Genomic DNA, 60948 nt, shown 5'->3' on the forward strand with positions numbered 1-60948 from the left:
TAAAATGCTGTTTTTGGATATAAATATGAACTTTATCGAACAAAACATACATGTATTGTGTAACATAATGTCCTAGGAGTGTCATCTGATGAAGATCGTCAAAGGTTAGTGCTTCATTTAGCTGCGTTTTGGGTTTTATTGACACATGTCCTTGCTTGGAAAATGGCTGTGTGATTAATTTTGTCTATGTACTCTCCTAACATAATGTAATGTTTTGCTTTCGCTGTAAAGCCTTTTTGAAATCGGACAATGTGGTTAGATTAATGAGAAGTTTATCTTTAAAATGGTGTAAAATAGTTGTATGTTTGAGAAAGTTGATTTATGACATTTTGTTGTTTTTGAATTTGCCGCCCTGATATTTCACTGGCTGTGTCCCGCAGGTGGGACTTAAGAACAATTTTTTACAATGACGGCCTACCCCGGCCAAACCTGGACGACGCTGGGCCGTTTCTGCGCCGCCCTGTGGGCCTCCCAATCACAGGCGGATGTGATATAGCCTGGATTCGAACCAGGGACTGTAGTGACGCCTTTTGCACTGAGATGCAGTGCATTAGACCGCTGCGCCACTCGGGAACCCAAAGTTGGGAGCCAAGTTTAACGAAGGGTGAACTGAGATACATTTCATATGACAGTAGCAACTTTGACTGATGTCAGTATGTATGGCTAAACCCCCACCTGGGGGGCATGGGCCCACACAGTGTTGCACAGCAGTTGGTAAAGATGTTGTCGTAAGTGTAGGGATTCCCAGAGTTCTCTGCACCTCTTTTACTCGACCAGGAACCTTTTATCTGCACAGGAAAGACAAAGTTAAGAAGCAGTCTGGAGACCAAGCAGGATCAAACATTCAAGTACTGTATATTTAGGTGATTAGAATGTCTAGTGCGGCCTTGGTGGTCTAGCAGGAATACCGCATCTTCCGGCACAATGTCTACCGTGTCTGAATAGATTGAAATCTGTCCACCTGCCCTTTCACCCAACCACTCTTATCTTCAACCTCTGTCTCTCTCACCATCTGTTCAATAACATTTTAGAAACAATCCTCAAAAAAAAAAGTATGTGAAAATATAAAATAAAATATAAAGTCAGCAAAAAAATAAAACGTCCCTTTTTCAGGACCCTGTCTTTCAAAGATATCTGGATTTTTACAAATTAACTTCATAGATCTTCATTGTAAACGGTTTAAACACTGTTTTCCATGCTTGTTCAATGAACCATAAACAATTAATGAACATGCACCAGTGGAACGGTCGTTAAGACACTAACAGCTTACAGACGGTAGGCAATTAAGGTCACAGTTATGAAAACTTAGGACACTAAAGAGGCCTTTCTACTGACTTTGAAAAACACCAAAAGATGCCCAGGGTCCCTGCTCATCTGCGTGAACGTGCCTAAAGCATGATGCAAGGAGGCATGAGGACTGCAGATGTGGCCAGGGCAATAAATTGCAATGTCCGTACTGTGAGACGCCTAAGACAGTGCTACAGGGAGACAGGACGGACAGCTGATCGTCCTCGCAGTGGTAGACCACGTGTAACAACACCTGCACAGGATAGGTACATCCAAACATCACACCTGCGGGACAGGTACAGGATGGCAACAACAACTGCCGAGTTACACCAGGAAAGCACAATCCCTCCATCAGTGCTCAGACTGTCCGCAATAGCCTGAGAGAGGCTGGACTGAGGGCTTGTAGGCCTGTTGTAAGGCAGGTCCTCACCAGACATCACCGGCAACAACATCGCCTATGGGCACAAACCCACCGTCGCTGGACCAGACAGGACTGGCAAAAAGTGCTCTTCACTGATGAGTCGCGGTTTTGTCTCACCAGGGGTGATGGTCAGATTCAAGTTTATCGTCAAAGGAATGAGCGTTACACCGAGGCCTGTACTCTGGAGCAGGATCGATTTGGAGGTGGAGGGTCCGTGGTCTGGGGCGGTGTGTCACAGCATCATCGGACTGAGCTTGTTGTCATTGCAGGCAATCTCAACGCTGTGTGTTATAGGGAAGATATCCTCCTCCCTCATGTGGTACCCTTCCTTCAGGCTCATCCTGACATGACCCTCCAGCATGACAATGCCACCAGCCATACTACTTGTTCTGTGCGTGATTTCCTGCAAGATAGGAATGTCAGTGTTCTGCCATGGCCAGCGAAGAGCCCAGATCTCAATCCCATTGAGCACGTCTGGGACCTGTTGGATCGGAGGGTGAGGGCTAGGGCCATTCCCCCCAGAAATGTCCGGGAACTTGCAGGTGCCTTTGTGGTGGAAGAGTGAGGTGACATCTCACAGCAAGAACGGGCAAATCTTGTGCAGTCCATGAGGAGGAGATGCACTGCAGTGCTTAATGCAGCTGGTGGCCACACCAGCTACTGACTGTTACTTTTGATTTTGACCCCCCCTTTGTTCAGGGACACATTCTTCCATTTCTTTTAGTCACATGTCTGTGGAACTTGTTCAGTTTGTGTCTCAGTTGTTGAATCTTATGTTCATACAAATATTTACACATGATAAGTTTGCTGAAAATAAACACAGTTGACAGTGAGAGGATGTTTCTTTTTTTGCTGAGTTTATTATAGGTAGCTAATCTTCAGTTACTTGTGAAGCCTCTAAATTCTCCAATGCAGTAATGAGTTCTGTCCTGAGTAGCAACCTAGCAGTGCCAAAAGCCCTGGTCTTCCCTAGAAAACCTATGTAAATGACCATCGCCAAAACAGGCCAAACACTTTTTTTAGACAGAAGTTTTGGACTTTAAAATGTGTTTAGCATGATCAAGTTCGATCCCCACTGAATTATTTTTAAGTTAGCTACAAATCGAGATATTGTATTAAATAGGGATCCATTCTGACTACTACATTTGTCATCACACAGGACCACGTGCTAACAGATCATTCACAGGCCGGCAGGCTATGAGAAGGCTCCTTGTTGACTATCAGGTAGGATGAAAACAACTACATTGACCATGATCCTTAGCGATTTTTGGTGACAATCAGGAATATGGGGCGCTTCAAATAGTTCTGGCCTCATACGCCATCTGGAGTTTTCTATAGGAATACGTGGATGATGTCAGCGCTATCACTATCTACTATTTTCAAGATCTATGGTTGGTACTTACATCTTCATTTGTTGTGAGGTTAAAGGCCACCAAGTATGTATGGAAACCTGAAAGCCCCAGAATAGACCAAATGGAGAAGAAGCAAATAACTAGTTCAACCACAGTGAGAGGGCTTGTCAAGGCTTCAACATATACTAGCAAAGGTTATCAACAATGACTATCAATAACAAGAGCTACATGATCATCAGAAGGCCTTATTGTGTGAATCTTAGGGAATCACAATCAGAATCACAATATTAGAGCCATGAAGGCCTAACTACTGGTTTCCCTGAACTGCAATTATACCATATTACTAACTGTTCTGGGTTTAGAAGAAATCACAAAACCCATTATTGTAAACCACATAATGAGTCTAGGCAGCCAGTGTGACAACATTAGGGTGCACACCTGCTTCTGAAGTTATGCCATCTGTCTAAAAGCCACAGGCTTACACCATTGCCAGTGTGTGAAGAATGGACTACAGGGAACTGATCCTATTAGGAATGAGTGGGCTTAGGCCAAAGTCTTAGAACCAGGAACTAAATGCTTGTCAACTTTTATCTCTGGGCTAAGAGCAAGAGCAGCAGCGTAGGCATCTATGCCACTATAGGGATTGTGATGAGATAGAGAATGTTTGGTGTGAAAAGGATATCTGGCAGGATTCTCCTGTAAGGCCAGAACTAAGCCATTCCCTCCTTGGGATCCTGAAAAACAGGAAGGTAAAAAGTCAGCAACCCAATACTAACACTCCACAGTCAACATTGTCATGGAACAGCAGGGAAGGAAACAACAAAGTGCATTCGTGTTTGTTTGCGAGTGAGCATACATACGTAGCGTGAGGTGTGTGACGACACAACCGAAAATGAAGGTGGTGTGGAAGGAGAGAGAGACTATGAAGCTGTAGAAGAAGCGGTAGTTGCGCTTGCCCACACAGTTCCCCACCCACGGGCAATGGTGATCGAACCGCTCTGGAGGGCAGAACATAAAAATAAAATTGGGATATGGCATATTTGGACACTTTGAACAACAGTCACTACTCATACAGTCCTTACCCACACAGTTGTCACACATGCTGCAGTGTGAGGTTCGAGGAGGGCGGAACATCTTGCAGGTGAAGCAATACTTAAGCTTCACCACCTGCTGGTTAATGAGGATTTCTTTTGTGCGCGGAGGGGGGTGGTACGTGGAGGAACCTGAGGTGTCTTGAATCAGGGGAGGGTTAGAGGGAGGGATCGATTCTTTGACATCAATACAATCATGTTGTTGACATCAACAAGATCACATATGAAAGAAAATCTTAACTGAATACACATGCTGCTGAAGGATATTTATCTGTACTATGACCGCCACTGAAACAGTTGACCCCAGATATACCCCAGCTGGTCTAGCTCTCCAGCCATCACCCCAGTCTGTTACACTATATCCTAAGTCTATCTTACCTATCTGCTTCTCAATGTCTGCAGCCTCATCTGGCAGCGTCCTAGGCAGGATTCCAGGGTCTGTAAAGCTGGTCTGCAGTAGGGAGGTGACCACAAACACAAACAACACTCCACCAATCACAGGTATGCAGACGGTCAGGTGAGTCACCAGGAATGGGCAACTGCAAGAGGACAAGAGTGGATATGAGAGCTTGTCTGTCCCTGGCCTTGAGTGGTTGAGACACCCATTCTAATAGGCCTACTGTACAACTCTAAAATCTACATGAGCCAGAGACAAGCTCAATTCAAATAGACAAAATAAACAAAAGCAAAAACAGAGATTTTTAGGTAGGTATGTATGGCCCTGAGCTTCACTGTTAGTTAACTAGTCAGCAACTTTGAATAACTGAGGAAGCCTACTCAACGAAGTAATGTTAACTACCTAGATAGCTATGCAACTAACGTTAGATGGCTGTCTAGACTGGTAACGTCAAGTTAAACAAAAGCGAAGCAATATTATGATGAATAGCCACTTACTCGAATGCAAAGAAAAGGCCACTTGTGACAATGATAAGGCCGAGTGTCAGAGGCAGGATACCACTTTGTCTGGCCAGAATAATCCGTCCATCGCAATAAAAGCGATTTTTCCCTGGAAATACTTCCCATTTTCTCCGAGGCCTCTGCACATTATTTTCGGTATAGGGTTGCGTTGACGAGGGTGTTGAAAGTCCCCGTGGGTCAATTTGCTGGTACTCACAGTTTTTCATAATGTAAAAGGGTCCGGTGATCAAATTAAGTTAGTTAGCTAGCTACAGTAGCTGTTTACGTTAGCTTACTAACCACCGGGCTGGCTAACGTTAGTTATTTATCTAACGTTAATCGAATGGTTCTGCTAGCTACGAGATCATTAAGCGACCATGCAAGCAAACCAGTTAACGTTAGCTAACTATCACTATACTTCTAGCAATTTATTTAGCCAAGTATCAAGCTCATTGCAGCCAAAACAGCGACCGCGTTCCCATTCATAATAACGTTAATTAGCTAGCCATCGACACGCCACCAAAATGTAGCTAGACAGACAGCTTCTGACTGTGTCTCACACACACACATATATATACATATATACATATATATATATATATATATATAAAATCGTTCGTTGTATGCGACTGCCAGATTCCACTATTTAGTCCTTTGCTTCACAATTAACGACAAGCTTATATTATTTTCTTGCTAGATAAATGCTCAACAAGCGGTGTGGCCATCTTTGCCTTCCGCCAAAAAAACTAAATGGTGTGCAACTGCAGCCAGCATTTCGAGGCGTTCCTGCATCTGCCTGCCGAACACATACCCTCACGGTCGTTAATAACATAACTGCGGGAAAGCAGTACCCGAAATACCAACGTGTTCTCATCCCTCGGCGTCCTAACCTAACGAATGGACATAGTTCCTTTAATTAAAACTTCTTTCAATTTTCGCCTAAAATGACATACCAAATCTAACTCCCTGAAGCAAGGATATGCATATTCTTGGTACCATTCGGAAGGAAACACTTTGAAGTTTGTGGAATGTAGGAGAATATAACACAATAGATCTGGTAGAAGAAAATACAAAGAAAAAAACAACCGTTTTTTTCTACCACCATCTTTGAAATGCAAGAGAAAGGACCCAGTTCAAGCCAGCCCTCTGGTAATTCCGATGGTGTCCACAAGATGGCAGCAGTGTATGTACAAAGTTTCAGACGGATAACTTGAAGTATGAGCATTCTCCATGACATTTAGGGTGAAGTCACCCAGCTACATATGGGCAAATCGTGGAGACAGTTGCATTCATATTACATTTTTCTGCAAGAATATCATCACATCTGTATACTTCGACTTTGATTTAGCTTTTCCAGTATTAGTAGCCATATTATAAGTTCAACATTTGCAAAACAACCAGTTTTCATAACTTCATAACTCTGAATATTCGTAGAATTTTTGTCCAAAAGGAAAAGGTATGCTGTCGCAAACGGTTAGCACCTACATTTTGCGACAGACACAGGGTTTCCGGATACTCCCTTAAAGCCCAGCTCTTTGGCTATCTAGCTAGCTTTGTTTGACCCTGATTGGTGCTTATTTGACAAAGTTAGAGTCGTTCAAGTGAAGACCGCCAGCGTCATCGTCGTGCCATGAAGGCGTCGCTCTCTGACCAAATATGGTGTCCGATAGAATATACTACACCCCTAATGATATAGTGAAGTCTTGTTACGTTCTAGTATCTCTGAGGAATACATATGAACGTAATTTGACTCGTTGAAACAATGTTTAGGGTGAGATATTCACAGATTCCTTTCTAGGCAAATTGAACGAGTGGAAATACAAAATCGATCGTGCATGCTATATGAAATAGGATTTTATCTAGAAAAACAACACTTCATGTTATCTCTGGGACCCTTGGGATGATAAATCAGAGCAAGATTTCAGAATGTAAGTAGACATTTCACCTTCAGAGGTGCATTTTATCAAACCTATCGCAGTGAAAAAAAGTGTTTTGTTGTTAGGAGCGCTCCTCAAACAATAGCATGGCATTTTCTCGCAGTAATAGCTACTCTAAATTGGACAGTGCAGTTATATTAACAAGAATTAAAGCTTTCAGCCGATATAAGACACTTATATGTACCGACATTTGTTGTTTCTCTAAAATCTGCGATCTTGACAAGGTGCTGCACGATTTACAACTGTCCCGTTGACGGGACGCCGATCCCTAACCTATACAGCAGACGCGGAAGGTGTCTGTAATGCGTCTTTCTTTTTACCAACGACTTAACCTCTCTAGGGTAGGGGGCAGTATTTGCACGGCCGGATAAAAAACGTACCCGATTTAATCTGGTTATTACTACTGCCCATAAACTAGAATATGCATAAAATTATTGGCTTTGGATAGAAAACACCCTAAAGTTTCTAAAACTGTTTGAATGGTGTCTGTGAGTATAACAGAACTCATATGGCAGGCAAAAACCTGAGAAGATTCCTTACAGGAAGTGCCCTCTCTGACCATTTCTTGGGATTCTACACTCTCTTTATTGAAAACTGAGGATCTCTGCTGTAACGTGACACTTCCTACGGCTCCCATAGGCTCTCAGAAGGCGGCAAAACGCTGAATGATGCCTTTGGAGCCCCTGGCTGAAAAACATTAGCGCATTTGGATTGTGGTCGATCAGAGAACAATGAGACTGGGGCGTGTGCACGAGGCGACACCATGTTTTTATTTTTTTCGTCTTTGAACGAAAACAGGGTTTCCCGGTCGGAATATTATCGCTTTTTTACGAGAAAAATCGCATAAAAATTGATTTTAAACAGCGGTTGACATGCTTCGAAGTACGGTAATGGAATATTTAGAATTTTTTTGTCACGAAACGCGTCGGGCGCGTCACCCTTCGGATAGTGTCTTGAACGCACGAACAAAACAGAGGATATTTGAACATAACTAAGGATTATTTTGAACCAAACCAACATTTGTTATTGAAGTAGAAGTCCTGGGAGTGCATTCTGACGAAGAACAGCAAAGGTAATCCAATTTTTCTAATAGTAAATCGGAGTTTGGTGAGGGCCAAACTTGGTGGGTGTCAAATTAGCTAGCCCGTGATGGCTGGGCTATCTACTCAGAATATTGCAAAATGTGCTTTTGCCGAAAAGCTATTTTAAAATCGGACATAGCGATTGCATAAAGGAGTTCTGTATCTATAATTCTTAAAATAATTATGTTTTTTGTTAAAGTTTATCGTGAGTAATTTAGTAAATTCACCGGAAGTTTGCGGTGGGTATGCTAGTTCTGAACGTCACATGCTAATGTAAAAAGCTGGTTTTTGATATAAATATGAACTTGATTGAACAAAACATGCATGTATTGTATAACATAATGTCCTAGGAGTGTCATCTGATGAAGATCATCAAATGTTAGTGCTGCATTTAGCTGTGGTTTGGGTTTATGTGACATTATATGCTAGCTTGAAAAATGAGTGTCTGATTATTTCTGGCTGGGTACTCTGCTGACATAATCTAATGTTTTGCTTTCGTTGTAAAGCCTTTTTGAAATCGACCAGTGTGGTTAGATTAACGAGAGTCTTGTCTTTAAAATGGTGTAAAATAGTCATATGTTTGAGAAATTGAAGTAATAGTATTTCTAAGGTATTTGAATAACGCGCCACGGGATTCCACTGGCTGTTGAGTAGGTGGGACGATTTCGTCCCACATACCCTAGAGAGGTTAAGTTGGGGCGGAAGGTAGCGTTGGGCCAGTCACCAAAAGGAAAATACTTTAACCTGTCTGGGCTAGGGGGCAGTATTTTCACGGACGGATGAAAAACGTACCCAATTTAAACAGGTTACTACTCTGGCCCAGAAACTAGAATATGCATATTATTGGTAGATTTGGATAGAAAACACTCTGAAGTTTCTAAAACCGTGTGAATGGTGTTTGTGAGTATAACAGAACTCATATGGCAGGCAAAAACCTGAGAAAAAGTCAACCAGGAAGTGGAGGATCTGAGAATTGTAGTTCTTCTTTCGAGTCCCTTTCGACACTACAGTATCCGTGGGGTTACGTTGCACTTCCAAAGGCTTCCATTGGCTGTCTAAAGCCTTCAGAAAGTGGTTTGAGCATTCTCCTGTCACTGGGCAGATAATAGGAGCTCAGTTTCTGAGTGGACTGCCTGGCAACAAAGGGATTGGATATGCGCGGTCCCGCGAGTGCTTCGTTCCTTCTTTTTCTTCTTGAATGAATATGCTATTGTCCGGTTGGAATATTATCGCAATTTTACGTTAGAAATACCATAAAGATTGATTTTAAACAGCGTTTGACATGCTTCTAAGTACGGTAATGGAACATTTTGACTTTTCGTCTCTGGTTCCGCGCTCGCGCGTTATGCCTTTGGTTAAGTGATCTGTACGCACGAACAAAACGGAGGTATTTGTACATAAATATGGATTATTTCGAACAAAACAACATTTCTTGTGGAAGTAGCAGTCCTGGTAGTGCATTCTGACAAAGATCAGCAAAGGTAAGAGAATATTTCTAATACTAATTCTGAGTTTAGGTTGCCCCGAACTTGGCGGGTGTCTGTATAGCTCTCTGTGATGGCTGAGCTATGTACTCAGAATATAGAAAAATGTGCTTTCTCCGTAAAGCTATTTTAAAATCTGACAAAGCGGTTGCATCCAGGAGTAGTCTATCTATAATTCTTTAAATAATTGTTATATATTTTGTCAATGTTTATGATGAGTATTTTTGTAAATTGATGTGCACATTCACCGGGGTTTTGGTGGGAATACATTTTCTGAACATCACGCGCCAATGTAAAATGCTGGTTTTGGATATAAATATGAACTTTATCGAACAAAACATACATGTATTGTGTAACATAATGTCCTAGGAGTGTCATCTGATGAAGATCGTCAAAGGTTAGTGCTTCATTTAGCTGTGTTTTGGGTTTTATTGAGACATGTCCTTGCTTGGAAAATGGCTGTGTGATTATTTTTGTCTATGTACTCTCCTAACATAATCTAATGTTTTGCTTTCGCTGTAAAGCCTTTTTGAAATCGGACAATGTGGTTACATCAAGGAGAAGTGTATCTTTAAAATGGTGTAAAATAGTTGTATGTTTGAGAAAGTTGAATTGTGACATTTTGTTGTTTTTGAATTTGCCGCCCTGATATTTTACTGGCTGTGTCCCGCAGGTGGGACTTAAGAACAGCGTCCCACGTAGCCCATAGAAGTTAAGTGTTGCAACCCCTGGAGTTGGATCCCACTCTGTGTGTGGGTTTTTGTTTCGATGGCACTTCAGTCAGGGAACAGAGGAGGGGTACATGTCCTACTAAAGGAAACATTTAAGCAAGTGGTCTATGTGCATTGCTACTCCCACCGTTTGAATTTAGTTCTGTGCATCATGACAAATGTGTCGGGACATGTCAGTACTTTTTTTGATACAGTAAACCAGCTACACACATTTATGAGTGGATCCCACAGACATGTGTGGTGGCTAATTTCCGCATAACCAAATGAGGTGTTACAAACACACACAGTCCGAGTTAAACTACATCTTTAATACTTAAGATACTTTTGCAAAAGTACTTGACCTTCAATAATGCCCTCTCTCGAATGAACCAGGAAGGTGATTACTCAATGGCTACAGGGATCTTTTATAGCAACGATACACCCCCTTCAACGAACATTGTCAAACCACAGATACTTAGTAACAGTTCAAAGGTTAAGTTTTGTATGACAGATATCCATAAAACGCAGACAGTAACTGCTATGTCAACAGGGTTCATTATATAGCCCAGTATCTGGTCCCCTTAGAACTGTCCCTCCCTGGTACGGTATTGAACAAAAACACCATTTCATCCAATGGCATATATCAATTGTCAACTCTAGATACTCCCATCTCAAGCAAACCCCCTCTTGACCCTACTCCTGGACAGGCTCACTGGGGAGTGAGCCTCTAGGCCATATATTATCACAGGATAAGTGCGAGATCTAAGAGAGGACATACAAGGGTCCATTTACTGCCATAATCCTCCCCACAATAAAGAAAAGGAGGGAGTGACTTGCTCACAGACATTGTGGAGACAAGTCATTGGTTCCCCATTAATCACGCCATCCCTTCACATGGTTTAAGAATAAGTAAAGACACATTCACATATGAAGACAAATCTGACCTCTCCCCTCTCTGGGCCCCAAGTGTCTGAGCCCCAGCTAAGGTAGACGTGCAACTGAAAAGACACCAGAGTCCAATGGACACTTTCTAATGACAAGTACCTCAAATAAGCATATTATACTAATAAAACATCTTAATTATCTATGTTACCCAACTAATTCTGATTCGTCCACGACACATGCTCGATTCATAGAAGTACAGAAAGAGTTGCATCCCGATAGACCATGTATCGAGCTAGAAAGATCCACGGATGTACGTTGGAGTTCAAAATCAGGGTCTGTGAGTAAAGTGCTGTTACTGCTAGATGTCATTTTAGAGGTTCTTGCAGAGTTTGAGGCTTGTGGACAAACCAAATTAGAAGCCGATGCCCTCTTACAACAAATCCAGAACAAGTAGTTTTTATTCCTGTTAGTCATGTTTAGTAAATTGTTTGACACTAGTGATTTTGCTACAAAGGGATTACAAAGCTCTACATTATCTGTGACGGACTGTATTGTTTTAATTGAAATTCTAAATAGCAGCTTTTCTACGCTCAGAGAAAACTCAGGGGGAGACTTTGATAAAGTTCTCAAGCTAACTGAAGAGATGATGATTAAGCATGATATTAGTAATTGGGATGTGAGTGCATCACGGCAGTGAAAACTGCCTGTAAAATTGGCAGATAGTGTAGTCACAACTTCATTAGGGAAAACATCCAGAATCAAGAGTGACAGTGACCTAAGGCAACTTTGGAACAATATTCTAGACAGACAGATTACTGAGTTGAACTCAAAATTTCAAGAAGACACATACGGGATCATGCAAGCGGCAGCCTCGTTTTCCAAAGAATCCCAAACCTACGGCCTTAAAGAGCAACTGAAGACCACATGCGATCATTATGAAATATCAATTGAGGATGCTGAATTCACTGTTTTTATTCAGCAGTTGAGTCACAAAATGAACATGGGAAAGAGTGACTTTTCCTCCATAATGAGTGTACTTAACAGCTGCCCTGATTATATTTTCCCTAATATAAACTCTCTGTTAAGGATCATTGTCACACTTCCAATGACATCCTGCAGTGTGGAGAGACTTTTCTCAACAACAACTAGGATAAAAACATCAATGAACATCGTCTTCACACATCAATGAAAAACATCAATGACAATGACATCGTCTTCACACATCAATGACAAGCACCCGGCTGAACCACTTCAGTTTGCTGTCTTTTGAGCGTGAACTGACAGATACATTGGATTATGATGAAATCATCACCATATTCAACTTAAAGCCTCGCCATCTGCGCCTTGTGATGTAGGTGGTCACGCTTTATGATACGTCTACTAAATGTAAGGTACCATTTTATAGTACTACTGCCCACCGTGGTAGAAATTGTAACATCAAATATAGGCTTGTTTGCCCATCGAGATTAAAGTGCATCTGAAGATGAGTTTTATGTTGTTGGCAAGTTGGCAACTGGTAGTAAAGTACTGTCTTATTTTAATATGCTGGGATAGGTAATTATTTGTATATGTAACAAGGTTGCTCCAAGTACTATGCACTATACGTCGCAAAATAAAATAAGTAGAAAAAAAATGCCTATCCAAATTTTCTAGGCCCAAAAAGTCCCCCCCCCCAAAAAAGTCTGGTTACGCCCTTGGTACGCAGTTGAAAGTACGCAGAAATGATAGGGCCTGATTTTTTAAATATATTTTTTTAAATAATTTTTTAATAAAAAATGTATCCATTGAGTAAATCTAACATCCCGATTCTTGAGCTGCAACACACAGACATGTACGGAGTTTGTGTCAACGGACATGGAAATTAATACATCATTATTCGACGTAGCTACCCTTTGTCTGCCCTCCTCCTGTTTGTTGTGATGCTGAGTTTGCCGACTGTCAGCTGTGCGTAAACACATGGACAAAACCCTTTTCGACTGTGTGTTGTGGAAAGGTAAACACTAATTGTTTCAAGCTAACATTAGCGAACATAAGATGGACATTCAGTGGGCTCTAAAGTGCCAGCAGTTCACTCACATTTGGTAGTGAAAGAAATTAAATGCAAATTCAAAAAATAACTGGTCGCATTTGTGCGAGTCTACCACAGTGCCATCCGTTTTGTCACCAAAGCCCCATATACTACCCACCACTGCGACCTGTACGCTCTCATTGGCTGGCCCTCGCTTCATACTCGTCGCCAAACCCACTGGCTCCAGGTCATCTACAAGTCTCTGCTAGGTAAAGCCCCACCTTATCTCAGCTCACTGGTCACCATAGCAGCACCCACCCGTAGCAAGCGCTCCAGCAGGTATATCTCACTGGTCACCCCCAAAGCCAATTCTTCCTTCGGCCGCCTCTCCTTCCAGTTCTCTGATGCCAATGACTGGAACGAACTGCAACAATCACTGAAGCTGGAGACTCCTATCACCCTCTCTAACTTTAAGCATCAGCTGTCAGAGCAGCTTACAGATCATTGCACCTGTACATAGCCCATCTGTAAATAGCCCACCCAACTACCTCATCCCCATGTTATTTTTTTTTCTTCTCCTTTGCACCCCAGTATCTCTACTTGCACATTCATCTTCTGCACATTCTACCATTCCAGTGTTTAATAGCTATATTGTAATTACTTCGCCACCATGGCCTATTTATTGCCTAACCTCTCTTATCCTACCTCATTTGCACATGCTGTATATAGATTTTTCTACTGTATTATTGATTGTATGTTTGTTTACTCCATGTGTAACTCTGTTGTTGTATGTGTCAAACTGCTTTGCTTTATCTTGGCCAGGTCGCAGTTGCAAATGAGAACTTGTTCTCAACTAGCCACCCTGGTTAAATAAAGGTGAAATAAATAAATAATAATATCCCCCCTCCAAATGCGGGCCTGCTAGTTTAACGGCTCCGCTGCATAGGTTGCTTGTGTGGGCTCCTCACTATATCTAGACCGAGACTTTCGGACAGTTTTTCTACCAGTGACCTGACTCAAAGCATGACAAACACAGACCCTCCCTTCTACAGTGTGCAAGCATAGAGTGGTTTGTACCGTTACACACCATGCAATATTTCCTGTAAGAGTACCCTTGGTTAGGTGGGTGCAGCAGTCTTACTGTTGTCTGAGTGTTCTGCGTTAGCGCACGATCAAGTAAGCTTATCAAGGTTTGCATGCAGTTTCCCTCAGTTTGATTAGAGGGTGTGACAAGTACTTCACTCTGGCTAGGAGACACTGGACAAGATGGCACTTCATCAAGTACAGGCATCTGGACATGTGTGGTCACCTGTCTCACAGCAGCAGGGCGCATTGACCTGGTCAGCATTTGAGCTATCATTTCAGACTGATACTCATCTAGATGTTCTTGTATCTCAGCTGCCATCCACCTATCAGCTGTTTTGAACTTTAAAACCGCAGAAAGAAGGATCTGGGCAGTGTTTCACAAACATCATCGTTACCTCTCGGCTGGAGTCCTCGATGCTCCGACCCTGCCTCCTCAAACACTCATCGGCCACATCTACTGCCTTGTTCAGACGGATCCGGTACTCCATGGCATTTTCTCCTAATACTGGCAAAGTGTTCGGCAAGAGGCATGGATGAGTATGTCAACTCACTAAAATGCTGTTTCAGTATATCTATTATCACTTTAGGGTTCTCGTGAGGTGTCAGATGTATTGCTGCGGATTGTTATCTTTACGATGTCTCTAGCTCTCCCCATAAGCTTGGGCATGATCTCCTGTGACTGTTCTATGACCGGCACACTCCTTTTTCTCAGGTAAACATCCACGAGCTCCTCCCATTCATGTACTGAGTACTTGTCAGACCCATCCCCTCTGAAACATGGGGGCTCTCTCACGTCAGACTGCATGACCAACTTCATACCAGATAAATTAAGGGAAGGTGTGTCAGTGAATGTCTGGCCTGCACTGGTGCTCTGAGCATGTGCGTCTCTATCCTCCTTCCTAATCTGAGCTGATATAGACTGTCCTAACTGATGAGCGAGTTGTGTGATAAGATTTCCAAAGTCAGGATTGGCCACCTCTGAACTATCTGAGGGGGTATCACTAGGCATAATTATAGGAGCTGAGGGTGTGTCGTTAGGCACCCGAGTAGAGCAAAAATTTGGTGAATCTACAACATCTATAGTTCTAGCTGGGGTCTGAGGCAACTCCCTGAAAAACCTCCCTCTCCCAAGACCCAGTACAAGCTCATCACTGAAAAGTCTCCTTTTCCAACAATATAAGTCATTCACTATCAATATACACAAATAAAATGAAATATGTATCAACAATTTCAAACGAATCAGTTAATCTAAGAGATATAACCAACAGAACATAAAAAATGTTCCCTTGTGTGTGTAAGATATTTCACTTCCAACCTATTTATAGCATAGCAACTCCTGGAGACCAAGATCGTGTTGATCAACAGCGATTCACAATGATCCATGTTGATCTGGGTCATGGCACCAATGTAACCGACTCTGTACCGGTACCTTTCTGCATTGTGTTCTGGTAAGGTGTAGGTGGAAGATAAGGCTCTGGATACAATTCTGCAGGTTGTCTCTCTTTTAATGACTGCATGGAATGGGTACAAATACAAGGCAAAAGTTAATGCTGCCGTCTGGACTCCCTTACAAGTATATTTGCCGCTCCTCATCACGCTGTGAGCAAACTCAGGAGTAAAAGCATAAACAAAAAAATACATTGTACAAAATGTTAATGTTCATATTTTCAAAAGACTCCCATTTCGTTTTATAAATGTTGTACACCAATAAACTAATAATCTACTAAATGCTCAATATTTCTTAGAGTGTACTATTGTACCATTATACCTGAGGCATACTAATGAAGCAACACAATTTTTTAAATGAACGACAGCTAACTAGGCACATAAACATGAAATACAAAATCGTCACATTTCACAACATACCTGCATGGAATGGGTACAAATACAAGGCAAAAGTTAATGCTGCCGTCTGGACTCCAATACAAGTATATTTGCCTGATAAAATACAAAAGACAGTGCAGAATACCTGTAAGAAAATCATCAGAAAACTCATGCTGCCTGCACCTGAAAGAGACCCACTCCCGCAACAAAGCTAACGATAGCTGGGTTAGCCTTGCAAAGTTGCACTCGAACATTATTCCCATTCACCTAAATATAAATTACTATAAACAGTAATGCAACACTAAATCAGTGACAATATAACTTTTGCTTGTCTTTTCTTGTGCATTTGCGAACATGTGCATTCAAAAGACCGGAGCATACATAACACATACCTCTCCTCATCACGCTCTGAGCAAACTGAGGAGTAAAATCATGGCTCCCGTTGATGACATCACAGCATTAACAGAAATTAGAAAATAAATACAATAAAATAATTCACTCTTGAAAGTAGTTTAATACATCTCAAAATAACTTTAAAATAATAAATTAAAATAAATTAGTTTTTTTTTGTGAAATACATAAAGTATATTTTACACCTGTTTACACACCGTGTGTCTGCAGGCTCTAACACATAACACGTTATGTAGTTTAATCTCCCAACCAACATATTTTGTTCATTTAAAATCCGGCAGTCGTGGACTTGGTTGTAAAAGTGTTCCAACAGGAGAAACACTGTAGACTCCTATACAAGACTCCTTATTTATGTAAATTGTTGGGCACATTGCAATTACTCAAATGCAACACAGAAGATAGACTCTGTGTGTGTGTGTGTAATAATAATTATAATGAAACAACGAGGGGCCATGCATCAGAGCTTTCTCACTTTGCCAGGGTTGCCAGGAAGCTTTTGTGCATCCCAGCAACCAGCGTGCCATCAGAGAGAGTGTTCAGTGCCAGCGGGCACATTGTCTCCCCTCGCAGGTTACTGCTTAAACCAGACAAAGTAAATATGCTGACATTTTTACATTTCAATCTCAAGTGAACAAAGATGCATACATACAGGATGTTAGGCCAGCAGCACCTAATTTCTTTATGAAAGAGAGAACGGACATACAATCAGTGCTGTTCATTTCATTTCTTTACATATTTTGTGTTGTTATTTTAATGTCAACACCTACACATTGGATTGGTTTACATATGGTTGTATAGTTCTTACATGCACATTGCTTTACTTGTGTTGCTTTTATATGCACATTTGATTTGCTTACTTAAGGTTGTGTTCATTAAAACCTGCACTAGGGAAACTTTTACCTCTCATGGCCACATGGTGCCATCTTTACATTTTACATTTTAGTCATTTAGCAGACGCTCTTATCCAGAGTGACTTACAGTAGTGAATGCATACATTTCATTTCATGCATTTTATATATGTATATATTTTTTGTATATTTTAATGTTTATGCACAATTCAAAAAGTGCATAGTGCTGCTAATTTTAATTGTTGTTTGTTGGTTTTCAATATAAAACTTGGTGAAATTATTTCAGTATGTGTATCAGTACTTTTTTAACATTTCCAGCACATTTTAACAATACCGCGATAAAACTGATAACCGTGATAATTTTGGTCACTATAATCATGATATGAAATTTTCATACTGTTTCATCTCTACTTGTGACATGACCTTATCTCGTAATGACATAAAACAAATTTGAGTGGCAGCAATAAGCCACCGCACCATATAACTCTACTAACAAAATTAAAAAGAGCTCTACTAACTTCTAACAGACCTTCCCCCATCCCCAAATAAAAAAATTAAATTTTTGCTGTCACACTAATTGTTCTTCCTTTTATAACATTTCAAAATATACAGTGCCTTCCAAAAGTATTCATACCCCTTGACTTATTTCACATTTTGTTGTGTTACAACCTGAATTCTAAATTGATTGAATAGTTTTTTTTCTACACACAATACCCCATAATGACAAAGTGAAACATGTTTACATTTTTTTTGCAAATTTTATGAAAATGAAGTACAGAAATATCTCATTTGCATACGTAAATATTTGTAGAAGCACCTTTGGCAGCGATTAAAGCTGTGAGTCTTTCTGGGTAAGTCTCTTAAGAGCTTTCCACACCTGGATTGTGCAACATTTCTTCATTCTTTTTTCAAAAATTCTTCAAGCTCTGTCAAATTGGTTATTGATCATTGCCATAGATTTTCAAGCAGATTTAAGTGTAAACTGTAACTCTGCCACTCATGAATATTCAGTGTCTTCTTGGAAAGCAACTACGGTGTAGATTTGGCCGTGCATTTTCAATTATTGTCATAGTGAGAATACTTTCTGAACGCACTGTATATTTTTTTTATGGAATGTTTCTGGCACTGTGTTCATAACAGGCTATACTGTTGTTCAGGCATCATTCAAACCAACAAATAATCTTTGTTTCATATACTTAGCTAGCTGTGGAAGGTCGGCAGCCAAAATGACTACACATATAATGAAATGTGTGAATACTTTCTGAAGGCACTGAATATTATTAAATGGAATGTTTCTGGCACTGTGTTCATAATAGGCAATGCTGTTGTTCAGGCATCATTCAAACCAGCAAATAATTTTTGCGTCATATACTTAGCTAGCTATGGAAGGTCGGCAACCGAAATGACTATACATATAATGGAAATTCTATGACTTACTAAAACCACGGTGAATCACCTGTTACTGAATCACAATAATAGGTCAAATTAGGCTTGCTTTGATTTATTTACATTCCTCCACCCTTCAACTTGTATTAGTCATTCAGCTTAGGTTTGAATGTTTGGTTACACTCAAACATTACTCGAACCAGTGGATGTCTTCAGTGCACATCAGCTTAGAGAGGAGCCATCCAAAACACCCTCTTCTGTGTCCATGGCTTTCAGAAAACATCTCCACTGAAACTGAGAATATAATTAGACAGTCAATACTTTCTACAACAATTTACCAGAATATAATTCCTTAAGAAGTAGAGATAAACTTGTTGAAAGCAAATGCATGGTTCAAACCTGATGAGACCTCAGAAGATGACTCCCTCTGCATTTCCTTCAACCGAATTATCCTTTCTGACGGTGTGATATGAATTCCTCTGTGAGAGTGCTGTATTGACATACACACGCATGGTTAAATCCTTCAGCTGTGAAAGACTGTCTACAAAACTGCATAAAATAAAGTGTATGACATTTTAAGTCAAATAAACATGAAGTCACTTCAGTGGAATTTATATTTGATAGTTTGGGGGATTTCCAATCTGTTACTGCATAAGCACCTACTGTACCTTTTTTATTTTCACACTCAGGACCGTGTGCCTTCTTCTGCCAGTGTATGTTTGACCTGGCATCTGTGGTAGGCCCTTGGTTGCAAACACAGTGGAAAGGCAAGCCCTAGGTGACAAGTCCTTGGTTGCAGAAATGGTGGAATGGCCCTTTGGTACAGTGATGTTTGACTGACAAGTTGGCCAATCTTCATAATTTACTTTGCTGCTCACTACACATGGTTGTGTTTGACTCTCAGGTTGACGGTGGGAACCTGAGTCTACTTCAGGGGAGCTGCCATTGGTCTGATTTGAGATCAACAGCAGGGTCTCTTGCACAAGATGAGCAACAATGAAGTAGCTGAGAGCCTCGTCTTGGGCATCCAGGGCAGAGTTTAAGTTGTAGCCCATGAGGTTAATCTGAAATTGCAGGCACTCCAGAACACGGCCGCAGATTAACTCAATGGCCTGTGGATGGCGGCAGACGTCACAGATAGTCTCATCAGCACATACTGTTACCCCTGGAGACTCAGACAGCTTATTTATAGCACTATGAAAAAGATCCTGAGCATAAAGGTAGGGCTTCTCTTCCATGGGCACGTTAGGACAAATCTCCTGCAGCAGTCTGGAGATGATCTCCCACACAGCCTTGCAGTTCACTATGCACTCACTGGCAGATTGAGCAGCAGCAAGCTCAGGTGTGAGTTGTCTGTTACTGTGGCTTGTAACAGGGCAGTCATCTTTGTGGCTGGTTTGGTCTGGGAGATGTGTGGAGTCTGACTCCTGTTCTGAGAAGTGCTTGTACACTTGCTTTGCCACTACATCAGCCAGTGCTGTGACTACAAGCTTCCTTCTGAGCTTGAGAGCGTCTTGCAAAGCCGCAGCTGAGCCAGTTTCCTTTACCATCTTCTTATACACTAATCTGGCAGCTTTCTCCAGATCTGTAAGGGAGGGTTTGCACCATTTTTGCTGGTGCTTAACTACTGGAATCGTCAGCATGGCTGTGTTAGTGAAGAGCTCCACCATGACTGCATCCATGAGATCTCCGGTCATGTCAGTGGAGCATCGACTCTGTGGCCCATTCCAGGTGCTGTCTGGTGACCGACAGTATGATATGAAGTCTAGGATTCTGAGGACAAGATCTTCAGAGATGTCTGAGTCTACACAGGACACCCAGGTAGCATTTGTGTCCGTTCTGGGGCCGGGTGAGATTGGACTATCAGTGTGATCGACACTAGTGTGATAGACAGCCCCAATCTTGCTGGTTACTTTGGACACCTCCAGAGAGATTGAGCTGGCAATCTCTTTCACCATGTGGCCCAAGGATACAGCCTTCCACAAGCTTTCTTGGGAACCAGTGCAGGAAAGCAATTCTTTGTGAACACTCTTGGCCACCTGATGTTTATAACTAGATGGGAGGACCAGAGACTCATCGGTATGTAAACCAAACAGGTCACTTGGGGTGTTCTTTAGCTCATCAACCACATTATCAATGAGGTCCAAAGCTGTTTCACTCAGGCCAGGAATCTGGGTGTCTGGTTGGGTACCTGTCTCATCATAATAGATTTCGCCTATTAAGCAGGTCACAATATCCTCAATTGTTTCAACTTGCTGAGCGTGTTGATTCTCAAGAAAATAAAACAGACTGATGTCATCTGGTGTCATCTGTTGGACCCTCACACTCTGCCGGGCTGACTTTGTCCTGGGTTGGTTCTCAAGTACATTAAACCATCCTGCCTTGTTGCTACACTCAGGTGTTTGTGGGGCAGTTGTTAAGGTTGGCTCCTTATTGGCTGGAGATTCCAGGGGCTTCAATGCACTTTTAATTCGCTCCTTGGCTCTCTGGGCCCATACGGGTGTCTCATAGTGTTTGGCCTGTGACTGGCTGGGTTTTCCCTCATTCTGGGTGGCTCTGATGTGAGGCTCCTGTTCAGTGTGCACGGCGGTCTTGGCTGGTGACGTCTTCCTAATAGACCTTCTCATACTGCTGGCAGCCTTACTGTGCCAGGGAAGCTCAGGTTTCACGCATTTAGACCACATGATCCTTTTCACATCTGAAAAACACAGGGGTAAGTGAAACGTAATCTGTGGTGTTGAAGTCATACAACATGGTGACCAAATGGCCAGTCAGTCATTTTTGTCAATTGAGTATCTCTGTGACTGGCCAAAGAATGACCACCAAGCCAATAATCTTCTTTAACATGACTAGTGTACAGATCATGACAATGTTGCGGCTGCGATAGCTTCTATTTCTATTTTGTTTGAAAAAGGCCTTCAGTGGATACGTTTCTCTTACCCTCAGGAAAAAATGATCCAGTTATTGATATCCATCACTCTCTGTTATAATAATGCCACACTGACAAACCGTTTCTATGATGTAATAGTGATGTAACAGTCACTATCTTTTATGGTACCAGTACACATGATGTAATAATGCATCGGTATTTATCCAAATCTCTTTGGTCACTTTCAAATAAACTACCAGTTTCATTTTTTAAGTATATTTTTGATTAACCAAATAGTTTATAGGAAATAACATTGTAGCCTTAATTTAATAAAAATGTAATTACTACTGATCAATGCCCACATGTTTTTTTGTGTGATCAATTACTGCTCAATGCTCACAACGTTTGATGTTTTTCAGTTAACTTCCATTCCATAAAAGCAGCCTATTTTAACACCTACATAACATGAATCATAAAAGCATAGACTACAAATTATTAACATGGAACAGGCGCTAATAGATATTTTATTCTCATACTTACATATCTAATTTATATTGAGGAAATTCATTCTGTACTTATTAGTAAATTAGTAAAAGGTTAATGTGAGTAAATACGCTCAAGGCCGTGAACCCACTCTCCGAGGGATATGCAAAAAAACAAATTTCCAATTCACACATGCGTATTAATACACACTTGTACATGTGTGAAATAGGAAAAATATCAGCACCCACCAACCCTCTGCATAAAGGATACATTTGCTCTACAAAAACTGAAGCTGTGGTAGGCCTATGTAATAATATAATTTGGTTGGTCAGAAAAGTGCCTCGCCAATAGAGAGGCGCTAGCTTTTTACCTTTTAAATAAGATGATAGTTGTGGACTTACCTGTGTTGCTTGTTGAGGCCTGGGGAGAGTTATCCCACAGCAAAGAAATCATCACAGACTTGGTCACAACATCACAGAGTGAAGGTGATGAATCATTGAGCTCTTTGTGTTCATCTTCAGCTCCTCCCCTGATGCCTGAAGTCCAGACTGATCAGCAGCTCAGCGTCACCACTCTAGGAAGGCTGCATTTCGCTCAAAGCACTCCCTACTCTGACTGACATGAGAGGATGTCCGGTAGCTTGCACTGATCCATCACCTTCACAAACTTCTCCACTGTGGACTTGAGTAAGTACATGGAGGATATTGGCAGCTTTGTATGTAGTTTCGCTGACAGGTATCTGTAGTACGACTGCAATCAGTGTCAAGGGCCAAGGTCCGTTTGTTCTCAGGGTCCACTGCATTGTTTGAGGTATTGTCTTGACTTCAGACAAAGGATGTTTTGCTTCCTGGTTACACTCCTTTGTGTGTCCATGTGCAATAGGGGACAACGCCTCTACTGTAACTCTCTGTACAAGGATGTCTATGCTATTTACATAAGGCTGTATCACTAGGATATTTTACATACATTTAAAGCTGTATCACCAGGTTTTCAAATCTTTGATATGAGATGCAGGCTGGAAGTTCCCTTTCCATCTTGAGGTTTGTGGATCGCTCACCATATGTCTCCTTCAGAAGAGACGTAGCTGACTTTGAGAGCGAGTCACGGAACTTGGCCAGCTCTGTGCTAGTCACGCAGGGAATTAGAGAGCAGGTGAGCTGTTTTATTTGTAAACTTTTATTTATTCAGGGTAGCCCAATTGAGACCAGGGTCTCATTCCCAATGGTGACGTGATGTTTACTAGGTATCTTTGCATTGTCTTTATAGAGGTGAGTCTCACTTGTGTGTTTGAATAAGGTCTAAGATATAGAGGAGGATACATGGTCAATAGCCTTGGGCCCATACTGACTAATGTCTGACCCTGGACCTTTGAGTGTCTGCAAGATTTCTTCAACAAAATCCTAAGCTTCACATGGAAAACCAAACTCTGTTTGTTCCCTTGAATTACTCAAACTCCTGACTGATTATCTTTTTTAGCTTTCCAACAATGTTTTGAAGTATTTCCTCTGACACCAATTCAATTTGAGACCCTGATAAGTCTGTCGGAAGAGATTCTGGGTTTTTGGAAGACAATGCTCGGACAAGGTTCTTGATCTCCATGTGACTTGATCAAGCAGCTGTTTTACCACCAGAGGTTTCCACGAGCTTATTCAGAACCACAGATATGATGTCGGCAGCCAAAGAAGAGAGCACTCTCCAACTCCTTACAGCACACAGGGAAACTTTTGGGCTGCAGTGGTTGGATGGTAAGTTCAGCGATGGGGTGTCTTCACTGGACCTGCCAAATTTTGCCACAACCTTTTCGAGGACAGCCCTGACTGGCTTAATTGAGATCCTTTTCATCTTTAGTTTGAAGTTCTCTGATATTCCTTGACTCCTATTAGAAGCATCTGTCTCAGAGGAATCCCTCCTCACATGATCATCCAGCTTCTCCAATGCAGTTTCAACAATCTCTAGAACAAGGATGCCCTCCACCTGCTCTTTGCTGTCCACCCCGTCTGGATATCGCCCTGATCTATCTTGCCAGGATGCATTTTGATTTTCTGGAATATACTGTGAGCTACCTTGACTGTATGCTGGTGTATTTGGAAACCTGACAACACAAGATCGCTACCAATGTCTGTGTGGTGTCACTTGTATGATTTTCATAGGCTCATTCTTCAGTTCACTTACACCTTCGTCCTCAGTATTTTACTCAATGTTCTGCAAGATAACACTGATGATTTCATCAGCATAAGGTTCAATCTCACCGAGTGTCAGTTCTTCTTTCAACGCTAGGGGTGTAGGAGAGGTCATATTGGAGGAATGTCCGCCCAGAAGTTTGCAATTAGAGCTGGAGTCCTCCTCTGCCCTCTGTGGTGGGCCTGGCCACCTGACACACAACAAAGTGCCTCATCTGAAGTCAAAGGAACAGGATGATTGGCTGGATGACCTGCTAGATGACTGGATGGAATTCTCAAACTCAGCCATAGAAATTACCTAAATTCCCTCCTTGGCAATCATAGAGCTAACCTTCTCCAGCATGGTTTACCAGCTCATTGGACATCAAGTTTGTCCTGGACATGCTTATGGGACATACATGTTGGCTGGGGCTCGCCTCCCTATCAGAACTGTCAAGATCGCTTTCATATGTATTCTGTGTCTTTGTTTGTGCCCCATGTACATCAATTATGTTCTCAGCATTGTTGCCTTTAGGGCCAGGCTCCATAATAGCATTGACATCCCTGGGCTCTCTACTCACCTTATGTTTTGTTTTGTTTTTTGTCTCCTCTGACATATTAGTAACATCATAGGGTGGCAGGTAGCCTAGCGTTTAGAGCATTGGGTCAGTAACTGAAAGGTTGCTGGTTCGAATCCCAGAGCTGACAAGGCGCAAAAAAACTGATGTGCCCTTGGGCAAGGCATTTAACCCTAATTGTTTAGGATAAGCGTCTGCTAAATTACTCAAATGTAAATCCTTCACTGCCCTCCAGATGACCCCCCAAACGATGCTCTCAGACTTTTTTTCAGAAGACTGGATTTTGGTGACTCCATGGAAGAGCTAGTGGGAGATCTGTGTCCTACTGTTCTCATTTTATTTTATTTTTTTATTTTTATTTTATTTTATCTTTATTTATACAGGTTTTTCTCATTGAGATAACATCTCTTTTCCAAGAGAGACCTGGTCCAATAGCAGCAGAAGGAACAATGTTTCAGACAAAACAACTTACATACACTAACACAACATTAAACAAAACTATAAAAACACACATACAGTACAACAATTACATATTACCTTAAAAACACGAAACTCTTGACTAAAAACAGCTGTTCTAAAGACAATTACACTCTTCTGTGATATATACATCGATCAAGTGTTTAAACTCCACTAACGAAACTAGATCATCAAATTTTAAAATGTTCAGGAGAGAATTCCAGGACCATGGAGCTAAGTAACTAAAACTATTTCTACCATGACCTGTTCTAATTTTTGGTACTGTTCGAAGCAAATGAGAATGGGACTGTAATTGATATTTATTTACCGACCTGACTAAAAAAGAACAGAGATAAAATGGCATTTTACCCAATATGGCCTTATAAATCAGTGTTTACCAGTGTTTAAGCCTACGCAAGGTCAATGACGACCAGCCAACAGCGCTGTAGAGATCACAATGATGTGTTAGACGTTTTTGATTTGTAATGAACCTGAGGGCTGCATGATACACTGAATCAAGTGCTCTCAGGGTAGTGTTTGGGGCCTGCATATATATAACAACACTAAAATCTAAAACCGCCAGTAATGTAAATCGTACCAGCTCCTTCCTGGCCTCAAAAGAAAAACAAGCCTTATGCCGGTAATAAAAACCTATTCTCAGCTTGAGCTTCCTTATCAAGTTCTCTACATGCACAGTGAAGCCCAGCTTGTCATCAACCCACACACCCAAATATTTGTACACTTTAACTTGCTCTATAGTATGTCCAGCCAATGTAGCAATGACATGATTAGTAACATGCCTGGCATTTGAAAATACCATGCATTTTGTTTTACCTGAATTTAGAACCAGCTTTAAATCATACAGATTCTGTTGTATGATGTTAAATGCTCTTTGGGCATTTTCAAAAGCTAAAGATAAACTACTACCACTTGAATAAAGAACAGTATCATCTGCATAAAAATGAACATCCGCTGTTTCAATAAGATCCCCAATGTTGTTGATATACAAAATGAACAACAGTGGGCCCAAATAGAATATAAATCGTATTTACACATCTCTTTTGATGCACCTCTATTGGCTCCTCGTCACTGAAATATAACAGCAAATCAAAGTTTATGAAACAATAACAAGGGAGCATTTAGCTGATTTTAGTAAAATATTTTTCTGCTAGTGACTACTTTTAATGACCAATAACCCATTTTCTAATGACTACTTTTTTTACATCGTTGCCATGGCGCTTAGTGACAAATTTGTTTTAAGTGTTTTTTATGTGCATTATTATCAATTATCAGCTTTTTTTAAAGCTAATCTAGTACTTGTTAGGGAATAGGTTAGGTAGTTAGGACAGCACACTACAGCTCACTACCACTTTCACACTCCATTCCTTCAGTGGGCAACAGCAACCTTATCTAGGTGGTGAGCCTGGTTGATAAGCACATCAGGTGCTGCCAATTAAGGATCGTCAGTCAGTGTCCCCGCTTGTGAGCCATGAGGCTGGTGGTTCATTTGGTGGCCATGAGGCCTTTCGTTTGGATTTTAAATCCTTAGTTTAGGCATGCCTGTTTGTTGTTTTCCTTTTCGTACATATCTGTTTCCGTCACCATCTGAACATAATAATCCGCTTGGGCTCAGCCCGACCCAAAATAGGTCAAGAGAGACAGAGCTGCCCCTGGACCAAGTTAAGGTTGCTGTCTCCCTGGGTACATGCACTTTCAACACCTAGGCACTGATTTCTCACATAGATGCACATCTTAAATCAGGTTACAGACCAGTGAACTAGGCCTAAGACCCCTAGACTTAGCGAGTGTAACAATATTAACAGGGAAGTTAATCGGTTTCGTAACACACTGAATACAAAAATCTAGTCATCTAAACTGACCTTAAACTTGACAAGATAGTAGTATACTTCTCCAATCAACTAGCTAATTGTTTGGATTCAAATACTAGCCTAGATCTTCCTCTCATCTCCTGGACCAAAGACTAAGAAATGGCAGCAACTTTCCTCCACTACAAGGATTCCTCAGAAATGTTGAATAGATTAAAACAACCCTGTGCAAGGAGCTCAAGAACAGTCTTATGCAATACGGGATCCTACATAAAACATGCAGACGAAGAGGAATTCAAGTCTATTGTGTGCTCTCACAATGTGAACAGTACAGCATGTACACCGAAGTTGGACAATAACGATCACTTGCCAGTTCTGCAGGCTAACCCTCAGTTAATTGACATCACCTACTTCAAGTTAATACAGTTCATACAGAGCACAGTGGACCAACCACAATGCAATGAATCTGTTTCCACCAATACGTCCACACGTTTTGCACTCTACAATCCTTAACGAATAAGTCTCTTCTTCTGTAAGAGTTTTTCTGACAATGACTTTGACATCTGTCTCACTGAAACATGGCACAGAGACAGTGACTTTCACCATCTTAATGAAGACAGTACCGTGCAGTATCGAAGAGCCCTCACTGCTGCTCGATCATCCTATTTTTCCAACTTAATTGAGGAAAATAAGAACAATCCGAAATTTCTTTTTGATACTGTCGCAAAGCTAACTAAAAAGCAGCATTCGCAATTGGATGATGGCTTTCACTTCAGCAGTAATACATTTATGAACTTCTTTGAGGAAAAGATCATGATCATTAGAAAGCAAATTACGGACTCCTCTTTAAATCTGGGTATTCCTCCAAAGCTCCATTGTCCTGAGTCTGCACAACTCTGCCAGGACCTTGGCTCAAGGGAGATACTAAAGTGTTTTAGTACTATATCTCTTGACACAATGATGAAAATAATCATGGCCTCCAAACCCTCAAGCTGCATACTGGACCCTATTCCAACTAAACTACTGAAAGAGCTGCTTCCTGTGCTTGGCCCTCCTATGTTGAACATAATAAACGGCTCTCTATCCACCGGATGTGTACCAAGCTCACTAAAAGTGGCAGTAATAAAGCCTCTCTTGAAAAAGCCGAATCTTGACCCAGAAATTATAAAAAACTATCGGCCTATATCGAATCTTCCATTCCTCTCAAAAATTTTAGAAAAAGCTGTTGCACAGCAACTCACTGCCTTCCTGAAGACAAACAATGTATACGAAACGCTTCAGTCTGGTTTTAGACCCCATCATAGCACTGAGACTGCACTTGTGAAGGTGGTAAATGACCTTTTAATGACGTCAGACCGAGGCTCTGCATCTGTCCTCGTGCTCCTAGATCTTAGTGCCGCTTTTGATACCATCGATCACCACATTCTTTTGGAGAGATTGGAAACCCAAATTGGTCTACATGGACAAGTTCTGGCCTGGTTTAGATCTTATCTGTCGGAAAGATATCAGTTTGTCTCTGTGAATGGTTTGTCCTCTGACAAATCAATTTTAAATTTCGGTGTTCCTCAAGGTTCCGTTTTAGGACCACTATTGTTTTCACTATATATTTTACCTCTTGGGGATGTCATTCGAAAACATAATGTTAAATTTCACTGCTATGCGGACGACACACAGCTGTACATTTCAATGAAAAATGGTGAAGCTCCAAAATTGCCCTCGCTAGAAGCCTGTGTTTCAGACATAAGGAAGTGGATGGCTGCAAACTTTCTACTTTTAAACTCGGACAAAACAGAGATGCTTGTTCAAGGTCCCAAGAAACAAAGAGATCTTCTGTTCAATCTGACAATTAATCTGGATGGTTGTACAGTCGTCTCAAATAAAACTGTGAAGGACCTCGGTGTTACTCTGGACCCTGATCTCTCTTTTGAAGAACATATCAAGACTGTTTCAAGGACAGCTTTTTTCCATCTACGTAACATTGCAAAATCAGAAACTTTCTGTCCAAAAATGACGCAGAAAAATGAATCCATGCTTTTGTTACTTCTAGGCTGGACTACTTCAATGCTCTACTTTCCGGCTACCCGGATAAAGCACTAAACAAACTTCAGTTAGTGCTAAATACGGCTGCTAGAATCCTGACTAGAACCAAAAAATTTGATCATATTACTCCAGTGCTAGCCTCCCTACACTGGCTTCCTGTTAAGGCAAGGGCTGATTTCAAGGTTTTACTGCTAACCTACAAAGCATTACATGGGCTTGCTCCTACTTATCTTTCCGATTTGGTCCTGCCGTACATACCTACACGTACGCTACGGTCACAAGACGCAGGCCTCCTAATTGTCCCTAGAATTTCTAAGCAAACGGCTGGAGGTAGGGCTTTCTCCTATAGAGCTCCATTTTTATGGAATGGTCTGCCTACCCATGTGAGAGACGCAGACTCAGTCTCAACCTTTAAGTCTTTACTGAAGACTTATCTCTTCAGTAGGTCCTATGATTAAGTGTAGTCTGGCCCAGGGGTGTGAAGGTGAACGGAAAGGCTGGAGCAACAAACCGCCCTTGCTGTCTCTGCCTTGCCGGTTCCCCTCTTTCCACTGGGATTCTCTGCCTCTAACCCTATTACAGGGGCTGAGTCACTGACTTACTGGTGTTCTTCCATGCCGTCCATGGGAGGGGTGCGTCACTTGAGTGGGTTGAGTCACTGACGTGGTCTTCCTGTCTGGGTTGGCGCCCCCCTTTGGGTTGTGCCATGGCGGAGATTTTGTGGGCTATACTCGGCCTTGTCTTCGGACGGTAAGTTGGTGGTTGTAGACATCCCTCTAGTGGTGTGGGGGCTGTGCTTTGGCAAAGTGGGTGGGGTTATAGCCTGCCTGTTTGGCCCTGTCCGGGGGTATCATCGGATGGGGCCACAGTGTCTTCTGATCCCTCCTGTCTCAGCCTCCAGTATTTATGCTGCAGTAGTTTATGTGCCGGGGGGCTAGGGTCAGTCTGTTTCATCTGGAGTATTCTCTTGTCTTATCCGGTGTCCTGTGTGAATTTAAATATGCTCTCTCTAATTCTCTCTTTCTTTCTTTCTCTCTCTCGGAGGACCTGAGCCCTAGGACCATGCCTCGGGACTACCTGGCATGATGACTCCTTGCTGTCCCCAGTCCACCTGGCCATGCTGCTGCTCCAGTTTCAAATGTTCTGCCTGCGGCCACGGAACCCTGACCTGTTCACCGGACGTGCTTGTTGCACCCTCGACAACTACAATGATTATTATTATTTGACCATGCTGGTCATTTATGAACATTTTAACATCTTGACCATGTTCTGTTATAATATCCACCCGGCACAGCCAGAAGAGGACTGGCCACCCCTCATAGCCTGGTTCCTCTCTAGGTTTCTTCCTAGGTTTTTGGCCTTTCTAGGGAGTTTTTCCTAGGGAGTTTTTCCTAGCCACCGTGCCTTTTTCACATGCATTGCTTGCTGTTTGGGGTTTTAGGCTGGGTTTCTGTACAGCACTTTGAGATTTCAGCTGATATACAAAGGGCTATATAAATAAATTTGATTTGATTTGATTTGAACCTCCGCCTGAATACAAATACATTGAAAAGGCACACGGCCAAGGTGGAGGCCTTGCTATTTTATACAGAGACTGCTTTATTTTAAACACACTGACTGTTGCTGATTTTCAGTCTTTTGAGTACCTTGCTTTTAAATGTAAATAACCAAATCCTCTCACTGTTGTTCTTGTTTACCACCCCAAAGACAAATACCTCTAATCTTTGAATTTTCTGAACTAGTAACATCTGTATGCCCCACCCTCTCCCACATTGTAATTTTGGGAGACTTTAACATCCATGTTGACTCACCCAAGTGCTCTATGGCTGCTGACTTCTTTAACATGTAAATATTCCCACCCACAACTGTGGACATACACATTATCACTGATGATGTCCCTGCCTCTGACTTGGATGTCATCGAGCGTCTCTTACCACAAGTCTCTGACCCCTCCAACTCCTCTCCACCTCTCAAAGAGGGCCATTAAATTCCTCAACCTAAGGAAACTCAACCCATCCCTCTTTGAGTCTGACTGCAGTGAGCTGGCCCTCGATCAACACATCCAGCCCACCTTTGAGTCTGACTGCAGTGAGCTGGCCCTCGATGACATGGTCAATCTGTCTAACAGCACTCTGAGTAATACCCTGAACATCCTTGTCCCTGAAAAAACATGTGAAGTAACATTCCAATGTGCATCTCCTTGATTCACTGATGAACTGTGCAGAATGAAGACTCATTGCCGTAACTTGAGAGACATTGGAGAAAGGATGACCTTACTGTCCACCTATAAAGACCACCAGGCAAGCTACTCTGCTGCCTTAAAAGCAGCACTATTGCCACGATTGGCAATAACACAGGTAACCCTAGAACCCTGTTCTCAACCATCAACTGCTTTTTAACCCTTCAAACTCATGCTCTCCTGCAGCCTCATCTGAGCAGTGAAATCACTTCTCAGATTTTTTCAAGACAGATTGACACCATCAGGACAAACATCATGGCCTCTAAGACAACCTGCAACCCACCTCCTGAACCCCCAACCAAGACTGCCCCACCCCTCAGCAACTAATTTTCTCTGCTGTGCAGTCAATCATCTCTGAAATGAAGGCCACCACTTGCTCCCATAACCCTACCCCACATCCCTACTCAAAACCTGCTCATCTAGCCTGCTTATGTTTGTCACCACCCTGATTAACAAGTCCCTGCTGACCGGAGAGACACCATCAATCTTCAAAACCGCAGTCACACCCTTACTGAAGAAACCCAACCTTGACCAGGATATCTTATCCAACTACAGGCCCATCTCCAACCTCCCCTTCCTCTCCAATAGGAAGCAATGCATCACTATTGGAGAGTCCAGATCGGAGTAGTCTTCAGACATGCAGCATCCCACAGGGGTCAGTGCTGGGGCCTATCCTGTTTTTAATTTACATGCTCCCTCTCGGGCCAAATCCTCAGAGACTAACATCAACTGCTACGCTAACGATACCCAGGTTTACATTAACACCAAACTGGACACCATCTCTGCTCCAGTAAAACTCAGCAGCTGCCTAGGGCATGGATGCGAGAGAACTTTCTTCAGTTGAACAGTAGCAAGACTGAGGCTATGCTTATTGGGACACCCAAGCAGATCACCAGTGCTGGAAACATCTTCCCTACAATGAACGGCCAGGCCATCTATCAGTCCTCTCATCTCCAACCTGGGAGTCAAGTTTGACACTTTTATGTCATTCGATGCCCACCTAAAAATAAAATATATATAATTTTTCCTTCTAAAAAACATTGCCTGGGTCATACAACACTCTCCTAGACAGATGCAGAGAAACTCATCCATGCCTTTATCTTCTCTCGGAATGACTAACTAATCAAGAACAGTGCTGCCAGGGACCAGGACCAAGAAGTCAGACCATATCACCCCGAACCTGGTCCAACTCCACTGGCTACCGGTCAACTACAGGATTGACTTCAAAATCCTCCTGCTTGTATTTAAAGCCTTGAACGGACTGAGCCCAGCCAACATCACTGACCTCACCTTATTGAGCCACCTTGCAATCTCCACTCCAGCCAATCCCTACTGCTTCAAGTCCCCAAGACATGTCTCCGAACTATGGAGAACAGAGCCTTCTGCTCCCTTTACCCTCGCCTTTGAAATACTCTCCCTGTCCATCTGAACTTTTTTTAAAACAGGCCTTGAAGCCCAATTCTAGACTCCATCTCATAGTCCTAGTCCCAATCTGAAATGTATTTAGCGCCATCCCACTATTGCTATTTTACCTGCCTTGATTCTAAATGTGTTTTATTGCGTAATGGCCGTGGATGTCTGGCCTTTTCTGTGCCTCCTTGAGGACTGACGGGAGATGGGGGACGGAGGACCCACATCATCAATAGAAACTCTCCGAGCAGGGTGGGATGCTGGAGCCTCAGACACCCTCGAGGCCTGATGTAAGAGGGAGCCCGGGGGTAGAGGCGTGTGGTAGAAACTCCCTGAGCTGGACCCTCAGGAGACAGGGTAGAGGATGAAGGAGCAGGAAATCTCTGGATGCAGGTGGGCGAAATGGTTGGTCAGCAGGATGTCCAGCTCAGACATTCCTCAATAAACTGAATTGGAAATTTGGCCGGTCAATATTATCCCGGAACTGTGCAAAATAAGTGCAGCTCCTACATGGGATGAAACCTTCCGAGGCTACAGTGAACGTGGCAGCCGCCAATCTGGAAAAAAACAGCATGATCATTACACAGGTGCACCTTATGCTGGGGACAATAAATGGCCACTAAAATGTGCAGTTTGGACAACGCCACAGATGTCTCAGGTTTTGAGGGAGTGTGCAATTGTCATGATGACTGCAGAAATGTCCACCAGAGCTGTTGCCAGATAATTTAATATTAATTTCTCTACCATAACGTCGTTTTAGAGAATTTGGCAGGACGCTTAACCGGCCTCACAACCGCAGACTACATGTAACCATGCCAACCCAGGACCTCCACATCCTGCTTCTTCTCCTGTGGGATCATCTGAGACCAGCCACCCAGACAGCTGATGAAAGTGTGGGTTTGCACAACCGAACAATTTCTGCACAAACTGTCAGAAACCATCTCAGGGAAGCTCATCTGCATATTCGCCGTCCTCAGCAGGGTCTTGACCTGGCTCCAGTTTGGCGTCATAACTGACTTCAGTGGGAAAATGCTCACCTTCGAAGGCCACTGGCACGCTGGAGAAGTGCGCTCTTCACGGATGAATCCCAGTATGGCATCGTGTGGGCAAGCAGTTTGCTGATGTCAACGTTGTGAACAGAGTGCCCCATGGTGGCAGTGGGGTTATGGTATGGGAAGGCTTAAGCTACGGACAATGAATACAACTGCATTTTATTGACGGCACAGAGATACCGTGACGAGATCCTGAGGCCCATTATTGTGCCATTCATCCACCGGCATCACCTCATGTTTCAGCAAGATAATGCACGGCCCCATGTCCCAATTCTTCCATGGCCTGCATACTCATCAGACAGCTACCACTTCCAATTCAAATGAGCTTGAAAAAAGTGAATGACATTTGTTTTGTGACTACAGCGCCAACGCAAATATAGAGACACGTTCTAATTGAGCTTGGCGTCAAAGTGGACAACCCGCCCGCACTGCTTCGGTTGGGTCATTTATAATTCAAAATAATACATTCACACTCGCCTTTGAGTTTAGACCATCTGTTTTTAGACTCTCCATAATTATGTGCACTGCTCACCTTCAAGTTTCAATGTCATTTGCTAGTAATATTCTAGAGTAATGATGCAAGTTTTATCAGAAGGTCAACTACAGTAGCATGCATGGTCTGTATAAAATACAGCAAATCAATGGTTGAAATGCTGCAAGCAGAATCTATCAACAAAAAACGCAAATTATTTGTGATGCATACTATTTTAATTGTTAACTTAAAAAACACAGCAATGCTTTATTATACAGTATCTCTTTAGTTAACAAAAAATACAATAATACATGCACTTAAAGCACAAACTGCACCCTGTACATTTTCAGAGACAATTTGATATAATGGAACTGTTAAGTGAATTGAATAATCAGTGCATCAATGCTGGATTACGAATCAATCCAATGTTTTTCTTGTTAAAGAAATATTAAAATATGCAATTTTCTGAAAATGAGATGAGTGCAAATAAAACGCTTGAACCTTATTGCCTAACACTAACAGAGGGGAGTAGCCAGTTGCGATCTAAAATGGAACTGTCTATTTATGAAGCAGGCAGAAAATGACACGCTTCAGAGCTATTATTATTGCCCTCAAATAGTATTTTGTGCACACATCAGATCTTCAGTAGAAAGTGTCAGGTCAAGTCCATGGTAAGAAGTTACTGTGCAGTGCCAGGCCCATAAGCCAATAGGAGATGAAGTACCCTAGAATCCATCGTGTGGGAATAGAGCATGTCTTCCAGCGGGACAGTAGATGAACAATGGGGTTTTGGGGTAAGTACAAGAAGACAGTTCTAGGTGTCCCCCGCTGCTGCCCCTTATTGAATGTGGGTGGTGACCTTCGCTGAAGGAGAGGCTCGTAGAGTAAGAGCAGGTGGGCACTGATCCAGAAAGGTACAGGGGAGGAGGAAGACAGAAACCGGGTCAAAACCTGGAGAAATCAGTAAAAGACAATAACATTAATGGACTAGACGAGCTGCCTGTATTTCATAAAAATCTTCAAACACAGCAATGTGTTTAACATAGTGACTGTTGTTCCCCCACTAGACCTGTTAAAATCCTCTTACATAAACATTTTCCACTGATTCGTTCCTTACCTGCACATGCATGCAGAATGTTCCAAATCCCAGTAGCATTGTAGCATGCACCACATACAAAAACACCCTGGGGCTGTAAAATCCAGGTGTGGGTTTGTCTGGCCATTTATTTGCCCCTCCGTCCCACAGCCCCAGTCTCAGACACCTGGCTGGGTTAGCCGTATAGTACATGTAGGCCGCCGCCATGCCAAGAGTTGCCATGGGCAGCGCCAGCAGGAAGTTGGGTATCTGCTTAAGCTGGAAGTAGCGCAGGAAGCCCACATCCCAATACACATCCTGGATATGAGAGTAGAGCAAGGGGAGGGGTCGCAGGCACCAGAGGGGTGGGGGTGCGTTTTCGTCAGGGACCCTGTAGCCTTTATCCTCAGCAAGCTGGATGAGGGCAGGAGAAACCTGCTCCAAGGAGAGGGAGGGTGTACAGAACGCCCTGTAACCATAGTACTGGAAGACCAAGAAGGGGAGCGCAATAACTGCTGTGCCCAATGCAGCCGTGAACAGGAGATGAGCGACGATCCAGGTGTAGTGGAGGCATTTGTGGTGCCTGTTATTGTCCTTACGCAGTCCCCAGATCTTGCACAGGGCCTGTTGCAGGGGCAGATACAGCAAGAATCCTACATTCACAAGTCCATTGGCTCTCGCAGCAGTAGCTATACTCAGAGCCAGGCAGGCTCTGAGGGTGTATCCTCTCTCAAGGAGAAAGAGGCCACCGAAGGTCAGTGCAGCAAACAGGCTCTCTGAGTAACCAGCCATCATGAAGACATTGGCAGGGGTGAGACAGTAGAGCAAACTTGAGACTAGAGCAAGACGCCGGTCCTGCAGCACCACACGGCCGAGTCCATACAGTGCTACCACACTCAGCAGGAAGAGGGCGCTGTTACCCAAGGCAACAGCCAGTAGCAGTCGTCCACGCAGTGTAAGACAGCCACTGAGGGGCCGTAGTATAGTCTCTGCAAGCCCCCGCAGTATGACTGGGAACAGGGGGAAGAAGGCGTAGTTGTGCTCATACAGGTAACCCCTCTCAGCAATGAAGAGGAAATGCTCTGCATCCCAGTGGGAGAGGCCCCCTAGAAACCATTGCACTGCAGGGTCCAGAAGCCGAGGCTCCTCTGCACGTGGAGGAGTGAATGCATCAGCTTCGTGATCTGGGATTGCAGCATTTAGGAGAGCCTGAAAGGGAGGCATTGCAAACATGAGATGACAAGCACACACCAATGACACTTTTCAAATTGATTAACATCCAAGTCCTTCAGTCTGTGGACGTCATGTTGTAGTTAAGAAGCAACTATTGTAAATAAATACATTATTATTACTGACCTGTATTAGTAGTGACAAGCCTCTTGTGGTGGCAGCGAATTGCAGAACCGTCTTCACGTCCATCTGTCATTACAATGAACAGCCTTACCCATAACAATATCTAGCGCGAGCTAGCTTGGTGTGGATGGAACGAAGGCAACACAATTTTCAGCCTCTACAAACACTCGAAATAGACGGTGGCAAATGGGACGAAACGTTTACATTCATTTACACACGGTCTATTTCTTGCTTTAAAAAAATGAAACGTTACACATATCTTTACCTTTTGATTATAAAAGCCAGGCCAGAACCATAGACATTAAGGTCAGAAACCTTCATATTCTATTGTTGGAACTGGTTGGTCCGCAAAATTTTACTTCCGGTGGAATTTTCTTTATTTCAAAATAAAAGTTCGAGTGAAAAAGATCGTCTCCAGCTGTTAGAGGAGAATGATATTTGCTTTGAATGATCAATAATCATTATTGCATAATGAAATACTACAATAACTTATGACCTTTCATAAATATACTAATTACAATACAAATTTTAGATTTATCATGTATCTACAATCGACTAGTTTGTCGAGATTCAAATCCTACAAACTAGTCATAACCAAGGAAGCTGAGACAAAGGGGATTGCACACCAGTGTGCAGGATTTTATCCCAGCCCAGTTCTAACATAATAACCCGATTCAGTTTATCAAGCTTGACAATTAGTTGAATCAAGTGTTCTAGTACTGGGCTAAAATAAAAAAAATACATGCACACCCCAGTACTTTCACAGGGCCAGTGACTGTAGAAAAATAAACTGCTTTTTAATAAATTGTACATCTGAGAAAGACACTGCAAGTCCAACTGAACAAAACCAAACATCTTATGAAGATTTAATGTACATTTATTCTTACCACGTGGAACATATAGTATAAAGATTTCATACTGAATGATATTCATTGAGCCAAAAAAAGGAAAAGGAGGAATTTACATGTTTTTAGCTACATAGTTTGAAATACAAATATGCAGAATCCTGGAGAAATGAATTGTCAAGTGTGTTTCTTCATCTAGAGTTTTTTTGTTGTACCAGGAGGTGATAACAGATTTGATCTGAGTCTGCCATACTAAGGAGCCGTGGAGTGAGAGGCCGGAGGATGGTCTATCAGCAGGGACTGGACGACAGGAACCAAACTCATGGGTCACGCCATTCCTCATCAACAAAATGTGTGGGAATAATGACACAGAGACAGACACAGAAAGGAAGTGTAATGTACAATATCATATATATACACCACAGCAAAGCTGCATCTGAAGTTGAAAACCAATCCTAAGAGGTGATTTATTTTACAAGGGTCAATTCATACAATCAAGGGCTAAAGAGAGGAGGTAAGGGTGTTGTAGTAGGTTCTCGGTACTTTGGGGAAAGCCTTTTAGCTTTTAACGTCAAAACTAAAATGACCTTTTAACTCTAGTAGAGCTGCATTGGCAAGGTTTTTCTGTATGAAACTTTTTTACAGAATGCCTGACACTCGAGCAGTACGGTAGAGAAAATGCCCTACAATCTACTGCACAGGCCTCCCCAGCGAAGGTGTTTCAACAGCCTACTGAGTGGTAGGTTGTCTGGTAAGCATCCAAATTACAGCAACTATGCCATCAGATCAGGCTGTTCCTCAGTCTGCTTTACCTCCAAACATGAACCAGTCTGACTCACTCACTGTGCTCTCGAGGGGCACACAAGGGAACACATTATCCCCAAATTTCCTGTAAACGAGACAGCAACTTTGGTTACAGTTTGTTTTTCAGCTATTTATTTATCTTTATTAAAAATACACCCCCCCCCCAAAAAAAAAACATGTGGAACACTCCTAAACCCAGGTTCTCCACTCTGTCATCTAGTTGGCATTAATGTTACAAGTTGTGACAGTTTGTGGAGTCTCTGGTTTGTAAATCCACCAATGTAGCTTTGTGACGTCCCTTCTCCTTGAGTGAGAACAGCGAAAGGGGGCTCAGAGAGTGGAATCTGAAGGGTTTGCATAAATTAAAAACAGTCACTTGAACTTTCCCTGCCCCCTACACACATACAAGCCAGGTTGTAACCAGGGGGTGAGGGGGGGACGAAACCAAGAGGAGGTGGAGCCAAAGCTCCCTACAGCTGTCATGACTGGCCAATCAGAAAGAGTACATCGCAGATGACATGAGACACCACCGAGTTCATGAGAGGTGACACAGAGAGGTCAAGGAGGCGTGACTCGTAGAGTGTGAACTCTGAGTGGTTCTCCTCCACTTTGGCTAAGGCATGCAGGGCCCGGGCCGCCCGCCGCATCATGTCATTACTGGTGGGCTCGAAGTGCATCCCCTGCAGGTGCAGCAGAGAGTTCTGGCTCTGCTGTAGCTGGGTGGCCGCCAGGCTGTCCTCCAAGAAGCCCAGGAGGTTACCCACGCTTCCCTTCTGCACGGCAATGGCGCGCGCTGCCATGCTGTCTCCCTGGGCCAGGTTGGCCAACAACACCACCGACATCTCCCTGCAGACGGCCACCTTTCTCTCCCCAACCAGCCGCACCAAGGTCCCATACAGCTTCTCTAACCGAGCCAACGGCGGCGTGGCCAGGACCAGGTCCACATTGTTGTCTTGGATGCTCAGCTTGCTGAGGGTCTCCAAGACCAGTCTCTGGGGGGACATTGCGCTGTGTGGCCCCAACGTGGGGAAGGGGTCCTGGGCCTCAGCCGAGGGGCACACAGCCCAGTGGAGGAGGCCGTCCAGCAGCGGAAGGCAAATGCTCTCGGGGTAGATGGAGAGGTCCAGCTGGCCAGAGATGTTGGCCAGAGTGACCAGGCAGTTCTCCCTCAACAGCGACAGGCAGTCCCACCACCATTCGTCCCTCTGGCCAAGACAGTCATCAGACTCCTCCTCCTTCTCGTAGGTGAGCGGGGCCTGTTTCCTCTCAGGGTGGCGGTGGTGCAGCAGCACTAGGCGACCCAGCAGCAGCATGAGGCCAGGGTGTTTGGACATCTCCTGGTCGTTGCCAGGCACAAAGGAGAGGCTGCGCACGATGTTGGAGACGCAAACACAGCGGCGGGCCAGAGCATCCTGCCAGTTGTCCAGTGTAACCAGTGGGCCCTCGTCCTTGCTGTGAGGCTCGTCCTCCACCACACGCTGGGGGACTTGCTGACGAGGGGGTCCGCTCGATTTGTCGTGCTCCTGCTGACTCTGGGGCTCTTCCGTCTGTGACATTTCCTCTGTCTCAGCGTCCGAGTGCTCGGACTTCCCCTCCTTACCGTCGGTTGTTGTTGAGGCCTTCTCTGTGGATGATGGCTGGGAGGGCCTCTGATCCCTACCCCCCTTCTGCTTGTCTTTCTCTGTGGGGGTAGCATTTTCCTTGTCCCCCACGTTCTCTGGTTCTGGCCGTTTCCTCTTGGTTGTGGGGATGACCAGCACTCGTTCTCGTGGGACCAGGAATTCCTCCCTCCTTTCAAAGTGGGTCTGGATGTGTTCCGTGCTGTCTCCGCCGCCGGCACTCCAGTGGAGCAGCCCACTGTCAAACTCCTGCACTTTTCCTCTCTGGGTTGCCCTGCCTGCCGGAAACGGGTCCTTCTTCCGTACCATCTTCAGGGGGAGCTTGTCGAACTTGCTAGCCTGTTTGGGTCTCTCCTGGGGGGTAGCCGGGCCCAGGCCAGGGGGGTCCGATGAAGAGCTGGGCTGCTCAAAGGTAGAGAAGCTCTTCTCCTCATCTTCAGCATCCTTCTCTTTCAGAGTGTCCCGTTCTGAGCACAACTCCTGCTCATCCTCTTGCTTCACCCGAGCCTGTCCCTCAATTGTCGTCCCGGCCGGCTGTTTTGAACGCTGCACCACCACCTCTTCTTCCTCCTCCTCGTCATCATCATCATCCTCCTCCTCATCCTCTCCTTCTACCTTCATGTCCTCCACCCCTGGTTCCTCATCTTCCGTGCAGCTCCAGTCTCTTTTCAGGGCATCAGGGTCCAGTAGAGTCCTCTGGCCGGGATCGCCCACCTCGTACTCGCGCAGGATCCCAAAGATCTCGATGAGGCAGCGCCGGAAGTACTCCACCACCAGCTCCAGCAGGCCAGGCAGCTGAGGAGAAAATCAATAGTTTACATTGTATGATATGATGTGCATGACAGAAAATCTGGAAAAGGGTTTGGGAATAGGTCAAATTTAATACATTTGTGAAAGGATAAATGTAAAAACAAAAAGCCCTAAATCAGAAAATATGACATTTCTGATTGGATAGGTTTACCATGTAGGGTTTTTATTAAAACCGCTATCCCACATTGTGGCCAGTGTAGTAATAATAATTTAGTGAGTGCTTATATTTGTCCTATTTACACATGTACAAGTGTGCATTCATGTGTTTTGCATAGCAGACTCTCCCCAAGACACCCTCAGAGAGTGGGGTCACATCTAGGGTCTGGCAAAATTAGGTTTAAGCACCTTATTCATGGGCATCGTCAGATTTTTCACCTTGTCGGCTCGGGATTCGAACTAGCGACCTTTTGGTTACTGGCCCAAAGCTCTACCCGCTAGGCTACCTTTCTTGTTAGCTCACCGAATTGAGGTTGAAGGTGGAGATGCTGTTGTCGTCATACAGGAGGATGTTGATGGTGTCGAGGGCCCACGTGCTCTCAGCCAACAGGCCAGACTTTAGGGACATCATCACCCTCCAAGCCTCTGGGGTCCCTATGGAGATACAAAGTATTTGAACTCAAGCCGATACCCTTCACAGTACTGATGGACCACACAATACAAACACGTTCATAGAGAGCCGAAGCAACCTATCATTGTAATGTCCAAATGTGATCCCTAAATACTGTATAATGCATGTATAATAACATTGATTGTGGGTGGAGTTGTGGGATGTGATAGCCATACCGATATCTTTCGTTGTGAGGCATCGGCGTGGTTTTAGGATGGGGTGGGTGGCCTCCACTGAGCCTGGGGGAAAGGGCATGTCTCTACGGATCAGAGGGGACTGCACAGACTGGGGCACTATGTGAGAGGCAGGAACCGGGGGCCCTGCCTTTTGCATCTTGATGCCACTGTGCATGTAGGGAGATTTACTGGGCGACGTCCGGCTCTCCATGGGGCCCCCGCGGGGCATGGGGGAGGGACTGGACACCTGTGGAATGTGGTTCTGCATGGCCTGAGCGGATTGGTAGTTGGACTGTAGGGTGCGGGTCATGGGCGGGCCCGTCCCTCCAGGGCCGTAGGGGGGCTGCCGAGGGCCCATCTGACCTGGCCCCCATTGGCCCTCGTGGTTCATGCGCTGCTCTGATGATATTTCCTCCGAACCACGGTTCATGCCGGGGTGGCCAGGTCCCTGGGCTGGGCCCCCTGGGGGGACACCCTGCCGGTTGGGGTAGTTGCCGGGATAGTTCAGCTCCCCGCGGCCTTGCCACACAACACCCGGGGGTCCGTCAGGGCTTGGCTGCATCATCTGAGGGGGCATGGAGGGCTGGGCGTTGGGCCCCGTGGCGGCCTGCATGCGCTCTCTGTTGAAGGGGAAGGGGAACTGGCCCTGGGGACCAGGCAGGCGGCGGTCAGTGCCGGTGAAGGAGCCGCTGCTGTACTGGGGTTGGTACATCTCTGGCTGGCCAGCAGGGGGTGCAGAGGCCACCCCTGGCTGCTGCTGCGGTTGTTGTTGCTGCTGCTGCAGCCCTGCACTGAAGGGTGCGCTGTACATCTCCCCCTCGTGACGCTTCGCTGGTGGGTAGCCCCCTTCCACGGGACGCTTGTAGTTCTGCATAGAGCAAATATGCTTAGTTAGGTGGTGTCATTACATTGCATCAGATGAATGTTGATGGCTTTTACTCATCTATACAGTAAGTACTACTTTTTGGGGTAATAACACATGGCTAGTGGTTACTACATTACAGATTGATTTCCAGTGCTTACACAGTGGGTTGGAGCCATCACCTGTTGTTGCTGTGGGTACATTCCTGGCTGTTGATTGGGATAGGAACCACCAGGGGGAGTACCATGGCCAGGATATTGATTACCATAGGAATCATTCCTGTAAACAACCACAATACATCAACAAGACATTCCAAATAAGCCGAGTGCCTATGTACCTAATATTGCTACTGTATACTGCTAGTGTGCCAATAAACCCTCTGAAAAACAACCCAATCTTTACAATATTGCAAGACTATAAATGCTGAGACAGTCAGTGCATGGTGTCTGTCTGCACAAGTTTATGTCAGACCTCTCCTGAGAGAGTGGTGCTGGGTGGTGAACTTACCGTGGCTGCTGCTGTGGTGGGTAGCGGTTTGGCGAGTACATCCCCGTGTCGGAGTTGACGGGCATCAGGTTTGGCTGCGGTGCACCAGATCCCATGCTGCCCTCTGGGCCCATCCCCTGCTCTGGCCTGGTAAACAACACCATACAGGACAAGGTTGGTTGACCACACTTAGTACAAATCATTTCCATAAAAAAGGAAATGAGCAGACTTCTTCACAGTCAAAGATGGTGTCTGTATAGAAATAGAATTATACTCAATATGGCCTCCAGTCCACCCATCATAGACACATTGACTTGAATGTGGGTGTCCTTTATAGTAATTATATTTCTACGATCTAAGCATGTGTAGGGTCTTACCTCCTTTCGTAGCCTTGTCCGTAAGGTCCTGGTCCGTACGGTTGTCTCTGAGCCATCGACATGTTCCCCATAGCACCTGGAGGAGGCCCACGGTTAAACTGTTGCTGCTCAGCCATCCCACTGTTAGGACCCTGACTGGCAGGCAAGAACTGCTCCCCAACTGGAAAGAAATACACACTCCGTCAGCAAGGGACCCAGCTTCCCAGCACCATCAGTTTCAAGGGATCTTTCTTGTAGCCGCTTCTACCCACCTTTCCGCATGGCACCAAAGGGGTCTTTGTTAGGCCCTGGACCCTCGTAGGGCCCTGGACCCATGCGACCTGGCATCTCTGGGGTGCTCATGCCAGACTGGTAGCCAGAGTTAGGGGTCAAGGAGTTCCTTCTGGGGAAAGCAGGGTCACTACCGTCAGCAAATGGGTCCTGCAGCGCCACATTGCTCCTAAAAGATAGAGGGACGTTTAGGGAGTAAATAGGGGTTTATCAAAACAGATAGCAAAGTTGGGGTGAATTCCATTTAAATTCAATAAGTAAATTAAAATTCCAATTGAAGAATTTAATCTCCTGAATGCAATTGATAACTCAAAGAGGATGAGATTGAAGCGCTGCAACTCACCTGGCCCCGGGTGGTATCTGGGTGGGGTGTGGGGTGGAGGCGGGTGTGGGGGGCTTGAGGTCGCTGCCCTCGGCCATGGAGCTGCTGGTGGACTGGGGGGTCTGAGGGCCCTGGAGAGAACCTGACCCAGCTACCGGAACAAAAGAGGGACATTTCAGTTAGAGAGAGTTGACTTTCATCGGGTGGTTTGAGCCCTGAATGCTGATTGTCTGAAAGCTGTGGTATATCAGACCACATACCACCGGTATGACAATGATTACTATTTACTGGTCTAATAACATTGGTAACCAGTTTATAATATCAATAAGGCACCTTGGGGGTTTGTGGTATATGGCCAATATAATAAGGCTACGCGTTGCGTCGTGCCTAAGAATAGCACTTGACCGTGGTATACTGGCCATATACCACACCTTCTCGGGCCGTTTTGCTTAATTATACAGGTCATTCAATTGACATTTCTACCGATACTAGACTGTGGCGACATTATCTATATGAATACAGCTGCCAATTCATTAAAGCAGTCAGATGCATTTAACATAGCGCACTTCATTTTATTATGGCATCAGGTTCATTCTTTACCAGAAATTAAGCTGGCCCTCTTCGAATTCAAGTAGGTTGATTCATTGCTTTCTTTTTATTTATAAAGTTCTCTAACAAAAACTCCCGCCGTACCTAACTTTGTTAATAACAAATAATAAGTATGAGTTACCATACCGGGTCTCAGGGATGGCTAACTCTGGAAATCTCTTCAGTCTCCTCAGAGTTAGGTAAATGTGCTTTTATTTTCTTTGCACCCCATGTATGGAGCAGAGTTCCCTACAAATGGATGTTCTGGTGCCTCTCAGGCAGTTCAAAATGTTGATTGGGGACCTCTTTGCTGTTGAATGTGATTGTAATTTTTTATAAAAATATATATTTTTATATTGTATTTTGTAAATTATGTGTATGCAGGTCTCCCTTGTGAAAGAGATCTTGGTCTCAATGGGACTCCCTGTTCAAATCATCAAAGCCCAAAAAAGTTTTGCAACGAAAATGAGCTTTTCATATTGGACAAGACCAGGTAGACCCAACCAGTTTCAGTCCGTTTTCTTCCGTTTGATGCCTAATAATTACGACCCTGTATAGTGTGGATAACCGTCTGGCACTGACCTGGGGAGGGTGGCTGGACCTTGGCCTGGTTGGCCTTCTTGTTGTCAGTGATGATCTCAGGAGGGGGGTCCTCCCCGCGTTCGATCTTGCACTCGAAGGCGTACAGACATTGGATGTACTGCTTCTTCAGGGAGCTGGCAGCGCTGCTCGACGTGCCAACGTTCAGGTTGGTGGATAGCTCCCGCCACTTCTTGTTCTTGTTCACCTGGACATAGAGCATGAAGACAGGAACATTAAAACAGGGACCAGAGAGAAGGGGATGAGCAAATAAGAACCAAGAGATTGTGCATGGTGTGTTTGTGCATGTGTTATACTTATTTATTGAACCAATATTTATCCAGGAATTCCCATTGAGGTCAGAAGACCTCTTTTATAAGGGAAACCTGGCCAAGAGGGCACCTCAATAGGGAAATACATAGATCAAACACACTACAGTGTATGCATGCATAGTACAGCACAAACCTACACTGACCTGTGCGAAGCCTCCAATCTCCTTGACCGAGACATAGAGTCTGAAGAGGTCTAGGGGCTTGCGGCCCACAGCAGGCAGATTGGTCATGCCCATGGCTTTCTCCTCGATAAAGCCCAGGTAGCGGTCCACCCACATCTTCCTCTCAAGCTCGGGGCCCAGCTCATACAGACGCGTGATCTTCTCGTTGGTTGTCGTGGAAGAGCTTGACTTCTGTAAGGTGTCAAGAGAACACAGGACGTCAAGAGAGAGCCGTCATGAGGGAAAGGGTTGGGTTATAAACCCATTGGTCTTATTTCCCTTTAGTAGCTAGCTCATTGGCAACTGTAATAACCATGGAATAAAGTCAAAAGTATGATCGTAACACGTAACAGTTTACAAACAATATGGTTTATAATGTAGTTTCTTTTAACGTACACACAAGCCCTTAAATAAAATTGTCCCAAGTGGACAGACAAAGCCATTATCTTATCACCTTGGATTTAGTCGGTTCTACTTTCGGTGTTCCGTCCACTTTGTTGTTCATCTTCTGGCCCTGGTTCATTTTCCCATCCATACCAAACTCTGGACTGGGGGCCAAACCTAGGTACAAGGATACATTGTGGGGTTGAGCACTGTTCAATGGCTTTTGAACAACAATTCTCGGGATCAGGACATATACCAAACAACTGCTGAACGAACAGAGGCAGCTGACATTTTTTTGTATTCTAATTTCAGAGCAATACGGACTAACAACAAAGTTTCCCCTATAGAACTTATTCATACCACGGCCATTGTTCAATTGACCAACGTTATCTTCAAACAGGATAGGAAGTGCTCTGGTTAAACCAATGCAAAAACTTTCCTCAAGTGTAACTTAGATTAACAACCACTGCACTAAAACTATATTTGTTTTGGAAAACTCATACTTAGCTACCGCACTATCCGTCTATGCTAGAACTTTCAGATGCAAAAAAGGTCTATTGTGAAAACACTGCAGACAAATTGCATCAGGCCTTACTAGCCACCCCAATGCAAACCTATGCCACTGACCACCATCCCAACCATTTCATTCTGCCATTTCAGAAATACCCGGGGCACCATGGAGCAACAGTATTGGACTACAGTACTCACCACTGGAGTTATTGGCCATGTTGGGCCCCATAGGGAAAGGCGGGCCGCCCTGCGCGTTCATCATGCCAGGCATGTTGTTCATGGAAGGGCCATAGGGGGCGCCAGAGCCCATCATGCCAGGGGACATGTTGGGGTAGCCAGGCATCCTGAACGATGAGGGACAACCACACTTTTAGCATGATAGCAGAGTTAAAAACATTGTTCTCCTGCTGAGAAATTAATCTCTTATGCTGAAAAACAATCAGTTATGCAACAATATCACTAAATAAGAAAGAGTGAGTTATGAGTGCCATTGCAAGGGGGAATTGTTTGAGTTCTTGATATGAAAATGACTAGTGACTTTGTACACTAAAGAGAGGGAAAATATGCTGAACCTGCATCTGAATTCTCCAATGCATTTCATGTTTGGATGTAATGTGAGAGCCAGGTATTCCTCGTAGTGACAGGGGCTGGATAACATCTTGTCTGCCTCTGCCTGTCTACCTCTCAGTAAGTCTGTCCTCATCTCATCTGCTCTCTCCTTTGTTTATTTCCTGTTGCTATAATCACTCATCTCACTGCCTTCACTGGACCTTCAACGTAGAGGAAAATCTACTACTTAGGACCAGATAAGGCATACGCAACACATTAACAATGATAAAAAAAATATTATATTGGCTGGAGGCACACACCTGTCTAATAAGGTCCCACAGTTGACAGTGCATGTCAAAGCAAAAACCAAGCCATGAGGTCGAAGGAATTGTCCGTAGAGCTCTGAGACAGGATTGTGTCGAGGCACAGATCTCGTGAAGGGTACCAAAAACTGTCTGCAGCATTGAAGGTCCCCAAGAACACAGTGGCCTCCATAATTCTTAAATTAAAGAAGTTTGGAACCACCAAGACTATTCCTAGAGCTTGCAGCCCGGTCAAACTGAACAATCGGGGGAGAATGGCCTTGGTCAGGGAGGTGACCAAGAACCCAATGGTCACTCTGATAGGGCTTGAGAGTTCCAGAAGGACAACCATCTCTGCAGCACTCCACCAATCAGGCCTTTATGGTACAGTGGCCAGACAGAAGACACTTCTCAGTAAAAGGCACAAGAGCCCTCTTGGAGTTTGCCAAAAGGCACCTAAAGGACTCTCAGATCATGAGAAACAAGATTCTCTGGTCTGATGAAACCAAGATTGAACTCTTTGGCCTGAATGCCAAGCGCCACGTCCGGAGGAAACCTTGCATCATCACTACGGTGAAGCATGGTGGTGGCAGAATCATGCTGTGGGGATGTTTTTCAGCGGCAGGGACTGGAAGGCTAGTCAGGATTGAGGGAAAGATGAACGGAGCAAAGTACAGATAGATCCTTGATGAAAACGTTCTCCAGAGCGCTCAGGACCTCAGACAAAGGTTCATCTTCCAACAGGACAACGACCCTAAGCACACAGCCAAGACAAAGCAGGCGTGGCTTCGGGACAAGTCTCTGAATGTCCTTGAGTGGCTCAGCCAGAGCCCGGACTTGAACCCGATCGAACATCTCTGGTGAAACCTGAAAATAGCTGTGCAGCGACGCTCCCCATTAAACTTGACAGAGCTTGAGAGGATCTGCAGAGAAGAATGGAGAAACTTCCCAAATACAGGTGTGCCAAACTCATAGCGTCATACCCAAGAAGACTTGAGGCTGTAAACGCTGCCAAAGGTGCTTCAACAAAGTACTAAGTAAAGGGTCAGAATACTTATGTAAATGTGATATTTCAGTTCTTGTAATAAATTTGCAAACTTTTCTAAAAAAACAGTTTTTGCTTTGTCATTATGGGGTATTGTGTGTAGATTGATGAGGGGGGAAAAAACAATTTAACCCATTTTAGAATAACATGCTGACCACACCACCAGCGTCGCATATACATGGGAAAGGCGGGCCGCCTTTGTGGTTGTCCCACATTTACATGTTATTCAAGCATTGCATCCACGCCATTGCGCGTCAACGAGCACACGCGTAGCCAGACGCTAAAATAGAACTTAGTTCTATTTGTGACGCTTGACGCCCTGTCTCTCCCATCTCCTCATTGGTTTGTAGGAGCATATACCCACATGGGTGATTGAAAGATGAACTGAGGTCCACACTTCAGTCCAGTTGGGAGTGGTAATGCACCTTAAAGTTGGTTGCCATCCGCCATATAAAGTCCAAAGAAGAAGCCTGAAGGAGGAGAGATTACTAGAAAAAAATTATTTGGTTTACCGTTTTATTGTGGATTAATTGTCGGAGTAGAGGACCTTGTGCATTTCAGGTAAAATAACAACCCAATGTTTATATCCCAGGACAAATTAGCAAGCACAGCAAGGTAGCTAGCTAAATTGCCTTAAATGTTTAATGCTTTCGACCTGTCTCCAAATTAATATTGTTGGTTCAGTTTGTTTTGATTTTCAACCTGCTGATCGCGTCTAGTGTGGGTGGAAAAATCAACAACTGGTCTGGTCAGCATGTAAGGCTGTAATGTAACAACAATGTGGAAAAAGTCAAGGGGTCTGAATACTTTCCAAATGCACCGTACATGTGTAATATGGGTTAGTAAAGAGTATAGTGTACCTGCTGTGTATGGAGTTGGTAGCAGCGTGTTGCATGACTACAGCTGCAGCCTCCTGGGCCTTCCGGTTGAGGCCGGGGGGAGGGCACATCCCTGAGCCCACCTGAGGTGGCATGTTACCCATATTGGGTGGCATGTTGGGCACCATGTTAGGGCCATAGGGACGCACTCCCATCTGGCCCGCAGGCATTCTACCAGGGGGGATGCCTGCGTATGGCAGCCCCCCTTGCCCAGACATGGGGTTGGCAATGCCAGGGCCAGAGTTCATGGGGTTGCCCATGCCAGGGCCAGGGTAGTTGGCATTGGGCATGTTGTTGTATCCAGGTTGCCGGGGGTAACCTGTAATAGAATGAACAAAAACAGTGTGTAAAAAATGTGTTAAAAAAAATAAAAAAAACACTGCTCAGGTGACATTGGGAAGACTAGCTATAAGCGCAAAACAACAAACTAAATATTTAATCAACTTGGGGTTGTATTGTGAAAGGTGTACTTGACTGCTAATGTCTGTTTAAGTTGTGCAAGGCACTATACTGAGCTGGCAGTGGAGCTGTGCACACTGAGCTAATGAGCCTGCCATCACAGTGGCAGCTCTACTGACAGGGGGGGCTCTGCTATGTCAGCTGACTGTTCTCCATGGCTAAAAATAGCTGCACTAGGCTCAAAGAGGGAGGGATGAGCTGATAGGATGGAATTCCTGAGGCAAAAATACATATTCCATGGATTTGGCTGGGGGAACAAACAAGAAGCAACTTCACAGGATGGTGAGACAATTAAGTGGGATGCATTTATACATTGGCAGTCAGAGGATAACCAAAATGTTAAAGATCAAAATGATTAAAAGTCTATTTGGTATATCAACTGAGTTGTTATTTTTCAAGTGTACCAAATTTAGAAATTTTAACATAAAATAGAACTCACTTCTATTAAAAGCAAAACTAAACCAAAGGATCCTTTAACTAATTGCCACCAGCCTTTTTTGCACAGTGTAACCCACAGAACTCACCTTGTGGGCCATACTGCCCACCCTGGGGTCCGTAGCCCCCCATGGAGTTGTTCTGCTGCTGATAAGGTCCCATCCCAGGGTGCATCTGGCCTCCAGAGGACTGTCGGGGTGACAGGGGAGAGGCAGACTGTGGTGAACCATATGGGGGCATCTGGGGGTTTCTCTGTATGAACCCTGGCAGGGTCAGAGAAGAGAGAGTGAAAGAGATGTTAATCCTCCAACAAAACACTGGAAATCTCTCATAAAACACATCAGAGGGCTTTGGTACAGAAATTACCCAGTATTTACTTAGAAAATACACGGTAAAATGGCAATTACATGTAATATTATTTGAAGTACCAGAAAGTACCCATTGTTACCACACAATTTTCAATTAAGTACCAGGTAAATACCAGTGGTATCATAAAATAAAGTGTAACCAAAGTTTCTTTAAAACAGCACACTGTCAGTGGTCCCTGCAGAGTGGGGTAGTACTATGTGAAGGGATTCTCAGTCAGGGTGAACTCACCTCTCTCCTGGGCCATGGGAGACTGGCTCATAGCGGGGTGCAGACTCCCGTCAGACTGCACACTCGATGGTCTAGGGGGCATCTGGGTCCCTAAACAACAGAAGGGTCATCTCAGTATGTAAATAACAAGTCTAAGTAGGAACAAGGCCACTAATGTCACTACTTAGTTAACTTAAGTGTCCCTTAAATATTTTTAATCCAACAAAATGCCCATAGATTGAAACAGTGGAGCTACTGCAGCCAAGCATCTTTTAAAACCATGCAGTATCTCCATTGTTTCAATCTATATTCATATTCACTCTTGTGTACGTGTGTTCACCTGGCATTGTGGCGGGTGAGAGGGGCCCCGTGCGGGAGGTGGTGGCACTGGCGGGGGAGCCGGCGGGTGACGGTGAGGGCCCTCGGATGCCTGGCAGGTGGGGAGAGGTGTGGGGCGAGAAGGGCGACTGGGCCAGGTTGCTCTGCTCGCCCTGGCTGCTTGACACACCTGAAGTGCTCACGCCAGGACTCAGAGCGCCATCCGTGCCCGTGGGCAGGTCATCGATGGAGCCTGAGAGATCCTGCAGACACACAAGACAGGAGACAGCGGGGCCTATGATGAGGAGACGCTGTGGAAAAACGCCGGCCTGAAGCAATCGACACAACAGCTATTAGCTGACTGTACAGTTAGCAGTGAGACATCTTGATAACAACTCCATGCATTTCCTGTAGCTCTGTCTACTAGCACAACAGAAGCACATACAGGATGCAAGCACAATTTAATCTCCTCAGTTTTAGAAAGCATGACAGCACACTTTCTATTAGGTTTGGAGACATGTGACACACACACACACACACACACACACACAGTTGTCGTTATTGATCTTGTCGAGGAAAAGAGAGGGCATATTAGAGCAGGGGTTGTCATGGTTACCATGTGAATCTGATACACGCTCTCACACACACGTTAGGCGTGTACGCCGTCACTTTTGCGCTCGTTTTATCCAGGCCGGAGCTCTGCTCAAATTTACTAATATTCATCTCCCAGACAACATTTCTGCAAGTCCACAAAACACGCTACGCATGCCCAATGACATCTACAGACACATAGCATTAATTAACCACAACAGCATACACAACCACAACAGCATACACAACGGTTTTACTATGTTAAGTCTAAAATGGGTCACACGGAATCATGCAAACATGTTTCAATGCATTATGATTTTAGAACAATGTAATAATTTGATTTATAGATGTATAGTATACCTTTGCACAGGTTGGGTGAGGACTCACCGGTAGGCTGGACAGCTGGCCTTGCATGCTGACGTCCTCTGAGACACTTTTGGGCTGGTTGGAGGGAGGGGCGCTAGACTGGGAACTGAACGAGTCCTGGGATATCTCCTGGGGGAGAGAACGAGACAATCAGTATTGAAGAGCATTCACATACATGCGCACATGAGAATACACAGTGACAATACCAATGCCTTCCATCTGGTGAGCAAGTATGGCAACCGGTACTGCACGTTCAATGACGATATCAAAGGTACCTCAATCATAATACATAAATTGCGCGCACACATACACACCAAACTCAGTTGTACCTGCTGTGGTGGAGGAGGGAAGCGTTGGTAAGGTGACTGCTGTGACTGCTGTTGCTGTGGAGGATTCTGGGAGTAGGATGCAGGCTGGCCCTGTGGATGCTGGCTGTGACCTGGTGGTTGCTGAGGGGGTTGAGAAGGTATCTGGGGTTGCTGCTGCTGCTGCGTGGGGAGCTGTTGTGGGCCCTGCGTGGGTGGATAGCTAAGCTGGGGCTGCGACACTGCTGGGACCTGGGAGCTGGCCTGCTGTGGAGGCTGGCTGGGGGGCCCCTGCTGCTGGGGGTAAGGAGGCTGACCAGACTGGGCCTGAGCCTGGGCTGGGCCCTGGGAGTAGGGCGGCTGAGACTGTGGGGGCCCTTGGGATGGACCTGGCTGCGGGCCCTGGGACTGGGGGGGCATGTGGGGCTGCGGATAGGGCGGCCCACCCTGGGCATGTGAGGCTGACGTCTGGGGAGGATGGGACTGCTGAGGGTAGGGTGTCTGACCACCCTGCTGTCCCAGAGGTGCCTGGGGGTAGGGCCCTTGCTGCTGGCCTGGGTGTAAAGCCTGGCCCTGTTGGCCGTAGTAGGGCCCTTGGCCCTGAGGCCCATAGCCTCCTGGTCCCTGCTGCCCATAAGACGGCATCTATACACAAATACAGACGAAAGTTAGAAAATAGGTAGGCATATGACAAGCAAGCCATATAGTAGTGTGTGAATAGGAGGGCTAATTCCGGTGTGAGAGAATGTAGGAATAATTCAGCTTTTGACACCACTGACCTGCTGCCCGTACTGCATGCCTCCCATAGCCCCAGGGGTGCGGCCCTGCATGACCACCGGGTATCTCTGGGAGCCAAGGGGACCGTAGCCTTGGCCCGGGTATGCGTGACCCTGCTGGGCTCCTGGGGGTGGCCCCTGCCCAGGTTGTTGGGAGTATGGACTGCCCCCTCCGTACTGCTGGCCTCTCATTTTAGCCATCGGATCCATTGCACCTGGGGGCTGTGGAGCAGAAACAAAGATGAAATACATGAATAACACTTCATAACATGAACACTATTAAAAAAAATACTGAGAAGTGTGGTTGACCGGATGTACCATAGGTCACAAAAGACTTGGATACGGGCAGATGACTATACTATAGTTTATAGGCACTTTAATTATATAGCAGGGGTCTCACATGCAAGCCAACTCACACATTTCAAGCTTCCCAACACAGCAAGAGCTATAGGTACGCATTTTCCCATCCAGATAGGCACAAAAACTAAAAACATGACAAAGGGGAAGTCCATAGAACACACGTGAGAGCATTACTAGAGCAAAGGGAACAAGGATTTTTTCCCCCTTCACATTTCCCACGGTCATTAACCTGACTTTTACCTTTTTTGTGCCATGTTTACAGAAGTCAGAGCTATAAATAAACACACACACATACATACATACATACATACATACATACATACGTGTGTGTGTAATATATATATATATATATATATATATATATATATCTCTCTCATCTCAAATGGAGGGCAGTCTGCCCAATCTTAAACACATCCCAGCTGTGGTCCTGTTTGGCTTGCCAGCTGGTTTCCCTTCTGGGCGGGGGGGCAATTCTGGCTCTGAATGAATGACATCATAAATGGAAGAAGTAGCCTACTCACTATACTGTGTTATGATGTAAACACAACTAACTATGAGTAAGGTATCCACTCAATGGAGAAAGTTCTCTTAAATCTCTAGGCCTCCATCTCAACATTATAATTTCACTATGTAAACCGCTAACCCTTAGGCATATCAGTTTAACTTGCTCAACTCAAAATAACCTAAACAAGGGTCGTCAAAATATTCCATGTCGATAAGGTTAATAACAACAAATGGACAAGCGAATGAAAACATAAGCATTAATTTACCACAGTGGATTCTTATGGGCTTTATTTCTTTATCTGTACCCTTGTCAATGCACACTGCTCTGAGACTTGAGACAGCTCTGGCACGTCACTGCTAAACAAAGGCCTTTAGAAATGGAGGGCAAAAAGCCTTTCTTGACATTTCCCAGCTTCCAGATAATTAATTGAAATAAATAAAAGCAGCACATGGCTAATCTGCATAAGACAGAGTGGAGACTCCCTAGGTGGGGGAGAGGCGGCTGGACTGTCTCTGTGATTGGCCAAGGGGGGTTAGAAGGAATTCTTAGTCACACACAGAGAGACAGAGTGGCACATGAGATACAGCAGCTACTCATGTCTCACACACGGCTCATGTTCACCTCGCTATGCAGGGTCAACACACAGCAATGCCACAGGATGTAGACCTAACCTTGCCTCAGGAATACATCTGTATGTCATTGATAGATGAACCCATCAAATGGGACAAAGTGGATGATGTCTCCCTAACACGTTAACATTGGTATGCATTACCATCACCAACCTAATAAAGATCCTATTGATGACCAAAACATTGTCAGGTAGAAGTTTGTTAGGGAAAAGTAAAGGTGCATGAGTATTACTGCTTTACATTTACATTTTTGTCATTTAGCAGACGCTCTTATCCAGAGCGACTTACAGTAGTGAATGCATACATTTCATACATTTTTTCTCCGTACTGGTCCCCCGTGGGAAACAAACCCACAACCCTGGCGTTGCAAACACCATGCTCTACCAACTGAGCCACACGGGACATTTAATATGCTAGTGAGCTATGGCATGTAAGCAAAGACAGCTGGGCATACATCAGATAGGCCACACTGTAGTCTCGAAGCATGTACATACATTTCATGACAGTTGGTTAGTTCTGGGCGATATTCATGGGTAGATAGGTCGTCAGAGCAGATTTCAGCTTTCCATGATATTTACAGTGGTCACGCCCAAATATGATTGCACCAGATTGTGTTTTCAGGTACAACAGCAAGTTCTTGTTGTAGCCTACATAAGGGTTTTCCAAACTTGGTCCTAGGGCCCCCCCCTGGATGGACGTTTTGGTTTTTGCCCAAGCACTACACAGCTGATTCAAATAACCAACTCACCATCAAGTTGATTATTTGAAATCAGCTGTGTAGTGCAAGGGCTAAAACATGCACACAGGGGTGCCCCAGGACCAAGTTTGGGAAACCCTGGCCTACATGGGCCAAATTCAGTTGCTTCAAAATATGAGAAACCCTGTCAAAATAGAGTCTGTGCAACCTGAACTTGCCAAATAATGTTAATTTAGCAATGTCTTTATTTCAAATTCATATCAGACCCACATGGTCTTTTGATCCTTCAAATTGTTATTGTGATAAATGTTCACATTTTTGTGATATGGATTGTTTGTGATGGATTGCTCATCTGGCATCGACTGTACACATCTCAACCACTAAGAAAAATTGCTTCGTTTCAGATTTGTAGCTTATAAATGCATGGTGCAGATACAAAAACGATTTAAAATGACAGTATAATAAATTATTAACTTGGGTGATTTTCCTTGTCATTTTACTTTGATCCAAAATGAGAGGAGATCGTGCGTGCTTAACAATGAGGGTAAAGATACTATAGCCATTTTCATCTGCCTTTCTTTATAGGATGGTGCAAATACGGTTCCGTACTTATACATGTAGGCTACCGAGTTCCGCAAACTCTTCCATTTGCCATGTTGGTTGCGGTTGTTAATGAATATAGAAATTCAACAGGTATGGGTTAGGCTATACCACGTAAAAAAAAAAATAAACTGTGGCACACAATATCAAACTGGATTGACAAAGGTTAAACGTGAATAACTTGGTCAATGGGACAAACTCTGACCGTCTCTCCTTATCATAGAATGCATGTGGAATAGTGCAAACAGGCATGTCATAGGTGTGGGAAACAGATGATTGCAAAGTAGTAATTCAGAGAAATTGCCAAAAATGTGTTTAGTATGAGCAATCATGGATTTCTGCAATGTGGAGGTGTGCACTTAACAGGAACTGTTGTTGCTTTACAGCATATGCAATTATAAATGGCCAAGAGCACAGGGTGAGGAGCCAATCAGATCTCAGCTAGCATGTCAAACCAAGACCAACTGTCAACCGGGTTTGACAGCAGGATTTTTACCTCCACAATTCAAATCCCAGAGAAAAGCAATCTGCAGTCAGTCACACAAATGACTAGGCCAATGTTTACAAGCAGAATGCGGTGGGGGAAGCAGTTCCTGGCAACAGAGGCGCCAATTGACACTGTTTCATAAATACATAGGCCAGTGTGTGTTGATTAAAATGTAGCATTTTACATCATTTAGTTACTTGTGCAGTCCACTTCAAATCACTTTCAAACACACACGAACACTTGAGTCTAGGCAACATCAGTGTTCTGGGCTTGCAAGTGTTGTGCATTTCCTTCACAATTTCCATAATGATCAAACAGAGTTGCCGACATAAAAATGTATAGTCTACTCATAAGCATTACATTGTACTCCAAAACGACTGACGTTACCAGTACAAACTATAAGAAATACCCATATTATGGAATAACTGTTTAATTACGTTATATACCGCCCTGCCGAGAAACAAGTCAGAGTAATGAATATAGGCCTTTAGTGCTTTTTCACCTCTTTCCAGATTCGGGCCTCCATTCTCTGAACGTTCGAAGTTCGATTTCATAAGGAGGATTACCGAATAACAGCTGCCTGCAAATGATACATTTCATACCAACTAAATAAATACTGTTTAATGAGGTGGTGTTGGAAAAACGAGAGGCAGCCATTTTAGAGTGTCTTCGCAAGCGAACTGGCTAGCAACAATGGCTGGCCTGCTACTTTTATGAACTACATACATAAGATTACACCAAATGTACAGCAATAAAGATTCGGTGGAACATGGGCCTTTACCTGGCTTCTACCTAGGGGTTGCCCTGTACTTCCAGGGCTCATAGGCGGCGGATGATGGGTCCTTTGTTGCCAACCCGGATTCCCCCCTCCATACTGACCGCTACTGCCCGTGTCTGTTGGTCCCTTACTAGCGCCTTCCTGATTACTATATTCACTAGATGGGTAATTTGGATATATACGCGTGGAGCTTGGAGATGTTAGGAGCTGGTTGAGGGTTGGGGTAGACGTTGGCTGTGGATTCCCCATATTATATCTCTGGTTGTTGTAAGATGCAGCCATTGCTGTGGGTCCTCCTGCTGGTTGCTGCTTAACGTTAGCTGGCTGTCCCCCAGCTGCTGGAGCCTGGGTATTACGTGAGGGGTTCATGCCGTATCCTTGGCCAGAATAGGGAGTTCTGTTCGGGAATGGATTGTAATTGTTAAACTGGTGGTTAGAAAAGCCATGGTCGTGCGAATTGGGTTGATATGGGTCCATCATATTACTCGACTGCACGGCTGGACCTGCAGCAGCTGCCATGCCAGGGCTTTGTTGTCCGCCATGTTGATGAAAAGGGGCCCGGCCGTAGTGTTGACTGTATCCATAAGAAGGTGGAGGAAAACCGGACCCATGGTGGTGTACCATCCCGGGATGGTTATTCCCCTCGGATCCGATGGAATCATTCTGATTATTATTAGTCCTGGAAGGGTTCCCGTTCCCGTTCTTCATCTCAGGTTCCCCTCCTCCCCCTGCATTTCCAACATCGGCCCCGTCCTGCAGATCCCCCCGGCCCGGAGATCCGCGCTCTAATCCCGGCTGCTTGTTTTCCTGCTGCTTTTCCCCCAGTATAGAATCCTCATTTGGGTCTCGATCCGGTTTCTTTAGTTCGGAAGGCGGGCTTGTGTTGAGAGTGGCGGCGCTGGCGACCTGAGCGGCCATAATACCCCCCTCTCTCGGCGAGTCAGTCACAATCAAACGCTAGCATTGAATATAAATAATTGTTTATAACCATTTATCCTTGTCCCAACTCATTCCCACCCCTTTCACCGGACCGAATCCGGTTTTGTCTCCTGATTCCGATGTGAAAATAATTGGACACGTAATAATAAACCTCAAGGATGCATAAACAGACATATATTCCGGGGGTTCTATTAGTGAGCGAGAATTGAGGCAAGGAACGGAGCGAACCAGCACGAGGCTCCGCGAGATACAGCCATTTTACTAAGCCGTACAGACAGAAGTAAAGTACGGATTGGAGCTAGGTGGGAACCCGGAGTGGATTCGTTCATTTTTACATTGCATAAGGGCACAAAAGTGGTTGCATTCATAAAGTGATGTTTGGGTTTTAAATGCAACGATTCTTAAAACATGAATCGTTGCTTTGTTCCATTCTATCGACTGTTTTTGAACAATTCAACATGCGACAGGCCTGTAAGCAGGCACCTGATGATTGAGTGGTCATGTTTCATGATTTGGAAGTGTGAATAATAACTATTAGATACATTGTTTCATTATGATGTATCCACATTCAATGAATATCGTTTGGTTGAAAGACTCCTGCTCTGGGCCAGGACTGAAGGGGTAGCATTTCACCAGTGTCGATGTGTCATCGTGTGCATACTATGTGATGAGGTCGCCAGAATGAATGAGGAAGTGAAACAGAAAAATAAGGTAGTCACACAAATCAGCTACAATCTGGTCATGTTAGCATGTTCTAAATATCAAAACCCAGTTGGGACCTAAAATTGATATTAGCTCTGAATTTTAGAGGGAAAACTTTGCCAGAACGAGACTACTAATGCACCCTCACACTAATTCGCTACCCACCCCCTCTCGGTCTGTCTCTCTTTCCTAACGGCAGCAGAAACACTCCTCTTGTGAGTGTGGGGGATGGGCAGTGAACACAGCTTTCTCAGCCGCCGACATTGAACTACGCTGGCCAACCCTGACCTTGCCCTGAGAAGGAGGGGAATCCCACTCATATCAATAGTTACTCAGTCAAATGTAAAACACATTTTTATTAACATTTTGAATCGTGTACTTTGAGTGTACCACAATTTCTTAAGGGGGGGGGTTAATTGGGTTGTTGCATTTATGCCATATTCTGATCAATGTGAGGTTAATCTACAGTCCCCCCCCCCCCAATACACAAACACAGTTGTACAGGGGGCGCTAAGGAAAAAGGAAGTAAGTGCACACTCACATGTATAAACATTCACAACTCAACCTCACATTCTCCCTGGCATTCTCATAGCCTGAGAGTGATGATCAGTCCCAGACCATCACATACACACATAAACACACACATTGTCTGGAGTGTGCTGAGGAAGGAGGTGCCACTCTATGACACATACACACACTAGGGAATGCTTGACAGAAGTGCTACTCTGTAACTGTAGAAAAGGCCCATGGAGTTGGTGGAAGAATCCTTTAATTCATGGCCACTTGCTCAGCTGGGCCAGGGGCGCTTTAATTAGGTCAGGTGGAAATGTCCGACAGATCTCAACTCCGTAAAAGGAGGAAATCGCCATCGCCCGATCTCGCTGCTTTCTCTTCCTTAACTCCATCTAATCCAGAAGTTCTGTGCGTCCATGAATCCACGTAAGTCTCCGAATCTGTTACCTTTCATCTGAACTATCTGTTTGCGATCGAGAGAGTGGGCCATCAGCTATTGTTTATAGTTATTACCGCGGAGCGTGGCTTGGAGAGCACGCTTCAAACCTATTGTGTAATGTGAATGGGCAATGATCAAGGCCCTACGGATCATCACAGGCCAATTATGCCACCGATATATGGTTAATATGTAATGAAATTACATGTACAAATGAAGACACTTGAAAGGGTGAAATATGAAATGTCATTGTTTGCTGAACTGATCGATTCTGATATCAAACTAATGGGGATTATAGATTGAATAACCGATCACTGTTTCTATTATTCTTCTCATGATTATGATAAATAGTTACGAGCCTAAGTGACTCAAGGATGATTCCTATTGACTTCTTAATGAACTGGATTGCTGAATTCCCTAATTATGTTAATAATGAATGATTGTTATGATTTGATCTTTGTGATTATGAATTTGATTGGATACATGTTATGGATTTGATCGGATACCTGTTATTCTGTTTCCTTTGTTATGCAGCACAGACTACTCATTAAATATACCACTTTATGATTAAATGAATTCCTGCCTCAGTCTCACCCATTCCTCTGTCACCTGACCCGTGTTCACCTGTTCACCTTCACTGTCAGTCATCCTACCTGTCCAGCTACCCACACAGATTCCACTAATCTTTCAATGGTCCTTCGAGCCGGATGATGACTGAACCAAAGACAGGTGAAAAGGAAATGGAGAAGGAAGAATTGTCTCCACTGGAAGGAAGAAGAGCGGAGGAAAGAGCAGCTGAGGGAAAGGTATTGGAACAAATAAAAGATCCAGGAGCTAAGACTAAAGCAACAAAGAAGGCTTCATCCTCAACCACCAGCAGCACCAGGTTATTTTAAGGATTATGTGGTCGAGTTTTCCACACCAAAGGGCAAGCCCACCAGAGCTCAAAGTGGGGATGGATCAACTGTACATTTCAGCCATCAACCATCCCCTCCGAGCCAAGGACCGGAAACTGCTTTGGGACGGGAAAGTGGTCTACAGGAAGAACCTATGGAGGAGGTAACTCCAACCGCACTGGTCGACCAGCTTCCTGAGGCAGGCTCCGCTCACCTCTTAACTAAAGGGAAATCGCCGAGGCACTCTAGACAGAGTGAGAGTTCGACCAGTGGATACCCCTTTGGAAGTGGCCATGGTAGCCGCCATTCACTAGCCCTCAGCGATTCACAGACCGCTGTCCTACGAGAGAGGA

At 44.3% G+C, this 60948-nt stretch overlaps 4 protein-coding genes across 12 annotated transcripts in view; all 4 read right to left on the reverse strand.

Moving 5' to 3' along the window:
- Nucleotides 1-5998, reverse strand: part of zdhhc18a (zinc finger DHHC-type palmitoyltransferase 18a) — a 13802-nt gene extending 7804 nt beyond the window's left edge. For 2 of the 3 annotated variants that reach the window (XM_029745418.1, XM_029745416.1), the window contains exons 1-7: nucleotides 5046-5998; nucleotides 4530-4690; nucleotides 4143-4292; nucleotides 3921-4058; nucleotides 3743-3794; nucleotides 3112-3214; nucleotides 676-788 (exon numbers count right to left, since the gene is read on the reverse strand). In XM_029745418.1, coding sequence (XP_029601278.1) covers nucleotides 676-788; nucleotides 3112-3214; nucleotides 3743-3794; nucleotides 3921-4058; nucleotides 4143-4292; nucleotides 4530-4690; nucleotides 5046-5275 — 947 coding nt within the window. In that variant the 5' untranslated portion in view covers nucleotides 5276-5998. The remainder of the gene's footprint in view (nucleotides 1-675; nucleotides 789-3111; nucleotides 3215-3742; nucleotides 3795-3920; nucleotides 4059-4142; nucleotides 4293-4529; nucleotides 4691-5045) is intronic. The other variant, XM_029745417.1, reaches the window with a different exon arrangement.
- A 12275-nt stretch (nucleotides 5999-18273) lies between these two features.
- Nucleotides 18274-23173, reverse strand: LOC115184559 (uncharacterized). Its single transcript, XM_029745419.1, has 4 exons — nucleotides 22463-23173; nucleotides 19378-21407; nucleotides 19109-19199; nucleotides 18274-19003 (listed from the first exon to the last, which is right to left on the reverse strand). Exons 1-4 carry the CDS (start codon nucleotides 22512-22514, stop codon nucleotides 18900-18902), a joined length of 2277 nt encoding a protein of 758 aa, XP_029601279.1. The 5' UTR covers nucleotides 22515-23173; the 3' UTR covers nucleotides 18274-18899.
- An 11337-nt stretch (nucleotides 23174-34510) lies between these two features.
- Nucleotides 34511-37307, reverse strand: LOC115184561 (phosphatidylinositol glycan anchor biosynthesis, class V). Of its 2 annotated transcripts, none has more exons than XM_029745426.1 (3): nucleotides 36725-37293; nucleotides 35411-36577; nucleotides 34511-35244 (listed from the first exon to the last, which is right to left on the reverse strand). In XM_029745426.1, the coding sequence occupies exons 1-3, from the start codon at nucleotides 36785-36787 to the stop codon at nucleotides 34954-34956; spliced, it is 1521 nt and encodes a 506-aa protein (XP_029601286.1). In that variant the 5' UTR covers nucleotides 36788-37293; the 3' UTR covers nucleotides 34511-34953. The 2 variants fall into 2 exon arrangements, with proteins under 2 accessions (XP_029601286.1, XP_029601287.1); XM_029745427.1 differs by having other exon boundaries at nucleotides 35019-35194; nucleotides 36725-37307.
- Nucleotides 37308-37497: 190 nt separating this feature from the next.
- arid1aa (AT-rich interaction domain 1Aa) lies at nucleotides 37498-59658 on the reverse strand. 6 transcript variants are annotated; one of them, XM_029745425.1, is made up of 20 exons: nucleotides 57113-59658; nucleotides 53057-53275; nucleotides 52302-52922; nucleotides 51994-52101; nucleotides 51038-51278; nucleotides 50719-50808; nucleotides 50211-50384; nucleotides 49210-49546; nucleotides 46652-46797; nucleotides 46014-46120; nucleotides 45542-45751; nucleotides 45070-45274; nucleotides 43921-44050; nucleotides 43559-43746; nucleotides 43308-43467; nucleotides 42952-43077; nucleotides 42627-42723; nucleotides 41583-42450; nucleotides 41260-41390; nucleotides 37498-40784 (listed from the first exon to the last, which is right to left on the reverse strand). In XM_029745425.1, exons 1-20 carry the CDS (start codon nucleotides 58025-58027, stop codon nucleotides 38850-38852), a joined length of 7008 nt encoding a protein of 2335 aa, XP_029601285.1. In that variant the 5' UTR covers nucleotides 58028-59658; the 3' UTR covers nucleotides 37498-38849. The 6 variants fall into 6 exon arrangements, with proteins under 6 accessions (XP_029601285.1, XP_029601284.1, XP_029601283.1 ...); XM_029745424.1 differs by having other exon boundaries at nucleotides 42606-42723; XM_029745423.1 differs by having other exon boundaries at nucleotides 42606-42723; nucleotides 45536-45751.
- Nucleotides 59659-60948: the final 1290 nt, after the last annotated feature.

Source organism: Salmo trutta, unplaced genomic scaffold (assembly GCF_901001165.1).
Source record: "Salmo trutta unplaced genomic scaffold, fSalTru1.1, whole genome shotgun sequence".
In the NCBI taxonomy this organism is placed as follows: domain Eukaryota; kingdom Metazoa; phylum Chordata; class Actinopteri; order Salmoniformes; family Salmonidae; genus Salmo; species Salmo trutta.

Bases quoted from the DNA above. Each gene is read 5' to 3' on its own strand.
- LOC115184559 (XM_029745419.1), bottom strand. From the start codon at position 22,514: ATGATTTCTTTGCTGTGGGATAACTCTCCCCAGGCCTCAACAAGCAAC. The intron at 19,200-19,377 runs GTACAGTAGGTG...ATGTCAATACAG, and splicing joins TGAGTGTGAAAATAAAAAAG to CACTCTCACAGAGGAATTCA. The intron at 19,004-19,108 runs GTTTGAACCATG...TTATATTCTCAG, and splicing joins ATCTTCTGAGGTCTCATCAG to TTTCAGTGGAGATGTTTTCT.
- LOC115184561 (XM_029745426.1), bottom strand. From the start codon at position 36,787: ATGGACGTGAAGACGGTTCTGCAATTCGCTGCCACCACAAGAGGCTTG. The intron at 36,578-36,724 runs GTCAGTAATAAT...CCTCCCTTTCAG, and splicing joins GCTTGTCACTACTAATACAG to GCTCTCCTAAATGCTGCAAT. The intron at 35,245-35,410 runs GTAAGGAACGAA...TGATTTCTCCAG, and splicing joins CATTCTGCATGCATGTGCAG to GTTTTGACCCGGTTTCTGTC.
- arid1aa (XM_029745420.1), bottom strand. From the start codon at position 58,027: ATGGCCGCTCAGGTCGCCAGCGCCGCCACTCTCAACACAAGCCCGCCT. The intron at 46,798-49,209 runs GTACACTATACT...CTCATCGTTCAG, and splicing joins ACCAACTCCATACACAGCAG to GATGCCTGGCTACCCCAACA. The intron at 43,078-43,307 runs GTAAGACCCTAC...GTTGTTTACCAG, and splicing joins GGACAAGGCTACGAAAGGAG to GCCAGAGCAGGGGATGGGCC.